The 70,272-nt window shown below is 47.1% G+C and overlaps 4 protein-coding genes and 1 pseudogene across 7 annotated transcripts in view; 2 read left to right on the forward strand and 3 right to left on the reverse strand.

Annotated features, from left to right (window-relative positions):
* Positions 1 to 28,662: 28,662 nt before the first annotated feature.
* On the reverse strand, positions 28,663 to 33,477 carry RDH16 (retinol dehydrogenase 16). 2 transcript variants are annotated; one of them, XM_003926452.4, is made up of 4 exons: positions 32,804 to 33,477; positions 30,098 to 30,356; positions 29,570 to 29,733; positions 28,663 to 28,991 (listed from the first exon to the last, which is right to left on the reverse strand). In XM_003926452.4, exons 1-4 carry the CDS (start codon positions 33,114 to 33,116, stop codon positions 28,774 to 28,776), a joined length of 954 nt encoding a protein of 317 aa, XP_003926501.1. In that variant the 5' UTR covers positions 33,117 to 33,477; the 3' UTR covers positions 28,663 to 28,773. The 2 variants fall into 2 exon arrangements, with proteins under 2 accessions (XP_003926501.1, XP_039328052.1); XM_039472118.2 differs by lacking the exon at positions 30,098 to 30,356 and having other exon boundaries at positions 32,804 to 32,973.
* A 13,919-nt stretch (positions 33,478 to 47,396) lies between these two features.
* Positions 47,397 to 51,363, forward strand: ACKR5 (atypical chemokine receptor 5). Of its 3 annotated transcripts, none has more exons than XM_010337208.3 (3): positions 47,397 to 47,619; positions 48,055 to 49,418; positions 50,216 to 51,363. In XM_010337208.3, exon 2 carries the CDS (start codon positions 48,171 to 48,173, stop codon positions 49,374 to 49,376), a length of 1,206 nt encoding a protein of 401 aa, XP_010335510.1. In that variant the 5' UTR covers positions 47,397 to 47,619; positions 48,055 to 48,170; the 3' UTR covers positions 49,377 to 49,418; positions 50,216 to 51,363. The 3 variants fall into 3 exon arrangements, with proteins under 3 accessions (XP_010335510.1, XP_010335512.1, XP_010335511.1); XM_010337210.3 differs by having other exon boundaries at positions 48,076 to 49,418; XM_010337209.3 differs by having other exon boundaries at positions 48,079 to 49,418.
* Positions 49,382 to 51,363, forward strand: LOC104651163 (uncharacterized; annotated as a pseudogene).
* Positions 51,364 to 51,756: 393 nt separating this feature from the next.
* Positions 51,757 to 59,378, reverse strand: ZBTB39 (zinc finger and BTB domain containing 39). Its single transcript, XM_039472491.2, has 2 exons — positions 59,236 to 59,378; positions 51,757 to 57,807 (listed from the first exon to the last, which is right to left on the reverse strand). The coding sequence occupies exon 2, from the start codon at positions 57,761 to 57,763 to the stop codon at positions 55,619 to 55,621; it is 2,145 nt and encodes a 714-aa protein (XP_039328425.1). The 5' UTR covers positions 57,764 to 57,807; positions 59,236 to 59,378; the 3' UTR covers positions 51,757 to 55,618.
* Positions 59,379 to 66,473: 7,095 nt separating this feature from the next.
* Positions 66,474 to 70,272, reverse strand: part of TAC3 (tachykinin precursor 3) — an 8,922-nt gene continuing 5,123 nt past the window's right edge. The window contains exons 3-7 of the mRNA XM_003926696.3: positions 70,009 to 70,105; positions 69,782 to 69,817; positions 69,251 to 69,304; positions 68,811 to 68,885; positions 66,474 to 66,737 (exon numbers count right to left, since the gene is read on the reverse strand). Of these exons, the coding sequence (XP_003926745.1) occupies positions 68,812 to 68,885; positions 69,251 to 69,304; positions 69,782 to 69,817; positions 70,009 to 70,105 (261 nt within the window). The 3' untranslated portion in view covers positions 66,474 to 66,737; position 68,811. The remainder of the gene's footprint in view (positions 66,738 to 68,810; positions 68,886 to 69,250; positions 69,305 to 69,781; positions 69,818 to 70,008; positions 70,106 to 70,272) is intronic.

Raw genomic sequence — 70,272 nt, forward strand, 5'->3', positions numbered from 1 at the left:
CGCATTGCCGGGGACACCAGTGGGCCCACACCTCCGTGGCCCTGGGAAATTCCCGAGCGGATTCAGCAGCTCGTAGGGCAGCATCTGCCCCCTACCGAATAGCAGTTACAGCCCCGCTGATTCCCCAGATCCCTGATCTAATACCTACTTACTCTAAGGAGGAAAGAGACTTTCTCCAGACAGAAAGGGGAAACTGATTAAAGAAGGATAGATCCAATGGCCAGATGGAAGAATAACAGGACCACAGCTGCTGAGGGCCGCACTTGTACAAGCCGCAGCTGAGACCACTCATTGAGGTCAAAAGTCACTTAAAAAGATGTTAAGCCGGTACTTTTACATCTCACACTTAGCAGCCTTGACCGAAACTGTAGCACAGCAATGCATTACATGTCAGCAACACAACTCAGGGCAGGGTCCAACTATTCCCCCTGGAATTCAAGCTTATAGAGCAGCTCGTTTGAAGACCTCCAGGTAGACTTTGTTAAAATGTCCAAGTGTAGAGGATATAAGTATTTGTTAGTCCTAGTGTGCATATACTCTAGATGGGACTGAAAAAGCCCATGAAGTAACCTGTATGCTGCTTCAAAATCTTATCCCTGGGTTTAAACTACCACTGCACATCAAGGCAGACAGTGGACCAGCATTTGTGGCAAATTTAGTCTGGAAAATAGCAACGGCCTTAAGTATCACCTGAAAACTGCACACTGCCTACCGACCTCAGAGTTCCAGAAAAGTGGAAAAAATAAACGAGACCATTAAAACAGCTTAGGGAAAGTGTTCAAAAAGCAAAATTAGAGTGGGTGCAGGCACTTCCCTTGGGGTTATTCAAAATTAGAAGCCCTCCCTTTAGGAAAAACAGGATATTCCCCTATTAAGTCTTATACCATAAGCCCCCTCCCATACTTTGGGCACTCCTAGGAACTCTTCGGGAGTGGGGAGAGATTGAGTTAGAATGCTAGTTACCAGCTCTAAGGAAAATCGCTTAGGATACTTCAACCTAAGTAACTAACAAATGTCCTGTAAGCCTTTTTCTCCCCAGCTCACCCTTTCTCACTAGGTAATCACGTGTGGATAAAGGACGGGAGTACAGCCCCTCTAAAGCCACAATGGAAAAGACCTCAGACCTGATCCTGACCAATCCCACAGCTGTGAAGGCAAAGGGAATCCCATCCTGAATCCACCACAGCCGTGTAAAAAATCAGCAACAGCTGAGACTTAGACCAAGGCAAGGACTGCAGAATCAACCTAAGAAGGACAACAAGCCTTGCTCCAGCCACATCCTGGAAGCTGGCTGGTCCACGCACGGCTGAAGCATAAAAAGATTCATCGTAGGACTTGTTCTTCTTAATATTTAAACTTGCACAGTGAAAACATTAACTAATTTTTTAAAATGCCCTCAGTATGTACACCAGGTAGGACGTAAAAGTTACTCTTTTGTCCTGCAGTTCTTATAAATGTACGGAGACACAGAAAAGAACCTGTTTATATAATGGTACTCAATACAAGGTGTGTAATCCATAAGATGAACAGGTAGCTGTGTTATAGGCATTATTAAGCCTTCTTTCTTCCCATTATCTGTTAAGATAGGTGAGCCGTTAGAGCATTCAGTTTACTCCGCTAGGGAGAGGAGAAACCTAAAACCAGAGAATTAGACAAATAATAAGTAGCCACCAGAAAAAATTATTGAGTACTATGGGCTGGCCACATGGGCTGAGGATGGCTCATAGGAATACTGGACCCCTATTTACATGCTCAACCGGATCATCCGGTGGCAGATTGTTTTAGAAATACTCACTAATGAAACGGGCAAAGCTCTGTCCCTCTTAGCCTGACAAGAAACTCAAATGAGAAACGCGATTTATCAGAACCGACTAGCCCTAAATTATTTGCTAGCAGCCAAAGGAGGAGTCTGGGGGAAATTCAGTCTAACCAACTGCTGTCTGCACATAGATGACCAGGGGCAAGCAGTGGAGGATATTGTGCGTGACATGACCAAACTGGCACACGTGCCCATACAGGTGTGGCACGGATTTAACCCTGAGTCCTTATTTAGAGATTGGTTCTCATCCTTGGGAGGATTCAAAACCCTCATCGTAAGTGTTCTAATAATAATAAGTGTTTGTTTACTGCTCCCTTGTCTACTGCCCCTGTTCCTTCAAATAATTAGAGGATTCATCACTACCGTAGTTAGCCAAAAAATGACATCACAAGTGTATTACATGAAACATTATCAGTCTGTTTCTTCAAAAAATCTGGAAAGTGAAAATAAAAGTGAGACCTCTCACTAATATTATAAAGTAGTGAGGGTCTCAAAGGGGGGAATGAAGAGGGAGACCCAGGCATCTCAGATCAACTTCCCTTTTCATAAGACTATAAACTTCCCCTTTTCATTCCTAAGACTGCAAACTGAAACTCTTTTCATATGTAATTCCTAAGACTGTAAACTGAGACCCTTTTCATAAGTAATTCCTAAGACTGTAAACTGAAACCCTTTTCATATGTAATTCCTAAGACTGTAAACAGACACCCTTTTCATATGTTAAACTATAAGCCTAAGATTCTTTGACGTGTAACATCTAAAGTATAAGCCTATATAAAGAAGGAACTTTCTTTCGTTAGGCGAGCTTGGATATTAGGCAAATATGCCACCTTGCTCCCGGCCAAATAGACTCCTTCCTTCCCGTAGCCACTCCTGCAACAATACAGGCTCAAGAGGACCGCCAGGTAGAGACACATGGCTTTGCAGAGGCCAGACTCAGACAGGCTGGGGTGAGTCTGGCCTCTACTCAGACAGGAGGACTTAAGAACACAGAGGGCTGCGGTAGGCAGGGAGGCCCTCAGACATTTTGGCAGGGAGTCCTCACTTTCCTCCCTGATCCTATCTTTCTGCACCATTTTTTATCCTGGTGTCATCTCTCCACCATTTGAACTGCCTTTGCAAGTATTCATGCATGCAATTGCAAACCCCAAGTTCTACCCAATAAGAAACTACTATGACTCAGCAATGCTTCCCTAGTCCCGAGATTTTTCTTCACTTCACTGTGCCCACACAGATGTTTATGTGGGTGCAAACATGTGACTTACACAGGCACACACACACAAGTGTCTACATTCACTGTCCTGGAAGACACACCCCTCTAAGTACAGGGTCAGAACTGTCTCTAGAAAGCTCCTATACTAACACTCCTGGTCCATGACCTGAACACAGGAAGACCTTACTGGGCAGCTACACATGGTTTCCAGGCACCTTAGGTGGAAATCCTTCCCTGAGCCTGAGTTTCCTCATCCTGCTCAGCACCCAGAATCAATCACTCCTCAGAAAAACGAGGTCACAGTCAGGCTCCCTAGGATGAGAAGGAGAAGGCAAAAGAGTGGACAGGAACAGGTCCTGTCCTGCTATAATAGTTTTTTGGGGTAGAAGGAGTGCAGGATCCCATGGGGGAAGTCCGACCTCAGAGGTAAAGAAAGGGGAGGGAGGGGATGGAGACTTGAAACCCACAGGAAGGAAACGCCCAGGGCTGCTGCGAGGGGGCATGCAAGGACTTCCGCATGCAGGTGCCACAGGGGTCGCCCGCTCACCTCCAGATATACCTTGTCTCCAGCCCTGGGTGCTGTCAGCACTGCCCTCTGCCCTCCCCTACCAGAGTCCACATCCAGAATCTTCTCAGTGACCAGGGTTTCCTTCAACCATACATTCTCAATGGCCATACACAGAGATATTTCCCAACCTTCACATCCACGGCTCCACTCTTTTTTTTTTTTTTTTTTTTTTTTGAGACGGAGTTTCACTCTTGTTACCCAGGCTGGAGTGCAACAGCGCGATCTCGGCTCACCGCAACCTCCGCCTCCTGGGTTCAGGCAATTCTCCTGCCTCAACCCCCTGAGTAGCTGGGATTACAGGCACACGCCACCACACCCAGCTAATTTTTTGTATTTTTTTAGTAGAGACGGGGTTTCACCATGTTGACCAGGATGGTCTTGATCTCTTGACCTCGTGATCCACCCGCCTCGGCCTCCCAAAGTTCTGGGATTACAGGCTTGAGCCACCGTGCCCAGCTCTTTTTTTTTTTTTTTTTTAATTAATTTATTTTTTATTTTTAGAAAAAAAAAAAAAAGAATAATAAGAAAAAGAATAAAGAAGAGGAATAGGCCGGGCGCGGTGGCTCAAGCCTGTAATCCCAGCACTTTGGGAGGCCGAGGCTGGTGGATCACAAGGTCGAGAGATCGAGACCAACCTGGTCAAAATGGTGAAACCCCGTCTCTACTAAAAATACAAAAAATTAGCTGGGCATGGTGGCACGTGCCTATAATCCCAGCTACTCGGGAGGCTGAGGCAGGAGAATTGCCTGAACCCAGGAGGAGGAGGTTGCGGTGAGCCGAGATCGTGCCATTGCACTCCAGCCTGGGTAACAAGAGCGAAACTCCGTCTCAAAAAAAAAAAAAAAGGCCTGGCGCGGTGGCTTAAGCCTGTAATCCCAGCACTTTGGGAGGCCGAGGCGGGTGGATCACGAGGTCGAGAGATAGAGACCATCCTGGTCAACATGGTGAAACCCCGTCTCTACTAAAAATACAAAACATTAGCTGGGCATGGTGGCCTGTGCCTGTAATCCCAGCTACTCAGGAGGCTGAGGCAGGAGAATTGCCTGAACCCAGGAGGCTGAGGTTGCGGTGAGCCGAGATCGCGCCATTGCACTCCAGCCTGGGTAATAAGGGCGAAACTCCGTCTCAAAAAAAAAAAAAAAAAAAAAAAAAAAGAAGAGGAATAAAGAGAAAGAGGAAGAGGGAGAGAGAATGGGGGTATTGCTTTGTTGCCCAGGCTAGAATGCAATCTAAATATGGGTATGCCTATAATTGTCCTTAATAATGGAGACATGAAAGAAAATGAGGGAAGAGAATAACAAACAAGGAGCCAACCAACATTGCGTTTAAACTTCTAAGTTGATATGATGTGGTACTGATAAGAGTGTATATTTTGTGTAAAGTGGAGAGTTCTATAAATGTTAATTACGTTTACTTGTTCCCGATCTGAGTTCAAGTCCTAGATATCATTGTTAATTTTCTGTCGCATTGACCTGTCTAATATTAATGTTGAAGTCTCCCACTATTATTGTGTGGGAGTCTAAGTTTATAAGTCTTGTATGTCTGGGTATTCCTATATTGGGTGCGTATATATTTAGGATCTTCAACTCTTCTTGTTGTTGCGTTGATTCTTTTATCATTATATAATGTCCTTCTTTGCTTCTTTTGATCTTTGTTGCTTTAAAGACTATTTTATCAGAGGGAAAAATTGTAACTTCTGCTTTTTATTTACTTAGTTTTGCTCTCTGTTTGGTTGGTAAATCTTTCTCCATCCCTTGTTTTGAGTCTTTGTGTATCCTTGAATGTGAGATGGGTCTGGATGCAGCATACCGATGGGTTTTAGTTTTTCGTCCAAATTGCCTGTCTGTCTTTGAATTGGGGAATTTAGTCAATTTAAATTTAGAATTAATAATGATATATGTGAGTTTAATACTGCCATTTAATATTAGCTGGCTATTTTGCCCATTAGTTGATGTAAATTCTTCATTATATTGATGTTCTTTACTTTTTGGTATTATTTAGAAAGGCTGATACTGTTTGTTCCTTTCTATGTGTAGTGGTTCTTTCAGAAGCTCTTGTAAAGCAGGCCTGGTGGTGATGAATTCTCTGAGTGCTTGCTTGTTCACAAAAAACTTTATTTTTCCTTCACTTATGAAGCTTAGTTTGGCTGGATGTGAAATTCTTGGTTGAAAGTTCTTTTCTTTAAGGATGTTGAATATTGGTCCCCACTCTCTTCTGGCTTGTAGGGTTTCTGCTGAGAGATCTGCTGTAAGTCTGATAGGCTTCCTTTTTTGGGTAACCTGACCTTTCTCTCTGGCTGCCCTTAGTATTTTCTCCTTCATTTCAACCCTGGTGAATCTGACGATTATGTGCCTTGGAGTTGCTCTTCTTGAGGAATATCTCTGTGGTGTTCTCTGTATTACCTGGAGTTGAATATTATCCTGCCTTACTAAGTTGGGAAAATTTTTCTGAATAATATCCTGAAGCATATTTTCCAGCTTGGATTCATTCTCTTCATCACATTCAGGTACACCTATCAAGGGTAGATTAGGTCTTTTCACATAGTCCCATATTTCTTGGAGACTTTGCTCATTCCTTTTTATTCTTTTTTCTCTAATCTTGTCTTCTTGTTTTATTTTATTGTGTTGGTCTTTGACCTCTGATATCTTTTCTTCTGCTTAATTCGGCTGTTAAAACTTGTGCATACTTCATGTAGTTCTCGTATTGTGTTTTTCAGCTCCATTAGTTCACTTATTTTCCTCTCTAAATTTTGTATTCTTGTTGACATTTCGTCAAACCTTTTTTCAAAGTTCTTAGTTTCTTTAGATTGTGTTAGAACAAGTTCTTTTAATTCACAGAAGTTTCTTATTATCCACGTTTTGAAGCCTGCTTCTGTAATTGGAACACACTCGTTCTCCATCAAGCCTTGTTCCGTTGCTGATGAGGAACTGGGATCCCCTGCTGAGGAAGAGGCGTTCTGATCTTGGGTATTCTCAGCCTTTTTTTGACTGTTTTCTTCCCTTCGTTGTAGATTTATCCATCTGTGGTTTTTATAATTACCGTCTTTGTAATTGGGTTTCTGAGTGGACGTCCAACTTATTGATTCTCAGCGCCGAAATCTGAGCAACCCACTGCGCCGACTAAATCAGCGGCGTTAAGATTGAGGGTGCTTTTCTGACTCTGCACCAAGAACCGGTGCTCTGAGGCGCCGGCAAAACCGCCTCGCCGGTCACAAGAGTCGCGCTGGCGACCCGTGGGGCTCCTCCGCTGGGAATCTCCTGGTGCGTGAGCAACAAGAATTCATGTGAAGGTGTGGCGTCCTCTCGTTCTTTGCGTTTTCACTGGGAGCTACAATCCCGAGCTGCTAGTGATCAGCCATCTTGGATCTCTCTCCCACGGCTCCACTCTTATTCATCCACTCTTATTCACCCCTTGGAGGGGGTGGCAGTTGTTTCCTAGACAATCCAGTAGGGAGCAATTCCAGGTAGTCCCAGAGCAGGTAGTCAGAGGGAGGAGGTGTCTGGGAGACACCCCCTCACCCCGAATGTGAAATCCCTCAGATCTGCCTCTGGCTTGCAGAGTTCCTCCCCACTGCCTAAGTCCTTTGACCTGCACATACACCTCCAGATGGGTTCCTGGAACTAGAAAGTCAGAAGTTGTAACATGGCTAGCCTAACAGTTAGAACCTGAGAAATGCCATTTTGTAAAAGACAAAGCTGTTTTGTTTTTTTTTTTTTTGAGACGGAGTTTTGCTCTTGTTACCCAGGCTGGAGTGCAATGGCGCGATCTCGGCTCACCGCAACCTCCGCCTCCTGGGTTCAGGCAATTCTCCTGCCTCAGCCTCCTGAGTAGCTGGGATTACAGGCACGCGCCACCATGCCCAGCTAATTTTTTGTATTTTTAGTAGAGACGGGGTTTCACCATGTTGACCAGGATGGTCTCGATCTCTTGACCTCGTGATCCACCCGCCTCGGCCTCCCAAAGTGCTGGGATTACAGGCTTGAGCCACCGCGCCTGGCCGACAAAGCTGTTCTTCAAATAAGTTGTAGCGGCTTCCCCATTCTCTTTGCAATTACTGCTGACCTTGGCTTCTATGAAAAGTGCTTGCTTCTGCTTATCAATAAGTGCTGAAAAGTTGCTTGCCCTGCATCCCCTCACCCTAAAACCAGGATGTGGTTTTTCAGCTTAAAAACCCCACTCCCCCTGAACTCCAGGCCACAGGTTGGAGAGACACGAGTCCTCCGTGGTCGCCAGCAATAAATGACCCTGCAATTTGACATACTTTTGTCTTGGTGTTGACTTTTTTTTTTTTTTTTTATGAGAGGGAGTTTCGCTCTTGTTACCCAGGCTGGAGTGCAATGGCGCGATCTCGGCTCACCGCAACCTCCGCCTCCTGGGTTCAGGCAATTCTCCTGCCTCAGCCTCCTGAGTAGCTGGGATTACAGGCACACGGCACCATGCCCAGCTAATTTTTTGTATTTTTGGTAGAGACGGGGTTTCACCATGTTGACCAGGATGGTCTCAATCTCTTGACCTCGTGATCCACCCGCCTCGGCCTCCCAAAGTGCTGGGATTACAGGCTTGAGCCACCGGCGCCCGGCCGGGTGTTGACTTTTTATGCTCGGTCCAATACAACATTTGGAGGTCCCACCGAGGTCTTTTATTTTCATCACCAGACAAAAGCCATCTCAGAGTCTCGCCCGGGCGGCCGCTCCCACCTCAGAAGCCTCTAGGGGAGGCGCCCCCTGACTGTCCCAGGGCCCCAGAGTGCCACAGCAGAGGATAAGCGACCACCCGGCCGACATTCACCCAAAATTCCTCAGGGTCCTAAAGACCTCCGGAGGTAAGTTTGGTCTGGAAACTGCGAACTAGTTCAAAGGAAAGGGCCTGAGTCGGGGGACTGACGAGTCATTGCAACTCTGACCTGGCAAGCCTCACCGAGACGTTGCTTGAGGCTTCTGGTGGCTGGTTGCAGTGGGCAACAGCCTTCTGGTATGGCATAGTGGGTGCCAACCTCTGGTAGCTGGCAAGGGTGTCAGCGTGTGCTGTCTTCTGGTGGCTGGTTGCAGTGGGCAACAGCCTTCTGGTGTGGCATACTGGGTGCCAGCCTCTGGTAGCTGGCAAGGGTGTTAGCATTCGAATGTTTTCCGTAACCTCTGTGTGAGTGAGAGAGTGAGTGTGTATATATGTAGTCCCACGGCTGAAAGGCTACGGGGCTTGTGTGGGCCTCCACCCGCGGTTCCACGGGAGCGTCATAGGGCATCACGGTGATTCACCTCAGAGCTGTCCCACTTGGACTTCCATCCTGAGGTGACCAGACCCGGGGTTTATACAAGCACACCTTAGCCAAGACGCACCCTGAAATTTCCTTTGGGAAAGTGGCCGGAGAGGCGACTGAGTGGTCTCCCATCTGGGGGGCACCCACCCTTTGTCTGTCACTCTTGTATGTGGTCCTGTCTCGTCTGTAAATTTGTCAGTTTTGTTAGACTCCTGCTAGCAGATATACACTGGTTCAGGCCATCTTCCCTTGAGGTAGGGAATATTTTACAGTGGTTGACGAACCACTGGATGCAGGAAACTTTTATTGACTACACCCCTGCAGAGATTACTTTCTTCTCCTTCTTTCTCATTTTTCCTTCTATCACTGAGGCCTCACTCTTTCTTCCTTGGCCATGTGGCAGATAGTCTTCACTTTAGTTGTCTTTATTTTCTTCCTTGTTATAATTATTGTGGCTTGTACATTCTCCCAGCCACCTCCACCGGGAAAGGAGTACTTTTTACCCATGCTGGGTCTGATTTCATGTCGGGGAGGCAATTGTGCCCTTAACACCTTGGAAGTAGTTTCTTTGGGATTGTAGGAGACAAAGTCCTAGATCAGGGTCTACGAGTACTCTTTTTCAGGCTGGGATAAAAAAAATTGGTAACTGCCTATTCTGCCAGAAAAGTGTCCAATGTTGTTATGGGCAGTGCCTGGTGGTGCATCACAGAGAAAGAGAGAGGAGGGACAGAGAACAGAGAGCAAGAAAAAAAGTGGACAAGAGAGGAGAGAGGACAAAAAGGTAAAAGGAAGAGAGAGAAAAAAGAAACAAAAAAGAGAGAAGAGAGAGACAGAGAGGACAGAGGAGAGACAAAGAACAGAGAGAAAAAAACAAAGTGGACAGAAGAGAGAAGAGAGGACAAGAAAGTAAAAGAGGAGAGAGAAGACAGAGAGAGAAAGAGAGAGAGGAGAGAAAAGAAAAAGTAGACAAAAAAAAAAAAAAGAGACAAAGAGAAAAAAAAAAAAAAAAGAAATACGAAGAGAGGGATTTAATACTTTTTTAGGGTCCCTGTGTCAAGGTGACCAAAAGCTGCAGGGGCAGAAAACTCACAGCCCGCCCAGCGGCTGCGAGCTCAGTTTTTAAACTGACACGAGAAGCATTTTTTTTTCCCTTCCTCTGCCAGCAGGCAGCCCCACCCGGCTTTGAGGCAGGCCACACTTCCTCAAGGATGCAGATTTAAATTCAGAATCTGGCTTTAAAAAAAGCTTTCTAACTCTTTGTAACACAAGTGTCTTGTTAACACAGTCGTTAAGGTGTGGGCCCTGCAACTGCAAAGTTGTTAGTTCAAATCCTCAGTGAAGCCAGTCTTTTGGAAAAAAAATTAAAACAAAAACAAAAACAAAAAAAAACAAACAAACCCAAATGGGGTCGTCTAGTTCCCGGCCTTGTACCCACCTCCAATGCATGACGGCCAACTTGAAGATTGGGTTTTCAGGCCAATATAAAATAAAATTAACCCATGGAGAACTCTGCTCTTTATCTAATCTAAAATGGCCGTCTTTCTAAATTGGGTGGCCTGACACTGGGACCCACAACTCAAAAATAATAATAATTACCCAGGCTGTATGAAAAATGGTCGCGATAACTCCTGGACACCCTGACCATTTTCCATACAGTAATCAATGGCTGGATTTAGTCCAACAACCCCACCACCACCCAACTGTGGCTGAAACGCTGCATAAAACAGACTAGACTTCAGGTCATGTTAGCCAGCCCAAAGAAAGCCCCTTCTGGGCCAGCCATTCTCCCCACCCCATCGGAGGATCAGAAATTACCTCCACCCTACTCAAGGCCCTCTAAACCGGGGCCTCAACACCCCCCTGAACAGTACTAGTAACCAAACCTTGTCCCCCCTGCACACCTGCAGCAGAGCCCCACACCCACCGGCAGTCCTTCCTCTCCAAGAGGCACCCCCAATAGAAGACAATTGGGGTCACCCATTCTTTGTTCACATCCCCTTCTTTTCAAGTGACTTATATAACTGAAAGGCAATAGAAATCAAAGAGAGGGCCAAAATGCCAAGTGCTGGCACGAGCCTTATTAAAAGCAAGGAAAAAAAGCTGAACCCAAAATTGGCAGCACCCGTGACATGGCAAAGGGGATTCCTACGGCCTGCAAGCTGGCAGGTGCATCCAGTGTGAGGGGCTGTGCAGGAGGGAAGGGGCCGGGAAACTGCTGAGAGTTCCCGGGAGAGGTTTGTACTGAGGAACTGCTGAGATGGCGAGGAGGGAGGGTTAGAAACCTGCTGAAATGGAAAGTTCCCCGGGGCGGGTGGGGGGGGGGGATGTCGTGTTGGGGTAGTGGCGGTGACAGGGTTTTACAATGGAGCTCAACATCCCCTGTTCTCTGAAAAGCCCCAGGTTTTGTCAGGGCTCTTAAAATCCGTCACTCCAGAGTCATCACTCCACTTGAAACGACTGCCTATAATTATTACTAATTCTGTTCACCACAGAGAAAAAAAAAAAATTAGATAGAAAGCCCTAAAAGCCAACATAGGTCCAGAAAAAGGAATAGTAAAAAAATAAAAATAATAAATTAAAAAAATAGGGAAACCAAATTAAAAAGGTTTTTTTTCCCTCTACCCGACCCCAATGGGACCCCAACACCTTAGGGTTACCAGGCTCTGAACACTTTTCACCGGTATCTTTTTGAAAAAAAGGGGGTTAAGGAAGTGGCCCATAAGCCCACTAACCTCCCCAAGGTGGGGACTGTGACTCAGGGTCCACAGGAGTTGCTAGCTGCTTTCCTTGAGCACTTACAGGACACCCCTATTGGCCCTAAAGCCCCAAAAAATCAGCAGGCCATAAATCTGGCTTTCGTTTCCCAGTCCCAATCTGCCTCAGACATGAAAAAAAAAAAAAAAAAAAAAAAAAAAAATTGCAAAAATTAGAGGGGTTTCAGGAAATAAATTTAACTCAGTTATTAAAGATTGCCCAAAAGGTTGTTTTTTTTTTTTTGAGACGGAGTTTCGCTCTTGTTACCCAGGCTGGAGTGCAATGGCGCGATCTCGGCTCACCGCAACCTCCGCCTCCTGGGTTCAGGCAATTCTCCTGCCTCAGCCTCCTGAGTAGCTGGGATTACAGGCACGCACCACCACGCCCAGCAAGTTTTTTGTATTTTTAGTAGAGACGGGGTTTCACCATGTTGACCAGGATGGTCTTGATCTCTCGACCTCGTGATCCACCCACCTCGGCCTCCCAAAGTGCTGGGATTACAGGCTTGAGCCACCGCGCCCGGCCGCCCAAAAGGTTTTTAACAATAAAGACACCCTAGAGGCCAAGTAAGATAAGAAAGTTACTAAGGCCAGGATAACAACATTCCAGGAAACCCGAGTTATTTCACGGGAACCAGGAATCCAGAAGAGGGGCCCAGGGAAACAAAGGCCCAACTGTGCCAGCCAAAAGTTACTTACCTGGACTATATTATATATATATAAAAAAAAGGCAACCGGGCACTGGCACCCCGCCGAGTCCAAGCAGTGCTGTAAATACCCACCCCCACCATGAAACGCCAAGTTCAGAAATTCCTTGGGGCAGTACGGTACTGCAGGCTATGAATTTTGGGGTTTGCCAAGCCCCTGTATGCCTGCACTGGAGGAAATCAGCCCTTGACATGGACAGAGGTAGAGCAACGGGTTTTTGACAAGCTCAAGACTGCCCTGATTGCGGCCCCAGCCTTGGCCTTGCCAGACATCTCTAAACCTTTCCAGTTGTTTGTGCATGAAAAACAGAAAGTCACTAAGGGGGTGCTCACCAAAACTCTGGGACCCTGGTCCCAGCCAGTCTCCTACGTCTCTAAAAGACTTGATCCTGTAGCCTCCGGATGGCCGGCTTGCCTAAAGGCAGTAGCGGCCACAGCCCTATTAGCCAAGGAGGCAGACAAACTGACTTTGGGACAGGAGTTAAACTTAGTGACTTCCCACGCAGTGAAGTCACTACTCCGTGGAGCTCCGGAAAAATGGATGTCTAATGCCCGCGTAGTCCAAAACCAGGCCTTACTTTTGGATGAGCCCTGCATAAAATTTTCAAAAACCACAGTTTTAAACTCTGCCACATTGCTGCCTGACAGCAAGCCGGAAGAGCCCACACCTGACTGCCAACAGACAATAGATGTCCTTCACACTGCGCGACCGGATCTCACCGATGTCCCCCAGCGGAACCCAGAGGAGGTACTGTATACAGATGGCAGCAGCTTCATGGTCGACAGAGTCAGGTACGCCGGGGCAACTGTGGGCACCCTAGAGCGGGTTATCTGGGCCCAGGCTGTTTCACACGGAACCTCAGCCCAAATGGCAGAACTCAGATCTGATAAAGGCCTTGAACTGGGCAGAGAAAAAGACTGTCAACATCTACACTGATAGCCAATATGCCTTTGCTACGGCCCATGTACGTGGAGCCATGTATAAAAAAAGGGGGCTGCTTACCTCAGAGAGAAAAGTCATCAAAAACAAAGAGAAAATCCTAGCCCCACTAGAGACTGTATGGAAGCCCAAGGCCGTGACATTAATACACTGCAAAGAACACCAGAAGGAAAATTCACCAGAGACAAGGGGAAATAGGACAGCTGACCTACAAGCCAGACAGCCAGCCTTGGGGCCAGTAAAACCTCTGACTCTTCTTGTAACTCTGCTGGCCCCAGCCCTCTAAAAAACAGGGGGGATGGCAAGATTCCACAGGATGATGGACTCTACCGGACACAAAAATTGTGCTCCCTGAGACTCTAGGACAAACTCTAGTTAAGGACACACACACCAGGCCACTCACTTAAGACAAACAAAACTAACTAAGCTGCTGAGGGCCAGATACTACATCCCACATTTACACGAGATTGTTAGGGAAATTGCTACTCGTTGTGAGGTATGTGCCAGGGTAAATACAGGAGGCAGTAGGTCTAGTCAGGCAGGGATAAGACTAAGGGGTACTAGCCCAGGGGAACACTGGGAGGTAGATTTTACTAAGATAAAGCCCCCAGTGTGCTGCTATAAATACCTCTTGGTGTTTGTAGACACTTTCTCTGGATGGGTCGAGACTTTTCCTGCTAGGTCAGAAACCGCGCTGGTAGTAGCAAAAAAATTGTTACAGGACCTGGTTCCTCAGTCTGGTCTGCCCCTGACACTGGGATCAGATAATGCCCCTGCATTTACAGCACAGGTTTCACAGGGCCTGCCCAAGGCCCTGGGCATATCCTGGAAACTACACTGTGCCTGTCGGCCCCAGAGTTCAGGGCAGGTTGAAAGAATAAACCGGACCATAAAAAACTTTAACAAAGTTCATTCTAGAGACCGGTGAAAACTGGATCAACCTGCTTCCTTTTGTTCTCCTCCGTACCAGATGTACTCCCGATAAAAAGGGCTTCACTCCTTTTAAAATTATGTTTGGAAGGCCCCCTCCCTTCCTCCCCAAACTTGCAGACACCATACCTGCTGAAGTCCGTAACCACACACTCCTTAAGTCCTTACCGGCACTCCAGTCTGTTCAGTCCCAGGTACACCTGCTCATCGGGGAAATTCAACTTACCCCAGTGGACCTCACTGCCCCTTCCAGCCCAAGGACGAAGTCCTGGTCAAGAAATTCACCACCTCTGGCCTAACTCCTAGCTGAAAGGGACCCTATACCGTGATCCTGGTCACCCCCATGGCAATCAAGGTGAACGGACTAACTGCCTGGATTCACCACTCACATGTCCAGACTGCCCCCCGGACGCAAAATGAAAGGTGGTCTCATTTTCAACAGACCCCCTGAAGCTAAGACTTTTGCGCTCTTTGTGGTAACCATCCTAATCCCCTGGCATGTGTTTTTTAAAAAAATAATAATAATAATAATTACTTTCTAGGTTTGGTTTTCCCAGTAAAACAAAGTAAATACAAAATCCTAGATTTTTGAATTATTCCCACCCCAGTCTTTTACAGTTGTTTCAACCACATCCAATTTGACAGCAATATTTTTAGTGGGTCTCCTTTATTGTCTTGTCTTACCAAGACATTCTTCCTTTTTATGTTTATGTAATATTTAATTAAATTATTTAATTCAAGTGACAAGTACAAGTACAACTGGCATAAAGAGGTTTAAAAAAAAAAAAACCTAGTTAACTCTTGCTAAATTTATATAACTACCATGGAGACCAAAATGTATGTTAAACTATAAAAAATAGTCTATTAACTGTAAGTATTTAATGTGCCCTGGACTTCAGACAGTGTTCTCCAAAAAAAATAGAAATACTGGTTAATCCATAAAATTGGTTAAAAAAATTTGTAAAAACTTCTGTATCTCTATTACATCTACTATTTCAGTAGTCCTCAACCTCTTTGATACCAGGGACCAGTTTCATAAAAGACAATTTTCCCCATACCAGTCAGTGACTCAGGGGTTGAAGACCCCTGTCCTATCTCATACTTGGTACATTTGTTTGTTCAGTAGATTCCAAGTCACTTAAAGGTGTTTTTATTTCTCTAAAGTCAGTAAAGTAACTGGCACATAGTAGCTGCTTAATAAGTGGTTCTTAAATAAATAAATCATATATTAGGTTATACTGTTACTCAATATGTATTACCAAATGTCTATCTATGTATATCTTGTCTATCAGCTAAATTGTGTCCTTAAGGGCAGGACCTGTGTTTCAGACATCTTTAATATTTACCGTGTTTGTCAAATTTAGTAAATGTACAGAATATGTTGGTTTTAAAAAAGCAGTGTATCGCCGGGCGCGGTGGCTCAAGCCTGTAATCCCAGCACTTTGGGAGGCCGAGGCGGGTGGATCACGAGGTGGAGAGATCGAGACCATCCTGGTCAACATGGTGAAACCCCGTCTCTACTAAAAACACAAAAAAATTAGCTGGGCATGGTGGCACGTGCCTGTAATCCCAGCTACTCGGGAGGCTGAGGCAGGAGAATTGCCTGAACCCAGGAGGCGGAGGTTGCGGTGAGCCGAGATCGCACCATTGCACTCCAGCCTGGGTAACAAGAGCGAAAACTCCGCCCCCCAAAAAAAAAAAAAAAAAAAAAAAAAAAAAAGCCGGGCGCGGTGGCTCAAGCCTGTAATCCCAGCACTTTGGGAGGCCGAGGCGGGTGGATCACGAGGTCAAGAGATCGAGACCATCCTGGTCAACATGGTGAAACCCCGTCTCTACTAAAGGTGCAAAAAATTAGCTGGGCATGGTGGCGCGTGCCTGTAATCCCAGCTACTCCGGAGGCTGAGGCAGGAGAATTGCTTGAACCCAGGAGGCGGAGGTTGCGGTGAGCCGAGATCACGCCATTGCACTCCAGCCTGAGTAACAAGAGCGAAACTCCGTCTCAAAAAAAAAAAAAAAAAAAAAAAGCAGTGTATCTGTCCCTTTTGCTACTTACTAGTCCTGCCTTATGGCTTCCACTAAAAAGAGCTTTTTAGTGCAAATAGTGTATACATTTTATTGTATAAAGTATTGCCTGGGCCATACCAAATAATTTTAACTGAGGTCATTTTAGGGACCACAAGCTTCATAATTGCTACTTAATGCTAGCTATAGCAAATTGCACTTGGGTTTTTTTTTTTGTTTTGTTTTTTTGTTTTTTTTTTTTTTGAGACGGAGTTTCGCTCTTGTTACCCAGGCTGGAGTGCAATGGCGCGAACTCGGCTCACCGCAACCTCCGCCTCCTGGGTTCAAGCAATTCTCCTGCCTCAGCCTCCTGAGTAGCTGGGATTACAGGCATGTGCCACCATGCCCAGCTAATTTTTTGTATTTTTAGTAGAGACGGGGTTTCACCATGTATGGTCTCGATCTCTCGACCTCGTGATCCACCCGCCTCGGCCTCCCAAAGTGCTGGGATTACAGGCTTGAGCCACCGCGCCCGGCCTGCACTTGGGTTTTAACAGCTTTCAGTATAGTGTTGTCTCCTTTCATCGTATCTTGTGTGTTAATCACTGACTGCCAGGAATGTCTTCGGCATAACATCTCTACTTACTAAATTAGCAAAACCGTCAGCCCTAATGGTCCTAGGGTTAACATTTGGACCATGCTTTTTAAATATACTCCTCAAATTTATCCAGAAAAAAACAAAATAGACTCAGTCAAGTTAATGGTTCTAAGATCCAGCTATGGGCCCTTAAGCCAAGAAGAGGAAACCTATTAAAGACTTCATGTGTGTTAAAAAAAAAAACAGGGGGAATGTAACATGGCTAGCCTAACAGTTAGAACCTGAGAAATGCCATTTTGTAAAAGACAAAGCTGTTCTTCAAATAAGTTGTAGCGGCTTCCCCATTCTCTTTGCAATTACTGCTGACCTTGGCTTCTATGAAAAGTGCTTGCTTCTGCTTATCAATAAGTGCTGAAAAGTTGCTTGCCCTGCATCCCCTCACCCTAAAACCAGAATGTGGTTTTTCAGTTTAAAAACCCCGCTCCCCCTGAACTCAGGGCCATGGGTTGGAGAGACGCGAGTCCTCCGTGGTCGCCGGCAATAAATGACCCTGCAATTTGACATACTTTTGTCTTAGTGTTGACTTTTTATGCTAGGTCCAATACAACAAAGTAACTGGAAAAACACAAAAGGAGAAGAATGATTAACCCCTGTGGGGCCTAATTAACTTTGAGACATTTTTCTATTGTTCCTTGTTACCATAAGGCAACTGGACTTTGTAACCAACCTTGTTCAACTGATAAGTCAACCTCGTGACTCCGGACCCTACAACCCCCTCCCAGCTTGCAAAAACTGCCCTGAACTGTAACTTCTGTAACTTTCCACTGCCCACCCCAAACCTATAAAACCAACTTCTATCCCACCACCCTCCGCTGACTCTCTTTTTGGACTCAGCCCGTCTTTGACAATCAAAATGAGTGACTGAGGCTCAGTCATCCAGGGTTACTAAGGCAGCTTCAGGGTGTCCTGGAACTGCACTGAGGTCCTCTCACCCTGCACAGTGAAGCCAAACATTGACATCGAGATAGCAGCAAGGGAAAGTGAGCTATTTATTATTGTGGGGCACCAATCAAAGAGAATTGGGCAGCTCAACCTTAAGACCCTACATCCCCTCGACTCACAGGTAAGGACCAAGATCAGGAGCTGGAGGGAAAGACACTGGAGGTTGGGTCTCAAAGACCCCATGCTCCTGCTAGAGGACCAGGACGGCAAAGAGAAGGAGTGAGGCAGCTTCTGTGGCTCCCCTGGCCTCTGTGGGATTGGGCCCCGCTCCCTGCCCAGGTCTCTCAGACTGGACCCGGTTCCCTGTCTAAGGAAAGAGGCCCGGAAGAAGGAGAAAAGAAGGGACCCTTATTTTGCTAAGGGCACAAGAGCATTCAGGGACCTGGAGCCTCCTGAGGACCCTTCCTGGCTATATTTGTTTTGTTACCAGAAAGGATGGTGCTGATCCAGACCCTAAGAGCAGGTCCTAATATCTCACATAGGAATGAATTCAAGGTGAGCCGCAGAGCACAGTGAAAGAGGCAAGTTTATTGGGAACTAGTCTGTTACAGAGTAGGGTGTCCTCAGAAAGCAGGAGGAGGAGGGTGCCGGCCTTCGTTAGTCCCTTCCTTAATACTAGGTACTAGCAAGCTATCAGGAACTATGATTAAACTTTGAATTGCACCGATATGCTCATGAATGGTAGGGGCTATTGATGTTATCAATGACCCTTAATCCTTTAACCAAACTCTTCTCATTAATGTTATCTTTAAGTAAAGTGGGCAGCATTCTTAGGACGTCTGGATATTCTACAGGCCTGGTGAAACATGTTCTGTATAACCGCAAATATTCTGTCATTATAATTGGTGGTCAGCTTGAAATGTGGCTATTTTCAGACTATGAGCATTAACCTTAGAGGTGCCTTGGGAGTGCCTAGCTATTTGCTTCAAGATGGAGTCACGCTATCACGTTTCATTAAAAAGAGACCTGGTAAGCAGGTGTGCCTCTAACAGTACCTTCAACATTCACATGCCTGACACCAACACTCATTACATGTTCTAAATTGAATGGCCCTGCAACATCTGACCTCACTCTCTGTTTGACAATGAACACTAATTTGTTCAACAACATAGGGTTCCCTAAAGGCTTTATATGCTGGATTTTTATCCTGAAGAAAGAAAACTGAGATACCTGAGAAGGTACCTACTAAATACAATTTATACTGAGTCCAGGAATAGGTACCCCTTTCTCCTAATGCTTTCTGTGTTGAGTCCACAATTGCAAGATCATCAGAACACTAAAGACACTGACAGCTGAAAACAATGGTAATTCAAGGGAATTTCTGTCCAGCGCACAGCAGGGGCTCAACAAAGTGTAGCCTAAAGTAAAAGGTGAATCCAGAAGTGACTATCGCTCCCTGCCACGGGAAGAGTGTTTGTGTTGGGATATGGTGGAGGCTGAGGGATGGCGCAGGGAAAGTGCAATGACTTTAAGGTGAGGGCCAGTCACTGAGGGCCTCAGAGGGCACAGGTAGGGGAGTAGGCTTCAGTTCCTCCAGGGAAAGGACCTGGGGCCTGCCAGTGCCTTATTGACTCTTCCTTTCTGGCTTGTCCTTATGTCTATTTCTGTGATTCGAGGATAATCCAGAATCTATGGAAAGACAGCAATTGTTTCTCACCTCAGTGGCAAGAATGGCTGGGAGATGGCAGGAATAACCTTCCTCTTCAAATCTATTCTCAGGTCGTGCCTCTCATCCCCTGACCTATAGGAAGGCACCTGTCTCTTCCTGCCACTGCTCCCCAAGCCCACCCAAAATGTGGAAGCTACTTTGGAAGTAGGAAACAGGCAGAGGTTGGAACAGTTTGGAGGGCTCAGAAGAAGACAGAAAAATGTAGGAAAGTTTGCAATTTCTAGAGACTTGTTGAATGGTTTTGACCAAAATGCTGATAATGACATGGATAATGAAATCCAGGCTGAGATTCTCTCAGATGGAGATGAGGAACTTGTTGGGAACCAAAGCAAAGGTGATCATTATGTTTTAGCCAAGAGACTGGAGGCATTTTGCCCCTGCCCTAGAGATTTGTGGAACTCTGAACTTGAGACAGATGATTTAGGGTATCTAGCAGAAGAAATTTCTAAGCAGCAAAGCATTCAAAAGGCATTTGGGTACTGTTAAGGCATTCAGTTGTAAAATGGAAGAAGAGCATAAAAGCTCAGAAAATTTGCAGCCTGACAATGCAATAGAAAAGAATATCTCACTAACAGAGGAAAAATCCAAGCCAGCTGCAGAAATTTGCATGAGTAACAAGGTGCCCAATGTGAATCCCCAAGACAATGGGGAAAATGTCATCCTGGACCTGTCAGAGGTCATCACAGAAGCCCCTCCCATCATAGACCAGGAGGCCTAGGAGAAAAAAGTGGTTTCATGGGCCAGGCTCAAGGTCCCCATGCTGTATGCAGCCTAGGGACTTGGTGCCCTGCCTCCCAGCTGCTCCAGCCATGGCTGAAAGGGGCTAGTGTAGAGCTCGGGCCATGGCTTCAGAGAGTGCAAGTCTCAAGCCTTGGTAGCTTTCACATGGTGCTAAGCCTGCCAGTGCACAGCAGTCAATAATTGGGTTTGGGAACCTCTACCTAGATTTCAGAGCATGTGTGGAAACGCCTGGATATCCAGGCAGAAGTTTGCTGCAGGGGTGGGTCTCTCATGGAGAATCTCTGCTTGGACAGTGTGGAAGGGATGTGGGGTTCTGGGGCGCTGCGTATTGGAGTTGTGAGAAGAGGGTCACCATCCTCCAGACCCCAGAATGGTAGATCCACTGAGAACTTGCAGCATGCACCTGGAAAAGCCACAGGCACTCAACACCAGCCTAGATTGCTTTCCTATTTCTGTGAAAAATGTTGTTGGTATTTTGATAATGATTGCATTCAATCTATACATTGCTTTGGGTGGTATGGACATTTTAATTATATTAGATTGATTATTCCAATCCATGAACATAGAATATGTTTCCATTTTTTGGTGTCCTCTTCAATGTTTTGCCTCAGTGTTTTATAGATTATTTGATTATAGAAATCTTTCACTTATTTGATTAAGTTAATTCATATGTATTTAATTTTATTAGTGGCTATTTTAAATGGGATTACTTTGGAAATTTCTTTTTCATGTTGTTCATTATTGGCATATAGAAATGCTACTGATTTATGTATGTTGATTTTATATCCTATAGCTTTACTCAATTGGTTTATCAGTTCTCATAGTTTCCTTGTGGAGTCTGTGGAGTTTTCCAAATACAAGATGATATCATCTGCAAACAAAAATAATTTGTCTTCTTCCTTTTTAATTTGGATGCCCTTTATATCTTTTTCTTATCTAATTGCTTTAGCTAGGATTTCCAGTACTATCTTGAATAGCAGTATTGACAGTGGACATCTTCATCATGTTCCGGAACATGTGAAAAAAAGCTCATCATCACTGGTCATTAGAGAAATGCAAATCAAAACCACACTGAGATAACATCTCACTCCAGTTAGAATAGCAATCATTAAAAAGTCAGGAAACAACAGATGCTGGAGAGGATGTGGAGAAATAGGAACACTTTGACACTGCAGGTGGGAATGTAAATTAATTCAACCGTTGTGGAAGACAGTGTGGCAATTCCTCAAGAATCTAGAACCAGAAATACCATTTGACCCAGCAATCTCATTACTGGGTGTATACCCAAAGAACGATAAATCATTCTATTATAAAGACATATGCACACATATGTTTATTGCAGCACTGGTCACAATAGCAAAGACTTAAAACCAACACAAATGTTCATCAATGATAGACTGGATAAAGAAAATGTGGCACACATATACACCATAGGATACTATGCAGCCATAAAAAAGGATGAGTTCATGTCATTTGCAGGGATGTAGGTGAAGCTGGAAACCATCATTCTCAGCAAACTAACACAAGAACAGAAAACCAAACACCGTATGTTCTCACTCATAAGTGGGAGCTGAACAACGAGAACACATGGACACAGAGAGGGAAACATCACACACTGGGGTCTGTCAGAGGTGTGGAGCTAGGGGAGGGATAGCATTAGGAGAAATACCTAATGTAGATGACAGGGTGATGGATGCAGTCAACCACTATGGCACATGTATACCTATGTAACAAACCTGCATGTTCTGTGCATGTACCCCAGCACTTAAAGTACCATACACACACACACACATATGTATATATATATGCATTATTAGATTGTTCATTTGAAATTTTCCTTTTTCTTTGATGTAGGCACTAATAGCTATATAAATTTCCCTTTTAGTTCTGCTTTTATTGTATCACATAGATTTTGGTATGTTGGTTTTCTATTAATCATTTGTTTTTAGAATTTTTTTCAATTTTTTTCTTAATATCTTCATTGACCCACTGGTTTTTCAGGAGAATTTAAAATTTCTATGTATTTGTATAGTTTCCAAAATTCTTCTTCTTATTACCAGTTACATTCTATCATGATCATAGAAGATGCTTGATATGATTTCAGTTTTTTCACTGTTTTAATATTTGTTTTGTGATCTAACGTGGTCTATCTTTGAGAATGATCCATGTGCTGAGGAAAAGAATTCTGCAGCCACTGGAAAAAATGTTCTGTAAATATCGATTGGATCCATTTGGTCTACAGTGCAGAATAAGTCTGATGTTTCCTTGCTGATTTTTCTGTCTGAAAGATCTGTCCAATGCTGAAAGAGAAGTGTTGGAGTCTCCAACTATTATTGTATTGGGGACTTTCTCTCTCTTTAGCTCTAATAATATTCTCTTTATATATATGGGTGCTTCCATGTTGGGTGCATATATTACATATTTAAAATTGTTAGTATATCCTCTTGCTGAATTGACCCCTTTACCATTATATAGTGACCTTCTTTGAAATATATTTTATCGGAGCTAAAACTCCTGCTCTTTTTGGTTTCCATTGGCAAGGAATTTCTTTTTCCATCCCTTTGTTTTCAGTCTGTGTGTGTCTTCATAGGTGAAGTGTTTCTCCTGTAGGCAACAGATGAATGGGTCTTTTTTTTTTTTTTTTTTTTTTTTTTTTTTTGAGACAGAGTTTCGCTCTTGTTACCCAGGCTGGAGTGCAATGGCGCGATCTCGGCTCACTGCAACTTCCGCCTCCTGGGTTCAAGCAATTCTCCTGCCTCAGCCTCCCGAGTAGCTGGAACTACAGGTGTGTGCCACCATGCCCAGCTAACTTTTGTATTTTTAGTAGAGATGGGAAATCACCATGTTGACCAGAATGGTCTCGATCTCTTGACCTCGTGATCCACCCACCTCGGCCTCCCAAAGTTCTGGGATTAAAGGCGTGAGCCACCGCGCCCGGCCTGGGTCTTGTGTTTTTTGTTTGTTTGTTTGTTTGTTTTGTTTGTTTGTTTGTTTGTTTTTGAGACAGAGTTTCGCTCTTGTTACCCAGACTGGAGTGCAATGGCGCGATCTCGGCTGACCGCAACCTCCACCTCCTGGGTTCAGGCAATTCTCCTGCCTCAGCCTCCTGAGTAGCTGGGATTACAGGCACATGCCACCATGCCCAGCTGATTTTTTGTATTTTTAGTAGAGACGGGGTTTCACCATGTTGATCAGGATGGTCTCGATCTCTTGACCTCGTGATCCACCCGCCTCGGCCTCCCAAAGTGCTGGGATTACAGGTGTGAGCCACCGTGCCCGGCAGTCTTGTGTTTTTATCTGTTCATGCAGTCTATGTCTTTTGATTGGTCAGTTTAGGATACTTAACATTTCATGCTATTATTGATAGATAAGGACTTACTCCTGCCATTTTGTTATTTGTTTTCTGGTTGTTTTTTTCCTTTTTTTTTTTTTTTTTTTTTTTTTTTGAGATGTAGTTTTGCTCTTGCTACCCAGGCTGGAGTGCAATGGTGCGATCTCAGCTCACTGCAACCTCCGTCTCTGGGTTCAAGCAATTCTCCTGCCTCAGCCTCCTGAGTAGCTGGGATTACAGGCACGCACCACCATGCCCAGCTAATTTTTGTATTTTTAGTAGAGACGGGGTTTCACCATGTTAACCAGATGGTCTCGATCTCTTGACCTCCTGATCCACCCGCTTCAGCCTCCCAAAGTGCTGGGATTACAGGTGTGAGCCACCGCGCCCGGCCCAACTTCTTTTCCTTTTTTCTTTCCTTCTTGTCTTCTCGTTGTGAAGATGTTCTTCTCTGGAGATATGATTTAGTTTCTTGCTTTTTATTTTTTGTGTATTCATTGTATGTTTTTTGGCTTGAGGTTACCATGAGGCTTGCGAATACTACCTTATAACCCATAATTTTAACCTGATAACAACTTAACACTATTTGCATAAACAAACAAACAAGCACAAAGAAAATTAAGAAAAACTTTACACCTTAACTTCGTTCCCTGACTTTTGAATTTCTTTTGGTTTCTATTTATATCTTATCGTACTGAGCATGTCTTCAAAAGTTGTCGTAGTTACTTTTTTTGATTAGTTCATCAATTAGTGTTTCTGTTTGGTATAAGAGTAGTTTGCACACCACAGTTCCAATGTTATAATATTCTGTGTTTTTCTGTGTACTTGCTACTACTAGTGAGGTTTGTACCTTCAGGTACTATGTGTTGCTCATTAATGTTCTTTTCTTTCTGAATGAATGAAGTACTTCCTTTAACATTTCTTGTACAACAGGTCTGATACTGATGAAATCCCTCAGCTTTTGTTTATCCGGGAATGTCTTTATTTCTCCTTTATGCTTGAAGGATATTTTCACCACATGTACTGTTACAGGGTAAAAGTTTTTTCTTTAGCACTTTGAATATATCATGCCACTCTCTCCTGGCCTGTAAAGATCCACTGAAAATCTGCTGCCAGATGTATTGGAGCTTCATCGTATGTTATTCATGTCTTTCCTCTTGCTGCTTTTAGGGTCCTATCTCTACCCTTGACCCTCGGAAGTCTGATTATTAAATGCCTTGAGGTAGTCTTCTCTGGGTTAAATATGCTTGGTGTTCTATTATCTTCCTGTACTTGGATTTTCATATCTTTCTGTAGGTTTGGGAAGTCTTCTGTTATTATCACTTTGAATAAACCTTCTAACCCTATCTCTTTCTCTACCTCCTTTTTAAGGCCAGCAACTCTTGAAATCGCCCTTTTAAGTCTATTTACTGGATCCTGAAGGCATCCTTCATTGCATTTTATTCTTTTTTCCTCTATGTATTATTATTATTTTTGAGACGGTATCTCACTCTGTAGTCCAGGTTGGAGTGCAGTGGTGTGATCTCTGCTCACTGCAACCTCTGCCTCCTGGCTTCAAGTAATTCTCCTTCCTCAGCCTTCTGAGTAGCTGGGATTACAGGCATGTGCCACCATGCCTGGCTAATTTTTGTATTTTTTAGCAGAGATGGGGTTTCATCATGTTGGTCAGGCTGGTCTCAAACTCTTGGCCTCATGATCTGCCTGCCTCAGCCTCCCAAAGTGCTGGGATTACAGGTATGAGCCACTGCACCTGGCCTCCTGTATGTATTTTCAACTGGTCTGTCTTCAGGTTCACTAATTCTTTCTTCTGCTTGATCAATTCTGCCGTTAAGGGACTCTGATGTATTCTTGAGTACGCCAGTTGCATTTTTCAGCTTCAGAATGTCTTTCTTTTTAATAATTTCAATCTCTTTGTTAAAATGATCTGATAGGAGTCTACATTTATTCTCTGTGCTGTCTTGAATTTCCTTGAGTTTCCTCAACACAGCTATTTTAAATTCTCTGTCTGAAAGGTCATATATCTGTTTCTCCAGGATTGGTCTCTGGTCCCTTATTTAGTTCATTTAGTGAGGTCATGTTTTCCCACATGATGTTGATGTTAGTAGATGCTGTTCAGTGTCTGGGCATTGAAGAATTATGTATTTATTGTAGTCTTCACTGTCTAGGCTTATTTGTAGCCATCTTTCTTTTAAGGCTTTCCAAGACAATTTGGAAAGACCTGGGTGTTGTGACCTAAGCTGTATCTGCTCTAGGGGGCACCCCACGCCCAGTAATGCTGTGGTTCTTGCGGACTCGCAGAGGTACCACCCTGATGGTTGGGACAGGATCTGAGAGAATTCTCTGGATTACCAGCCAGAGACTCTTGTTCTCTTCCTTTACTTTCTCCCATACGTTCAGAGTAAGTCTGTGTGTGTTTGTTCTGAGACATTTAAAGTTGGGGGTGGAGTGACAAAAGCACCCCTGTGTCACCACCACAGTGACTGCATTGGGTCAGACTTGAAACCACCACAGTGCTGGGTCTCACCCAAGGCCTGTTGTAACCAGTTCCTGGCTACTGCCTATGTTGGCTCAAGGCCCAAGGACTCTACAATCAGCAGGTAGCAAAGCTAGTTAGGCCTATGTCCTTCTGATAGAGCAGTGAGGTCCCCATTCTCCATGTGGGTCCAGAACTGCTGTGCAGGAGTCAAGGACTAGAGTCAAAAATCTTAGAAGTGTACCTGGTGTTCTACTGGACTGCAGCTGAACTGACGCTCAAACCACATAACAAAGTGTTTTCCCACTCTTTTGTTCCTTGTCCAAAGACAGAGGAGCCTGACTTCATAACCACCACCACCCCAGGTCACATGGAGTTTTGCCACCGATGTTCCCTTAAAGCCCAAGGTCTTTTACATCAGCTTGCGGTGAATGGTGCCTGGCCTGAGACACACCATTCGTGTCAGTGAGCTCCCCACTGGCCCAGAGCAGGTCCAGAGAATGTCATCCAAGAGTCAAGTCCTGGAATCACAAACCACAATAGTCACTTTGGGCTCCTCCTCGCTGTGGCCGTGCTGGAACATAAGGTGCAAGACAAAGTCTCCTTGACTTTTCTTTCTACTTTCCTCAGACAGAAGTCTCTCTCCACAGCCACCACAGCTGCGAATGTCCCGAGTCTCACCTGAAGCCATCACATCTCAGAGGCTTACCCATGGCCCTCGATGTAGCACCCGGCTATCAATGCTGGTTATTCATGGCCCAAGGTCTCTTCAGATAGCAGGTGATAAATTCTGCCAGGACCCCGTCCTTGCCTTGAAGGCACTAAGTTCCTTTCTGGCCCAGGGTCTGTCTAAAAATGTCAGTTGGGAGCTAGGGATTGAAAAGGGGGCTTCATGACTCTGTTCATTGCCCTGCCTTGCTGTGGCTGAGCTGATATCCAAGATGCATGATGAAATCCTCCCCACTCTTCCCTCTCCTCTTCTCAGGTAGAAGAGGGGCGTCTCCTTTAAAATCTCAAGCTGTGCAGTTTGGGGTTAGTGGAGGGGTGATGCTAACATGCCCTTGACTACTGCAGCTGATGTCTCAGTATGGTGCATGTCCCCCTAATCCAGTGCCTCTGGGCCTAGTTCTGCACTATGTCTAGCCTATGAAGTACAGACCTTATGGCCTAGACTGCCTTTCAAGTTTACCTGGAGACGTGGAGCGTTGTAGCCCTGGGTGGCAAGGTTTTCAGGCACTCAAGTCAGGCCTGCTGTGATCAGAGACTCCCCTGTGGCACTAGGCCTCACCTACGAGTTGCAGTCCTTCTGGCCTACACTGCCATTCAGGTTTACTTGGAGACATGGAGCGTTGTAGCCCTCAGTATCGAGGTTTATGGGCACTCAAATCAGGACTGCTGGGATCGGTGGTTTCCCTGTGGCTAGGGCTGGTTTAAATGCTCCTTCCGTGGACAGCCATCAGCTGAGTTTGGTCTGGTTTTTCTTTCTGCTCTAACAGGACAGCTCTGAGTTCAGTGCCTCACAACTGCTGTGTTCTCCCTCCCCCAGCACCCAGAGACGCTCTCAGCACCATGCTTCCAGTGCCAGGGTTTGAAGAGTGGGTGTGTCCGTGATTCATGACTATTTTTTCTATCTCTTCAGTGCCTCCTTCAGCAATATGAAGTTAAAACCAGGTAAAAGAGTTATCACCTGATTGTTGATTCTTACGAAGGTGTTTTTTGGTGCAGAGATAGTTGTTAACTTGGTGTCCTGGTGGGGGACGGGGAGAAGAGAATTATCTGTGAAGCCTTCTATTACACCATTTATATACACCCAGTCCTCACTGTGTGTTTTGTTTGGGATGTTTTGTTTTTTTGAGATGGGGTCTCACTCTATCAGCCAGGTTGGAGTGCAGTGGCACAATCTCAGATAAGACTTCCCCGTTGAGATCTTGTACTCCTTCTAGCAGAGAATTCCAATGTTAGGAGGAGACCTATTCCTGTTGACTCATTTGAGCCTTTGAATTGGAGTCCTAGAGAGGCTGACAGTGACCTGGCTTTCTCGATAGAGTTATTCTGGGTGCTGAGCAAAGGAGGGAACCCAGACTCAGAAAGGGATCGCGATCTCATGTGTCTGGAATCCGAGCGTAGCTTCACAAGAACATTCAAATCACTGCACGTGGTCAAACTATCAACTTTGTCAACATCGCAAGAATTAAAGGAAGTCCATGCTTTCAAGACAAATAGAAAACTGGTCTATTTGTCCTCTGCACAGATCCCTACTGAGGATACCACCTCCAAGCCACTGCTGCTGGTATGACTCCTGAGGCCTATGGGGCTGCATAATGGCTGTGCTCCCAGTGCCAACGCCTTGTGTACAAGGATCTTCAGAGGAGAGTTGCCCTCACATCCTTTGGGCCATTTCCACCCCATGGGAGGGTGTAGACTGGCCCAGAATTAACACACAGTCTGAGAAGGAAGCAGTAGGTAATGGTATGGCTGAGGCTCCTTCCACATGCTCACACCCCAGAAGCTTGCAGCCTTGAGTGGCCACCTAAGGTGACCATGCACTCAGGAGCACTCTTTGGTCCCTGTTTCTCAGCTGCGTAACTTGAAACTTTCCCACCAACATCTCCAGAGAGAGGCATCCTTTCCCAGGAGAATTATGGCCAGGAGATCATGAAGAAGGTGGGATTGGTGTCCTACTGACCTGAGAACTTTATTTCCTTCTCAATGATACATCACCCCTCATAGCACACCCCAAATCCATGCAACCATGCACCCAAGCCCTGGCTTCATAGAGCATTGCCTGGCCTTGGAGAACCCCAGTTGATAATGGCATCCGCCAGGAAGGTGGGCATGTAGCTCATGGGGAGGTAGAGAAGTTTGGCATCCCAGCCAGCTGAGTAGCGAGTGCGGGGGTGGCAGGCAGTTAGCGCATGCTCTATGCAGTTGGTCACCAAGGACAGATCCTGTGTGTACTTAGGCTCCAACTGGTCAATTGACTCCTTATCTGTTAAGAATGAGAAATGATCCATGTATATTTCCACTGGCAACCAATCTGGCTTTGAATTCAACTTAATATGGAAAGGTTCTAAGAACTCACCCCACAACCCCCAGGCAAGCAATGCCTCAAGTCTATTTTATCCAAATTCCCTGAGTTGGAGCCCATCCATGAGAAAGTAAGAAGTGTTCCACACTAAGCCATGTCTGTCTCTATTTGAGAGTATCTGAACTGCTTAAATGATGGTCTCCACGCACAGTAGAAGTCTCAGCACATAAAAACCAGCTGTCTCTAATGCCAGCTTGTGATTAGGCCCCTACTGTCTTCCCTTTCTGGCTTCACTTTGTTTCTCAAAATAATGACGGGTTCAGATAGACACTGGTCCCAAGTTCTAAGAAGCCTGGACACTTGCTTTACATGACCAGTTGACCACACAGCATACATTATGGAAATGGGGCTAAAGGGCTCCACTTTGTGGGGCAGGGAGAGCCTGGAGATCAAACTCTAATGCCCTTCAGACACCAATGGTAGGCCAGGGATCCCCCACACGGGTTTGCTTCTCGCCCTGCTGTCCACAGCTTACTCACAGGATGTAATGAACTTCTCGCCATAGATCTGCTTGACCTCTGGCCTGGCCCGGTCCCAAATATCCAGCATGCTCTTAAAGATTCTATCCTTATTGGTTATAGGAGTCTTGAAATAGCCGGGCTCAATCACAGCCACCTTCACCCCAGAGTCGGAGAGCTCCTTCCTGCAAGACAGAGAAACAGAGGGGAAAAACCTTAGGGGTCTCAGAAGGTAAAACACAAAGAATAAAATATCCAGGTCCAATTCTGACTCTGGCAGTTTCTGACGAGGAGATCCATTCAGGGAAGAGCAATCACTAAAGAAACTCTCTGACCAGGGGCCCCTCTGCCACCTAGCACTCAGAAATGTGCTTCCCACTGAATGGCCAGCCCAATCCAGAAAGATGATGATGAGAGCATCACACATGAAGACCGAAAGGGGTCTCATGAAAGGTTCTTACAGGCTGGGTTCAAGGAACTCCCTGGGAAAGCCTTCCCCACAAGGACAGGAGCAGGAAGACCCGGGAGGGCCCCATTCCAGAACCATACCTGAGGGAGTCGGAGAAGGCTTCTACGCCGTACTTGGAGATGCTGTAGCCTCCACCGAAAATTGTTAACCGGCCCAAGACACTTGAGACGTTGACCACACGGCCCCTGGCCTTCCTCACTAAGGGCAGCAGGTTCAGAGTCACATCAATTAACCCCAACAAGTTCACGTCCAGTACAGTCGCAAAGTCCTGCTTGGTCAGCCACTCATTGGGGGCGACGGGTAAGGCAATACCAGCATTATTCACCAAGCCCCAGAGTCCTGGGACAGCGGGGAGATAAGAGAACATTACTGTGTTGTGCCTGTACAGATGGACACAGTCAGGGTGCAATTCACATCGCAATAAAGTGAAGGCAGAATGACAGGTGTGGGAGGGGAGGAGGACGTAGCAAACAACACCAGGGGATCTGCAGGCTTGGGGACTGGGCAGTTAGCAGCTGGTGGGCCACAGAACCCAGGTCTCTCTCCATTTACTCTTTAGGGCCCAGCCGACTGCCTGAGAGACAACAAGCTATTACCCTTATTTAAGCATTACAGGAAATCATATTAAAGAGATATTGTCCATGTATTAGTCTGGAAACATGAAGATCCATGTTTGGTTACTTAAACATTAACGTTGCCTTGCAGACATTATAGACACCTGAATTTTCATACCTTACATAATGAGCGTTCAACAACTATCTGTTGATGAAATAAGAGACAAGGGAAGGGCCAGGCAAGGTGGTTCACGCCTGTAATCCCAGCACTTTGGGAGGCTGAGACAGGAGAATTGCCTGAACCTGGGAGGCAGAGATTGCAGTGAGCTGGGATTGTGCCACTGCACTACAGCCTGGTGACAGAGCAAGACTGCGTCTCAAAAAAAAAAAAAGGCCAGGCACGGTGGCTCAAGCCTGTAATCCCAGCACTTTGGGAGGCCGAGGCGGGTGGATCACAAGGTCAAGAGATCGAGACCATCCTGGTCAACATGGTGAAACCCCGTCTCTACTAAAAATACAAAAAATTAGCTGGGCATGGTGGCGCGTGCCTGTAATCCCAGCTACTCAGGAGGCTGAGGCAGGAGAATTGCCTGAACTCAGGAGGCGGAGGTTGTGGTGAGCTGAGATCGCGCCATTGCACTCCAGTCTGGGTAACGAGAGCGAAACTCCGCCTCAAAAAAAAAAAAAAAAAAAAGACAGAGAGCAAGCTCGAGATGAGAGAGGAAGAGTAAGGGAGAGACAGAAGACAGAAAGAGACAGGCCTGAAATCCTAGGCTTGGGGAAACTTGGAGAAGAGCCTGTGTTTGACCCCAGGGCACTGGTCTTAAAACATCCTGCATTGATATCCAGTAACATTCCTACAGAAAGCACTGGAAAATTCCAATGCACAGGCTTTGGGTATGAGGCAAGGCTGTCTCACCCCACCCAGGACACACACTTCACCCTCTGCCCCATGTCACCGTCTCCTCCTGCTGCATCAGAAGTGCACTCTCTGTCCTTCCCTTCAGTCCCAAGTTCACTCAGCTCTGGGAAAATCTCTCTGGAAGATGCAAACACACAATCCCCAGGACTTCACGTCAACAGTTTTCCACCCATAGAGCTAGGGAGCAGGAGCACAGGGTCCCTTGAGTCAGGACAGTGGGTGGCAGTTGCTGATCTGGAAGGGTTGGTCCAGGCATATGAATCTGTCCCCTGCTCAGAAACAGGCCCTGCTCTGAAACAAATGTAGACTCCTCCAGCAAGACATCTCATTACTCAGAATTCAGTCATTACCCACACATACATAGATGCTGGCAAATCAAAGTCCACCAAGATAACATTTGTGATGATAAACAGCGGAAGGAATTTCATATCCAACCACGCAGTATGGATTACATAGGTAAGGCTATTTGAAGGATACAGTTTTCTACATCATTAGATACAATTTTATAAAAACGATCATTATGGTAGAAGAATGTTCATCTTCTCTATAGAATATAAGGTGACAGAAACTAGGAAAAAAATAGAATCCTAATTATGTAAAATTATAAAAAGGACTTATGTGTGAACAATTTCAGAGAAAATTCTGTTTTTGTCTTTATTCTTTTCAGTATTTTCCACAAAGATCATATTCAGCATTTATTCTTACATAAAATAAATCCATGTTTCTTTCTTCACCTGTAATAATACAGATGAATTAGTGTAGTGAAAGGAAGAAAGAAAGAAAAAGTAACCCCTTACTGCTTCTGCCTTCCTTAACCCGTCCTGAGGCTGATACCCTCCTCTGAAGATGAGGATGGTTGTGGCTCTTGGTGGACACCAACGGGCCCGGCAGGAACAAGGTAAAGTGCTGGGAACACGAGCCTGGCTCCAGCACAGCCACAGCCTCCGTGCACACCTGCAGCCCTGTGCTCCCTTCTCAGCATCCTCCAGCACGTCTCCGGATCTCTAGCCCAGGCCCTCAGCACCAAACAACCCATGACTCCTGCTTAGAACGGAGGGGAGAGGATTGAGAGGAATTCTGGAGAGAAAATTCTCATCGGGGCAGACTCTCCCCAAGACTAGACACCTCCATTGTTGGAAGTGGGTAAGGATTGGAAAGAGATGGCGCTCAGGCCAGCCTGACAAGTGAGAAATACTACGAAGCTACTGCTACTTCAGCCTGGAAAGACACTGTAGAAATCTTCCCAGGAAGAAGACAGGAGGCGGCCCCTTCACATAGAAGGTAGATACGGACAGGAATCTGGGTGGTACCTCTGTCCACCACGCGCTCCTCCACCCACTGGGCGGCTGCAGCAACGCTCTCTGTCTTGCTGACGTCCAGGATCACCGTTTCCAGCCTGTCTGAAGTCTGGCGCCTCAGCTGCTCCGCTCCTTTCTCTGTCAGACATGCAGCCAGCACTCTCAAGCCTCGTTCATCCAGCTGTCTGGCCAGTAGGTTCCCGAAGCCGGAGTCACAGCCCGTGATGAACACACACTTGTCTCTCAGGTGACTCACCACCTGCCTCTCCCGGTACCAGCGCAGAAGGTGGTACAGGCCCACGAAAACTGCCAGGTAGAGCCACATGCTTTTGCAGAGGACAGACACAGACAGGATGTGGGGGAACCCAGAGTCTGGCCTCTGTTCACACAGAAGGACTTAAGAACACAGAGGGCTGCAGTAGGCAGGGAGGCCCTCAGGCACTTTGGCAGGGAGTCCTCACTTTCCTCCCTGATCGCTGTCTTTCTGCAACGTATTTATTCTGGCTCCACCTCTCTACTCTTTGAACTACTTTTGCAAATAGTCATGAATGCCCTTGAACTCCACAAGTCCTGCCAAGTAGAAAGATATTATGACTCAGCAATGTGTCCCTAGTCCCCTGATTTCTCTCTGCCTTGCTGTGGCATGCTGTGTCCATGCAGGACCACACACATGTATTCACACAAGAACATGCAAAGACCGCACAGGCTCACACACATCTGCCCACACACATTCTCCATGCCAAACACACCCCTCCCATCTAAGTACAAGGATCAGAACTCTCTCCACAAAGCTCCTATACCAAACCTCCTGGTCCATGACCTTCAGAACACAGAAAGACCTTGTTGGGCAGCTACACATGGTTTCCAGGCCCCTTAAGCAGAAATCCCTCTTTGAGCTTGAGTTTCCTCATCCTGCTCAGCACCCAGAATCAATCACTCCTCAGAAAACTGGGACACCGTCAGGCTCTTTAGGATGAGAAGGAGAAGGGAAAAGAGTGGACAGGAGCAGGTCCTGTCCTGCTACAGTAGTTTTCTGGGGCAGTCCAACCTCAGAGGTAAAGAAAGCGGGGGGAAGGAACGGAGACTTGGAACCCACAGGAAGGGAACGCCCAGGGCTGCTGGCAGGAGGAATGGGAGAAATTACACACGCAGGTGCCACAGGGCTCACACACTCACCCCTGAATATGCCCTATGCCCAGCCGTGGGGGCTGCCCTCTGCCCTCCCCTACCAGGGCCCATTCCAGAATCTTCTCACTGACCAGGGCTTCCTTCAACTGCTCGTTCTCTAGGGCCGAAACGCACAGAGACATTTCCCAACCTTCACGTCCACTGCTCCACTCTTATTCATCCTGAGAGTAACAGGACCCTTGCTGAGGCGGTATCTGCTCCCCAGACACTCTAGTCAGGAGCGATTACAGAAAGTCCCAGAGGGGGCAGTCAGAGGGAGGAGGCATCTGGGAGACACCCCCTCACCCCAAATGTGAAATCACCCAGATTTGCCTGTAGCTTGCAGACTTCCTCCCCACGACCTAAGTCCTTTGACAACCAAAATGTGTGACTGGGGCTTAGGTCTCAGTCATGAGATTTATATCTCAGTAAAGTCAGGCTGTCATGGAACTGCACTGAGGCCCTCTCGCCCTGCACAGCAAAGCCAGACACTGACATCAGGAAAGCGACAAGTGAAAGGAGCTATTTATTGCAGGACACTAATCAAGGATAACCGGGCAGCTCAGACTTAAGAACCTAAGACCCTACGGCTCACAGGTAAAGGTTTTTCAAAGCAGGGAGGCGGAACGTACAGGAAACTCACAAAGCAACACCTGGAGGGTGTACATTGCTTCGACTTAAAAAGCTGGGACGTCTTGCAGACTGGGGTCAGGGAGCACATCCTGGGTGAACCAAAGATTTTCTGGTTTGTGGTTGGTTAAGGAGGCAAGGCTTTGAATAAAAATTCGGGATCGGCCAGGCGCGGTGGCTCACGCCTGTAATCCCAGCACTTTGGGGGGCCGAGGCGGGTGGATCACGAGGTCGAGAGATCGAGACCATCCTGGTCAACATGGTGAAACCCCGTCTCTACTAAAAATACAAAAATTAGCTGGGCGTGGTGGCGCGTGCCTGTAATCCCAGCTACTCAGGAGGCTGAGGCAGGAGAATTGCCTGAACCCAGGAGGCGGAGGTTGCGGTGAGCCGAGATCGCGCCATTGCACTCCAGCCTGGGTAACAAGAGCGAAACTCCGTCTCAAAAAAAAAAAAAAAAAAAAATTTCGAGATCAGCAAAAAAGAATATTAGTTCTGGCTTGTGGGTGTCACCTCCTCCAGGCACCTCAGGAAGGAATTTAGAATGAAGGACAGCAGTCAGAATGAGAGGCATCAGCACCCCTTACCTGAGCTCTTAGTGCCAGGGGATTCACCTGGTGAAGGTCTGGATTTTTATTTTTTCTGGGACAGGCTCGCACTCTGCTGCTCAGGCTAGACTGTAATGGCATGAATATGGTTCAGTGCAGCCTCAACCTCCTGGACTCAAGTGATCCTCCCGCCTCAGCTTCCCAAGTAGCTGAGACTACAGGCGTGTGCCACCATGCCTAATTTTTTAAATTTTTGGTAGTGACTGGGTCTCACTGTGTTGTCCAGGCTGATATGGAACTTCTGGGCTCAAAGGATTCTCCCATGTCCACCTCTCAAAGTGCTGGGATTACAGACTCGAGGCACCACCCCCAGCAAAGGGGTCTAGGTTTCTGAAAATCATTTCAGGGATGTGTGTGTGTGTTAAGATGTTTTCTTTGGCTGCAGTAGAGAATCAAACTGTCTGTGACTCTAACTTCCTTGACTTGCTGTTGTTTTATGGTACCATTACCTTCTTGCTTATCAAATTGTTCACTGACTTCTCAGGGCTAGATAAGTGTCTGGAATTTCCCTTGAAGAGTCTCAAGAGTTTCCTTTATTTCCATGCTTGTGGGAAGAGCAAAACAGGGCCCTAAGAGGGGCCCCTATTCCCTCACAAGTGCACATCCTGGAAAAACAGGAGCCAGAGACATATCTGTTCCTGTTTTTCCAAAAAGGTATTCAGGAGATTCAGTATTTATACATCTCCTTAAAGCAGAAAGAAATGTAGATAGAGGGGCAGGTAGGCAGGCAGGTGAATGGTTACATTTCTGTTAGACTTTAGTTAGTGCCCAGCAAAGCACGACTTACATATGGTAAAGTGGAGGTTTGAGTTGGTGTATGTATTTATGGGTTATTTGTATATTTATATATTGATGGGGTATGTGAAATGTTTTGAGGTAGTCATGCAATTTGAAATAAGCACACCATGGAGAATGGGGTATCCATCCCATCAAGCATTTATCCTTTCAGTTACGATGAATCCAACTATACTCTGTATTTTAATATGTACAATTAAGTTATAATATAGTCACTCTATTGTGCTACCAAATAGTAGGTCTTATTTATTATTTCTATTTTTTACTACCCATTCACCATCCCCACCTTCCCCCGAGTCTGCCACTACCCTTCCCAGCCTCTGGAAACCATCCTTCTACTTTCTATATCATGAGTTCAATTGTTTTAATTTTTAGATTCCACAAATGAGAACATGCTGTGTGTGTCTTTCTGTGCCTGGCTTATTTCACTTAACATAAAGCTCTCCAGTTTTGGCCTGGCACAGTGGCTCACATCTGTAATCCCAGCACTTTGGGAGGCCCAGGCAGGTGGATCACCTGAGGTCAGGAGTTCGAGACCAACCTGGCCAACATGGTGAAACCCTGTCTCTACTAAAAATACAAAAAATTATCCAGGTATGGTGGCATGTGCCTGTAATCCCTGCCACTCAGGAGTCTGAGCCAGAAGAATCAGTTGAACCCAGGAGTCGTGGGTTGCAGTGAGCTGAGATCATACCATTGCCTGGGCAACAAGAGTGAAACTCCATCTCAAAAAAACCACAAAAAAAACACAAAAAAAGATCTCCACTTCCATCCATGTTGCTGCAAATGACTGAATCGCAATCTTTTTTTTTTTTTCTTTTTTTTCTGGATGAAGTCTCACTCTGTCACCCAGGCTGGAGTGCAGTGGCACGATCTTGGCTCACTGCAACCTCCACCTCCTGGGTTCAAGTGATTCTCCCACCTCAGCCTCCTGAATAGCTGGGATTACAGGCACACACCACCACGCCAGGATAATTTTTGTAATTTTTGTAGAGATGGCCAGGCTGGTCTCGAATTCCTGACCTCAGGAGATCCACCTGCCTTGGCCTCCCAGAGTGCTGGGATTACAGGTGTGGGCAACTGTGGCTAGCTGAATCTCATTCTTTTTATGGCTGCGTAGTACTCCATTGTGTATACGTACCACATTGTCTTTATTCATAATCTGTGAATGGACACTGAGGTTGCTTCCAACATTCTCCAGAGACTGGGCTCTAACCACGGGCTAGATCCTCTAACCCTGGGCCCAGCCACAACCACTCTAGGACTTTTGCTTTGGAAAATGGAAAGCTCAAGCCCCTGAAAATAAGTCTTAGGAATGTTCCCAGTTAGCAGATGCTAGGTCTCCCCTAGCGACACAGACAGAGAAGAAACTAACAGGCACAAGCCGGGATCGGGGTGGTACCTCTGTTCCCCACGCACTCCTTTACCCACTGGACAGCTGCAGCAACGTCTCTATCTTGGTGATGTCCAGGGTCACCGCCTCCAGCCTGTCTGAAGTCTGGCCCTTCAGCTGCTCGGCCTCCTTCTCTGTCCTACATGCAGCCAGCATCCACAAGCCTTAAGCCTCCAGCTGTCTGGCCAGTAGGTTCCTGAAGCCCTCGTCACAGCCTGTGATGAACACGTACTTGTCTCTCAGGTGGCTCAGCACCTGTCTCTCCCGGTACCAGGGAGAAGGTAGTACAGGCCCAGGAGGACCACCAGGTAGAGACACATGGCTTTGCAGAAGACAGACACAGACAGGCTGGGGTGAGTCTGGCCTCTGTTCAGACAGGAGGACTTAATAACACCGAGGGCTGCGGTAGGCAGGGAGACCCTCAGGCATTTTGGCAGGGAGTCCTCAGTTTCCTCCCTGATCACTGTCTTTCTGCACCATTTTTTATCCTGACTTCATCTCTCTGTTCTTTCAACTGCTTTGGCAAGTACTGATGCACGCTATTGCATACCCCAAGTCCTGCCCAGTGAGTAGATATCACTACTCAGGATTGTTCCCTAGTCCACCAATGTCTCTGCCTTGCTATGCCTACTCAGGTGTCCACAGAGGTGTCCACACTTGCGCCCATACACAGACGCCATTACACACATCACTCTGATTTACAAGCAAGGGTCAGAACTTGTCTCTACCTATCTTATGATATGGTTTGGACATTCGTGCCACCAAAATTGCATGTTGAAATGTGGTCCCCAATATTGGAGGCAGGGGCTGGTGGGAGGCATTCAGTCATGGTAGTGGATCCTGCACAGCTTGGTGCTGTCCTGGAGATACTGGGGTAAGTTGTCATGGGATCTGGTGGTTTAGAAGTGTGATACCTCCCCAGCTCTCTCTCTTGTTCGCATTTGACAAATCAGCTCCCTCTTTGCTTTCTGCCATAATTGTAAGCTTCCTGATGCCTCGCCAGGAGCCAAGCAGATGCAGGCGCCATGCTTGTACAGCCTGCAGACCCATGAGCCAATTAAATCTGTTTTTTAAATAGAAATTACCCAGTCTCAGATATTTATTACAGCAACACAAGAACAGCCTAACACACCCTGTATACCAACAGTCCTGGACCATGGTGTCCCTGAACACAGACTTTACTGGAAGGCTACACATGGTTTCTAGGCACGTTAGGTGGAAATCCTTCTCTGATCCTGAGTTTCCTCATCCTGCTCAGTACCCAGAATCGGTCACTCCCCAGAAAAGCAGGGCATAGTCAGGCTCTCTTGGATTAGAAGGAAAAGGCAAAAGAGTGGACAGGAGCAGGTCCCTCCTGCTATAGTAGTTTTGTGGGGCAGAAAGTAGTGGAGAACCCACAGAAGGGGTCTGACCTCACAGGTAAAGAAAGGGGGAGAGAAGGGAATGGAGCCTTGGAACCCACAGGAAGGAAGTGCCCAGGGCTGCTGGAGGGGGCAGGAATGACTTACTCAGGTGTCACAGGGCTCACCCGCTCACCTCCAAAAATGCCCTATACCCAGCCCTGGATGCTGGCTCCACTGCCCTCTCCCCTCCCCCATCCAGGATCTGGACCCCTCAGACACTGAGCATCTAAAAGCATTGCTCATTTGAACAAGGACAGAGGATGTTGTGTCCAAAACCTTGCCCAAGCAAGATATGAACCCTAGTAACTGGAAAGGTATTATTTCAGTTTGTATCAGGGTGTTGATGGACAGGAGAGATCTTCTCGGGAGACTACAGAAAGGGGTGCAGACTGGACCTCACTGCGGTCCACGGAGGGTCCCTCCAGGTGAGGTCAAGGAAACCCTTTCATAACCCGGGGGCAGGTGTAAAGGGTCAGGGAGCTGGGGAAATAGAGGTGGACGGAATAATGCAGAATTTCTTTGCACTGGGCGTTTCTCCCACTGTCCACGTTTGCCCAATTTCTATCACCTAATTGGAGAAAAAAGTGGAGATGGACTGCGAGCGGGGAGGTTTCCTGCAGAAACCAGAGGCTGGCAAAGAGCCGCGCGCCCCCTGGCGGTTCTTCTCTAGCTCTGCAGCCTCGACGTGGGCATCGGCCTCGGATTGGCCAAGGCTCTTCAACCCATCCCAGTGGCCACTCTCTCCAGCATCAGGACGCCCCCATATCCCCCTGCACGGATACCCCAAGAAGGAGAGAAACAGCAGGTCTGCTGGCTGGCAAGAGACTGGATTAGTGTTAAGCAAACACGAACGGTGCCTTGAGTGTGCTGCATACTAGAGGTCTGACAGACTCGGAGCCCCTTGGGGAAGACTGAGTCCAGTCATTTTTGTATTCCCAGCCCCTGGCTGTGCTAGCATCTGGCAGAGATGAATGAATGTTGAGGTCGATGGCACTGCAACGTCTGGTTTCACTTTCCATTTTCATCACTTTTTCTTACATCATCCAACAATATAAGATTTCCTAAAGCCTCCATTTTTCTCGTCTTTATAACAAGGGAGGAGAATCAAGACCAATTTGCCAAGTCCTCCCAACTCCAATTTCAGGGAGTCTAAGAATCCATATGCCTTTATTAAAATGACGAAAACTTAGAAAGATGGGGTCTTGGGAAGTGCCGGAGAATTTCCGACCAGCACACATTAGGTGCTCAACAAAAGTTAACAAAAACAGAAAAAATCTGGAATCAAGGGAATTACCACATCTACAGAGAGGCTGGGGGAGGGGTGCAGATCTGGAGATGGGAGAGTGAAGGAGACATGGAAGGTTGGGGAGACAGGAGACCAAAGGAGGGGAGAAGAGTAGAGGCATGAGAGGAGGCTGCTGGTGCTGCAGGCAGCAGGGGAATATTAACAGTATCTGGGGCCTTTCCAGTCTCTTATCAGTCTTTTCAAGCTTCCTCTTCCTTAGACTAATGTCACACCCTCCCTTTCCACTCCTGGGAAATCACAGAGGAAACAGTTGTCCTTCATCTCGTGAAAGATAGGGGGTGGGAAACAAAGACATTGACTTTCCCTTTCTCAAATCCCTTCGAGATCATCCTACAAATCCCTCAGCCTTCATGAAGGAGACACCTCCTTCCTCATGTAAGAAATTTCCTAGAGGCCGGGCGCGGTGGCTCAAGCCTGCAATCCCAGCACTTTGGGAGGCCGAGGCGGGTGGATCACGAGGTCAAGAGATCGAGACCATCCCGGTCAAGACGGTGAAACCCCGTCTCTACTAAAAATACAAAAACATTAGCTGGGCATGGTGGCGCGTGCCTGTAATCCCAGCTACTCAGGAGGCTGAGGCAGGAGAATTGCCTGAACCCAGGAGGTGGAGGTTGCGGTGAGCCGAGATCGCGCCATTGCACTCCAGCCTGGGTAACAAGAGCGAAACTCCGTCTCAAAAAAAAAATAAAAAATAAAAAATAAAGAAAAAAGAAATTTCCTAGAATTCTCAGGGCTGAGTCAGGTCCGCAGAAGTGGATACCCAACGTTGATTTTTTTTTTTTTTTAACCCTGATGCCAGTCCAGGAAAAACTCTCCAAGGGTCATCTTTTTTTAAGTTTTTGGACATCATAGGCCCTTGGAAAATCTAAGGAAGGTTATAAGCCCCCACAAAAATGCACATAACACAACAATCAAAAACTTGCTTATGCTTTTCATAGCATTCACACCTAAAACCATTAGCTGCATGGAATCCAGTTCAAGAATCCTCGTTATATGGGCTTATTGAACTACCAGCTGTGTGACGGGGCAAGTTATTTAACGTTTCCATGCTTCAGTTTCCTTGCTGATGGTAGTGTCGACTCCATGAAGTTGTTATGAGGATTAAATGAGGTGATATGGATAAAGCCCCTTACAACTGTGTCTGGCCAATGGTGCTTATTTGATAAACATTAGCTGATACTACATCTCTTCTGTGGTAATTCATAGTGACATTTGGGAATGTTCTCACCCTTCTGTGTAAAAAAACACAGAATAAAAGAGGAAACTCACATTGATCTAATTCAGAGAGGAAAAACTGGCTGGTGGTAGTAGGACTAGAGAGGTCTCTCAATGTAAGTTCCTCAAAAGGGGATTCCTTTTTCCTTATCCCCAAGCAGTGGAAAAAGGGCTGTCTTATGTATCCCTATAATAACCTGTAACGGAAGCATCATAATCCTCACTTTACATATTAAGATACTGAGACTCAACTCCTATCTCTCACCAGACACAAAAATCAACTCAGGATTAAAGACTTACATATAAGACCCAAAACTATTACTAAAACGCTAGAAGAAAATACTAGTATTGGGGGGGAAATCCAGAATCTAGTATAAGTCTCCTAGGCATTGGTCTAGGGAAGGAATTTATAACTAAGATTTCAGAAACACAGGCAACAAAAACAAAAATAAACAAATGGACTTAATCAAACTAAAAAGCTCTGCACAACAAAATAAATAAGCAATAGAATGAACAACCCGCAGAATTGGAGAAAACATTTGCAAACTATTTATCTGACATGGGACATGTCCAGAATATACAAAGAACTCAAGCAAATAAAAAACCCCACAAATAATCCCACTAAAATGTGGGCAAATGATATGAATAGACGGTTTTCAAAAGAAGACATGCAAATGGCCAACAGTTATATGAAAAAATGCTCATCAGAGAAATGCAAATAAAAATCACAATGAGATGTCATCTTATCTCAGTCAGAATGGCTATTATCAAAAAGATTTTTTTTTTTTTTTTTTTTTTTTTGAGACGGAGTTTCGCTCTTGTTACCCAGGCTGGAGTGCAATGGCGCGATCTCGGCTCACCGCAACCTCCGCCTCCTGGGTTCAGGCAATTCTCCTGCCTCAGCCTCCTGAGTAGTTCGGATTACAGGCATGTGCCACCATGCCCAGCTACTTTTTTTTGTATTTTTAGTAGAGACGGGGTTTCACCATATTGACCAGGACGGTCTTGATCTCTTGACCTGGTGATCCACCTGCCTCGGCCTCCCAAAGTGCTGGGATTACAGGCTTGAGCCACCACACCCGGCCAAAAAGATTTTTTAAATAACAAATGTTAGCAAGGATTTGGAGCAAAGAAAACTCTTAGAACGAGTACAACTTCCATGGAAAACAGTATGGCGATTTCTCAAAAAACTCAAAGTAGACCTGCCATTTGGCCCAGCAATTCCACTACTGGGTATTTACGCAAAGCGAAAATCAGTACATTAAGAAGGCCTCTGCACTAGTATGTTTATCACAGCACTATTCACAATAGCAAAGACAGGGAATCAACCCAAGTGTCCGTCAACGAATAATGGATAAAGAAAATGTGGCATATATACACAGTAGAATACTATTTGGCCATAAATAATAATAATAATAAAAAGAAATAATGTCTTTTGCAGCAATGTGGATGGAACTGGAGGTCATTTTTTTTTTTTTTTTTTTTTTTTTTTGAGACAGAGTTTCGCTCTTGTTACCCAGGCTGGAGTGCAATGGCGCGATCTCGGCTCACCGCAACCTCCGCCTCCTGGGTTCAGGCAATTCTCCTGCCTCAGCCTCCCGAGTAGCTGGGATTACAGGCATGCGCCACCACGCCCAGCTATTTTTTTTGTATTCTTAGTAGAGACGGGGTTTCACCATGTTGACCAGGATGGTCTCGATCTCTTGACCTCGTGATCCACCCGCCTCGGCCTCCCAAAGTGCTGGGATTACAGGCTTGAGCCACCGTGCCCGGCGGAGGTCATTATTTTAAGTAAAACAAGTGAGCCACAGAAAATCAAATATCGCATGTTCTCACTCATATGTGAGCGCTAAAAGAGGTGTACACATGGATGTAGAGAGTGAAATGGTAAACAGTGCAAACATGGAAGGAAGAGAGAATGAGGGAGGTGGATTATGAGAAACTAGTCAATGGGTACAATGCATGTTATTCTTGTGATGGATACCCTAAAAGCCTTGGCTTGACCAACATGCAATCCATGCACGTAAGAAAACTGCACATATACCCCATAAACCTGTACAATTAAATATTTTAAAACAAAATATAAGAAACTGAGATTCAGAAAGGTTAAGTGACCTGCCCAAGATCACACAGCTACCAAATGGTGGAAAAAAGTTTCAAAAACAGGTCTGATTCAAAAACTGGTGTTATCTCCACGGTGTCTTATGAAGGGCCGGTGAACAGGGAAGAGCTGAGCAGACAGAGCCAGGACAGGGGAGTGGGCCACAGGCTTTGGGGAACCTGGAAAGCTCCTAATCTGGTACTGCTGGGCCGACCAGAAGCCCGTCTAGCTGCCTCTCTAGCTTGGGGAAGCTGTGGCAGGAGGGCAGAGCAGCCTCCGTGACTAGACTTGGCTTCCTAACTCAGTGACCTTCTGGGAGTTCACACTGAGGACGTGAGTGCAATCGCTGCCAAATCCTTCAGCCTTAACCTGTCCACGAGGCACCTGCCTCCATTCCATAAGCCAGGGACGTGGGTTGATCCCTGGGACAGCCTGCCTCACCCATTCTGCGAGGGTCCAGGCGAAGCCCTTTGCCTGACCCAACCCTGGGAAGTCGTCTGCCTTTATCTCTGTCTCTCAATACCTCCTCCCTGGTACCTTCCTTCCTTTCTGATTGTTGATCACAAAGCCTTGTTTACACTTTTTGGGGGGAAAAAAAAATGGGATGGGGAGGACAATGAGTAAATTTCCAGGAATTGTTTCACTGCTGGTGTTCCTGCTGCACACAGCAAAGTTGCTCCTTTTGCCCAGATTGGCAAGGAGCCTGGCCTCCTGCTCCTCCCTCTTTCTCTTCCTCCCAGTTTCTCTCTTTCTAGCTGCACCCCCACCCCCTAAAAAAGCCCCACATGGAAACTGTAGAGCTATCACTTTCTTCTTCCTGAGGGAGGAGCTTTCCCTCTGAGCCTCTGGCAGAAGGAGCCACCATCACTTCCTCTTTCTACAAATACACCTTGGGTGACAGGAGTAGGTGGGAACAGGGAGCAGGTAGAAGTGAGGCTGCAGGGGGATGTCTCCATCTGGGAAGGACAATTCAGAGACCCAGGAGATAGGAGCCACTAAAGGGCAGTGTTGTGAGAAACAGAAATGGACACAGATGTGGCCACCTGGAGAGGACAAAGATCAGACCAGGGTCTTCCTTGGAGGGTGGTCCAGGACAGGCTTCATTTGCATGGGTCAAAAGCATGTAGTGGGAAGGGCAAATTCTCAGAAGTCTCCTGATTGGAGAAAAATATTAATGGGATAGAAACTAAGATCCTAAAGAGAGAGAATGAGAGAGCAAAACTAACTGAAAAATCAAAGTAAACCACATTTCACACTGTCATGGTTCATCATGATTTTGTTTTGTTTTGTTTTGTTGTTTTTTGAAACAGAGTCTCACTCTGTCACACAGCCTGGAATACAGTGGTGTGATCTCAGCTCACTGCAACCTCCACCTCCCTGGTTCAAGAGATTCTCCCACCTCAGCCTCCTGGGTAGCTGAGATTACAGGCACACACCACCACACCTGGCTAATTTTTGCATTTTTAGTAGAGACAAGATTTCGTCATGTTGGCCAGGCTGGTCTCAAATTCCTAACCTCAGGTGATATGCCCACCTCAACCTCCCAAAATGCTAGGATTACAGGTGTGAGCCACCCAACTAGCCCAGGATTGTATTTTTTTTTTAAGAGATGGGATCTATCTCTCTCGCCCAGGCTTCATTGCAGCAGTGTGATCATAGCTCACTGCAGCCTTGATTTCCTTGCCTCAAGTGATCCCCCCACCTCAGCCTCCCAAGTACAGGCTGCATCACCACACCTAGTTAATTATTTTATTTTTTAAGGTCTCATCTTGTTGCACAGGCTGGTCTCAAACTCCTGCACTCAAACAGTCTTCCCACCTCAGCCTCCCAAAGCACTGAGATTACTGGTGTGAGCCACTGCTCACTGCATATCAGAGTGATCTGATATGTAAGTGGAAGGTTTAAGAAAACTGCAAAGTTAAAAATATCCCCTCCCACGGAGATAAATGGTGCTGATGGTTGCACAGCAGTGTGAATGCATTCAGTGCTACTGAACTGCACATCCAAAAATGGTTAACATGGTAAATTTTATGTATATTTTACCATAATAAAAGAATCAATTAGCAGACTTTTTAAAAAATGTTCTTTTTGGCCGGGCGTGGTGGTTCACGCCTGTAATCCAAGCACTTTGGAGGCCAAGGCGGGTGGATCACCTGAAGTCAGGAGTTCAAGACCAGCCTGACCAACATGGTGAAACCCCATCTTTAAAAAAATAATAAAAAATAGGCCGGGCGCGGTGGCTCAAGCCTGTAATCCCAGCACTTTGGGAGGCCGAGGCGGGTGGATCACGAGGTCAAGAGATCAAGACCATCCTGGTCAACATGGTGAAACCCCGTCTCTACTAAAAATACAAAAAATTAGCTGGGCATGGTGGCACATGCCTGTAATCCTAGCTACTCAAGGAGGCTGAGGCAGGAGAATTGCCTGAACCCAGGAGGCGGAGGTTGCGGTGAGCCGAGATCGCGCCATTGCACTCCAGCCTGGGTAACAAGAGTGAAACTCCGTCTCAAAAAAAAAAAAAAAAATATATATATATATATATATATATAATAATAATAAATAAAAAATGTTGTTTTTGAGTGGATAAACAAAATGTGGTGTGTGTATGTATGTACACACAGACATCATGGAACATTACTCAGCCATGAAAGGAAATGAAGTACGGATGCATTCCAATGTGAATGCACCTTGAAAACATGCTAAATGAAAAAGACACGCAGACACAGAAAGTCCCATGTTATACGGTTCCCTTTCTATTAAATATCCAGAATAGGTAAATCCATAGAGACAGGAAGCAGAAGGTTGGGGGTAGGGGGAATAGGATCGACTGCTTAATGGTTATGGGGTTTTCTTTTGGAGTAATGAAGATGTTTAGCACCTAGACAGAGGTGGTGGCACAATCCTCTCCACAGGAGTATCTCCAGAATCGAATGAGATGAAGTGAGGTGAAAGCACTCTGAGAGGCAGGAAGCTCTGCGGACACAAGATGCTGACACATAACGCGCGGCTCAGAGTCCCTTACCCTCTAGCTTGGAGGGGAGAGAAGTCTGCTCTCCCTCCCCGACGCCCCATCTCCTGGCCTCTTCCAGTCACACACCACCCCCTTCATGCAGAGAAGTATAGAGCCACAGGGCAGGGACAGTGGGGAGGGTGCTGTTCTCACTCTCCCTGCCCATTCAGCAGTCTCCCTGAAGCTTTGACAAAGCCCCCTTGACACCCCACATGCAATCTTATTCTTATTTTTATTTTTATTTTAAATTGAGACAGAGCCTCACTCTGATCTCGGATCACTGCAACCTCCGCCTCCTGGGCTCAAGTGATTCTCCTGCCTCAGCCTCCCGAGTAGATGGGATTACAGGCACATGTCACCACATCCAGCTAATTTTTGTATTTTTAGTAGAGACAGGGTTTCACTATGTTGGCCAAGCTGATCTCACACTCCTGACCTCAAGTGATCCCCCAGCCTTGGCCCTCCACAGTGCTGGGTTACAAGCGTGACCTGCCACGCCCAGCCATTCAGTCTTTTCTCTCTCCCCAGATTCTCACCTCCAGTCACAAGATGAAGGCAGGGAGCTCACAGCCCTGTGAGAGGCTGGGGAGAATGGTAGGGGCAGGCCAGAGCCATTAAAAGCCCAACTGATTTTCAGATGTATTTTAGCCCTCCCTTACACTCCTGTATCCAGTTTCACTCTAGCAGGAATGAAGACAGGGGAGAGAGGGATTCCAAGCCGACTTAGGGAGTGGAAAATACACATATACGTAAAACATTTCCCACTGGCCTGACCTGAGCTAAGCACTCTTCCTCCCTCAATGGCTCCTTTAATTCTCACAATCTCCCTTTTAGCAGATAATATTGTTGACCCCACTTTGCAGAGGAGAGCACTGAGGCTAAGGAAAGAGGTAAATTCATTCAGAGAGTGAAGGAGGAGTTGGGATTTTAATGCCGGCAGTACGACCTCCCCGCCACTGGCACAGAGGGTCTTTTACTGGGACGTCCCCTGTAACCGGATTGGGGGAGTGCAGGAAAAACTCCAGCCCTCCCCACAGAGCCTTGGCAGTCACAGCTGCTTCCCGGATGAGGAGGGCAGTCCTGAAGCCAGCAGGGAAGCCAGCCCCACAGCCACAGCCCCTCCAGCCTCCTCACAGCTCCCCACAGCCTGGACCTGCCGGCCCTCCCTCCAGGACCTAGGAGCCTCCAAGGGAAATTCAGGTGAGTGTCGCCCTGTCCCAGGAAAGATGAGAGAGAAGCAGGGCTTTGGAGGCAGCTGGCTTTCCTGCATGATCCACAGGTTTTCCTGGGGTGAATCAGATGTGTGTGGGGCGTGCGGGCGTTCCATACTCACAGTCCAAATAACGAGACAGAAAAAGTGCAATGAAGACCTGTGCAAAAGGGCCGAGGAATGAAGTGCCGGGAGAGAGGTGGAGATTGGAGACTACCTAGGAATGGCAGGGGTCGGGGGATGAGGTGCTGCTGAGCGGGACCGGCTGGGGATGAGAAGAACTGGTGGACACCAACAGTCCTGGCCTCTTCCAGCACTGAAACCCCCTAAGAAAGTATCTCTGCTGTTGGGTCAGAGCTAGCGAGTTGCGTATCATTTATTTAATCGCAGTTTGAAAGCTAAACTTCCCTTTCTTGCCTCGTCAGCCCTGGAATCTTTCCCCAAAGCAGGTGACTCCCTCTGGCCTCTACCTTGAAGACACAAGGCTCTCGAGGTCTGCTTTCCCTTCCAACCCTGCCTTCATCCGTGTGTGCTGGTCCCAATGTCAGTGACACCCAGCTGGGGGCCCGGCCCCTGGGAGGGGGTCACCGCAGTGCCTGCCAGTGACCTTGGAGAGATCCACAACTGGACTGAGCTGCTCGACCTCTTCAACCACACTTTGTTCCAGTGCCACGTGGAGCTCAGCGAGAGCACCAAGCGTGTGGTCCTCTTTGTCCTCTACCTGGCCATGTTTGTGGTTGGGCTGGTGGAGAACCTCCTGGTGATATGCGTCAACTGGCACAGCTCAGGCCGGGCGAGGCTGCTGAACCTCTACATCCTCAACATGGCCATAGCGGACCTGGGCGTCGTCCTGTCTCTGCCCGTGTGGATGCTGGAGGTCATGCTGGACTACACCTGGCTCTGGGGCAGCTTCTTCTGTCGCTTCACTCACTACTTCTACTTTGCCAACATGTATAGCAGCATCTTCTTCCTGGTGTGCCTCAGCATCGATCGCTATGCCACCCTCACCAGCACCTCCCCCTCCTGGCAGCGTCACCAGCACCAGGTGCGGAGGGCCGTGTGTGCAGGCATCTGGGTCCTCTCTGCCATCATCCCGCTGCCTGAGGTGGTCCACATCCAGCTGATAGAGGGCCCCGAGCCCGTGTGCCTCTTCATGGCACCTTTTGAAACGTATAGCAGCTGGGCCCTGGCAGTGACCCTGTCCACCACCATCCTGGGTTTCCTGCTGCCCTTCCCTCTCATCACAGTCTTCAATGTACTGATGGCCTGCCGGCTGCGGCAGCTAAGACAGCCCGAGAGCCGGCGCCACTGCCTGCTGATGTGTGCCTACGTGGCCGTCTTCGTTATTTGCTGGCTGCCCTACCATGTGACCCTGCTGCTGCTCACACTGCATTGGACCCACATCTCCCTCCACTGCCACCTGGTCCACCTGCTCTACTTCTTCCATGAAGTCGTCGACTGCTTCTCCATGCTGCACTGTGTCATCAATCCCATCCTTTACAACTTTCTTAGCCCGCGCTTCCGGGACCAGCTTCTGAACGCCATAGTCCATTACCTGCCTAAGGACCAGGCCAGGGCAGGCACACACGCCTCCTCTTCCACCCAGCATTCCATTGTCATCACCAAGGTGGACAGCCAGCCCACTGCAGCAGGCCCCCACCCTGAGCCAAGCCTGAGCTTTCAGGCACCCCCTTTGCTTCCAAATACTTCCCCTGTCACTCCCCCTCAACCTCTTACATCCAGCTGAAGTAGATGCCAGGCTCCTCCAACAGTGAAGGAAATGGCACAGGTGAGAGTGTAGGTGGGAGATTTGGGGCGATGCAGTGGGAGGGTCAGAGGATTCACGTTCAATTTTAAGCCTATCTTAAAATACTGAGGTGGGGAGAAGGAGACGGGATGAGGGATAGAGAGCAGGCCCTCAGTGTTGCACTATTTGTCCCCATCCTTGTGTCTAAGGGAGTCATGCAGGAAAAAAAGGTGAAATAAATGGGAGAGACAGCTATGGACTCTGGATCTTTAAAAAAATCTGTACTTCCAGCTGGGATTGGGAAGGGAGCCGAGGCTAAAGAGGTGCTCGGCAGAGGAAACTAGACGCATTCATTTCATAAATCACTCTGGCCGGAAAAAGTGAGCTCCGCAGGAACCTCACAAAACTCCTTTTGTGTTTGTGAGCTTGTTGATTTTCCAGTTCACTATGCAGGTTATGGGTACAAGAGGCCAGAGGCCAAGGAACCAGGCGGCTCCAGCAGGCCGTTCCCTAGCCGTGCATCCTATGCACAGCTATGATAAGTGAAGGGGACGGCAAGGGTGGGGCGAAGCCAAGGTCTGAGAGCTGCACCCTGCAACTGGGTCGGCAGGATAGTATCTCCACCCACCGCCATCCAGGAAACACAGCTCCATTTCCTTGCTGACACCCTCCCCTCCCTGTTGTCCATCCTGCTCCCTTCCCACAAGCAGAGGAGCTGTCCCAGAGCCAGCTGCTCACAGCTGACCTCCTCCCGGCTTCAGGTCTAGGACACTTCCAGACTTCTAGGGAGACACAGAGCTACCAGAAAGCCTAACCCACCCCCATCTCTTTCTTTCCAGATAATAGGAAAGTATCAAGGGATGTCATTCTGGGAGCAGTCCTTGGGACAGCCAGCAGCAGGTGCTGACAGATGCTCTGTCCTTCACCCTCTGTCCCTGGCACAGATGGGTAAGGCCACATCTCATTCCGTCACAGGGCAGAGCACTGACACTGCTATGTCCGTTTTCCCTGGCCATGTCTTTTCATAATTTTCCTGTCCCACAACTTACGTTCCTTCACATTTGTTCTATGGATGGAACAAGTCCTCTGTTAACAAGTAGGCCTTCTGGAAAAGAATCACTTACATTTGGGAGACCAGGACCCTGTCCATGAAGAACTCTTGAGGTGAAGGCCTAAGAACAGGATCTAGTTTCCACCCTCCAATTCCACGTCCTTTGCCTCTTAATCCTGCCTGTGGTGAAGGGACTGGATGGGATCACTGATAGCCTCTTCACCATCTCCTCTGTCCTGCTCAAGTGCTTGATGTGTCCAGAATGTTTAACTTGGAGTAACTACTCACTGACCCTGAGACCACCTGCTCTGCTTTGATAAATCAGAACCTGTTCTGCAGATGTGCTGACCGTGTGCTCCAATTGCATACACACCCCGCTTGACCAGGAGCATGGAAGGAAACCTGCATCTCTCATCCATCCCCCTCCTCACTGGGCCCAAACCTGAAAGGGTCTTACACTGCAGACAGCTGCTCAGTAGCACAGAGCTGAAGGCTTTGTGAACCAGGAGTCTGGGTTGTGGGTTGGGTCACAGTAAGGGCTTAACCTACCAACACAGAATTCACATTGAAAAGACTTTCCTCCCTTGTCCCAACATAAAAAAGCAAGCCAAGATCTGATGCGCATATCACTGCCTCCTCAGACTTGGACTACAGGAGTTTCCCAAGGGAAACCAAATTTTTTGTCTATCACGTTCCAGGTCACCTCAGAGACCACTCCCCCAAGATTAGTTATCACCCTGGCAGTATGAATACTTCCCTAAGGCCTCCCATCATCGGAAGGGAAGAGTGGGAACCAGCTGTTATGCTCAGCATCTACTGAGCATTGACGGGTGCCCCACCTGGGCCACATGCTCTGGGACCAAATGAACATCACTCCCTGACTTCTTGAGCTCTGTCTCCTCTGTGTATCAACCTCATTAAACCACGCCAAACTTTTCCTCCTCGCTGTTTGAATCTGACTTGCTCCGCTCAAAGAAACATGATGTCCTATCAAATTAAATGACACTGGCAAGATAAATGGTAGCCAAATCTCTCGCTTGGTAAAATTAGTCCAACTAGACACAGGCAGAGACCCACCACTGTCTCTGGGCTGATGGAGGATCCTCTCAGGGACACCTCCTGAAAAGGTTGAGTCTTTGACTTAATTTCCCACTAAAAACGGGTCAACGAGTTAATCCTGGGGAATTCCAGCTATAGGAAAGGAAAATGTGCTACCTGAGAGAATTGTGCCATCTGCTAGGCAGAAATGTGCTACTGAAAGGGTGATGAGCCCAGGTATTCTCAACTCCAGGTATGTGCATATGATAGTAGACAGGAAGAGAACTCTCATTTCAAATTTCTTTTTTTATTCTAAATAAAAACCACACTTTGTGCTGAACAATGGAATATAAAAGAATCAGATGTACAACGATTTTAGACATCTACTATTTGGGGAAAAAAAGTTTACAAAATATACAAAACTTTACAGCAATAGATAGTAAACTTAAATATTAGGAGGTCAGTACTTTATTAATTTAATGGAAGGAGTTAGACATCAACGCGTATCTGTTTCATAGGAGACTTTAGCTATTCAAGGTGGGGGGTGGGCAAGTGGATTGGATGGGGAAGGGTTATAAAGAAACATCAAAATCGAGAGTTTCATTTTCATTCTGATGTGAAGCTTAATAACCACATTGAAACTAACGCTGTGCACCCTGCCTCCTGACACATTTGGTGCAGGATTTAGGGAAAAGGGTCCCAGATGGGCACAGACCACTCCATAGAGCCCACTCCCTTACCAACAAATTCAGCATCTATCTAGAAAGTTTAAATTTGGGAAGTTGAGTAGTCAGTCTGGGGCCTGGTGAAGGAGGCACAGCAGGAGGCTAGAGGAGGAAGAAAATTCAACAGTAGCAGAAACCTATCTAGGAAAGGTATTTAAGCCCAAAGGTTTGGCCTGGAGACAAACAGGTACTCACAGATCAGAAAAGAAGGATGTCAAAAAACCTTTTACCCATCTCCTTATTCTTACAAGTCACCTGGGCCTGACCCCATCCCACCTCCTTTCTTCCTAACTAGCCACAGACTATGGGAACTCCATGGAGTCATAAAATGTAGGATCAAATACTAAGATTTAGCAGAGCTTCCCAGCGGGTGCTGTGGCATCAGTGCAGTGGGCCACTGGAGTGCCAGGATATTAATCTCTGCCTCTGGCCACATGGAGGCTTTGCTGTTTAACCCCAGGTGCCACACAAGTATTACCATTTTCTCTTCAGAAGACAAGTTGGGAATGGCCTCATATTTGGTCTGATGCTCTATGATCACCATCTTGAAATTCTTAATAATTTGTGAATAAGAGGGTTCCACAAATGATGTGGCTGGTCCTGAGTACATACCAAGAAAGAGGGAGAAGAGGACATTCAAGGCTCAAACAGAACTTCAGAGGAACACAGAAGACAGTACGAAACTGGGCTCCAGGAGAGAGGGAGCAACAAAACCAAATGAACAGAAAGTCAAAACAACTAAAAATGCAAAATAAAATGAATACCTTCTACCAGGTATCCCGGGGTGCCCTCTGCCACCATGTAGTGTTTCAAGTAAAACCATTCAGAAGAGGGTGAGCTAGAGGCAGAGGAAGCAGACATGATTTGGGGGTGGGTGAGGAACGGGGACGTTCAGGTGTGAATATAGGGGTTTAGTCAACAAGTCTCATGAGCTACTGATCCTACGACGTATCTGACTGGGACCAACCGGGCCACCCTGATCAACCACCTAGCCCCAGGGGGATCAAGTAGTGCAGTTTTTTTGTTTTGTGTTTCAAGGATCTGCTTTTTGGTTTACTGGCAAAAAAGGGAAAACTTCACAGTTTCAGTTTAAGTACACAGACCACCCAGCATCCATGATGCCCTCTGCTAAGGAAAAAGATTTCTCCAGCACATTAATCCACTCTCAGCCACTTGGATGGTTCCAGTAATTACTGCCTCTCTCACACCAGTATTTCAAAAATCAGTCCTCACCAACAGTCTGGGAGGGATTGCTCATGCTTGAAAATGTAGCAGACACTTGATTGTAAATTCTAATGGTCAGTGTCAGAAAGGGAGCCAGTCAGTAACGAAGTCTCAACACTGCTTGATGAGAACACTGCCTGATGAGAATGTCCTGAGGGGACACTGAATAAGGTGGGTTTAGATGGTCTAAGGTAGACCTTTAAACTGGCCACTGTACAAGTCCCTTCATCTAATAGTCACCACATCAGAGAGCCATGTACTCCAACTCTGTGGCTTTATCAGTTCAGGGCTGGGGAGAAGCAGCAGGTCCAACAGGGATGGAGCTTTGGTTTGTCTGACGTCTCAATATAAATAAGGACAGGAGGCTTCCAAACTGTGCAAAAAGGTCCTTCATGTCACTTGCTCCCTTCAACCCCATCCTCAATGTACTCCATCACAGGATGGAAGGGGGATGAAAGGCCTGGAATTAAACTGGTCCAAACTTTCTAGAACATATACCCATGGCCTAAAGGTTTCACTGGTTTTATTATGCTAGAGACAACCTGGAGAATAAAAGAATTTGCTTAAGGGCTTGACATGTCCTCCCTTAGTCAACACTCCTGGTTCTCCAAATCTCTGGTCAAGACTTCTCTGGAATATGGCTACTTGCTGGCGAGAAACTCATTTTCCTAAAGTCTCTTACACAAAAGAGATGCTGGATAATAGGTATACAAAAACAAAAATAAATAAATATTAATGTCCAAAAAGGCTTTGCGAGTTAATGAAAACCACTTGCTTGTGAAACATCCCGGGGTGCTATGGAATCCCACCAGGGGCAGTGTCGGGGCTGAGGCCAGGGCTCGCCTGAGCAGGGTGAGGTAGTATGAGCTCCTGAGGTGACACCTCGCAAGTATGCAAGATCGAGGGCCCTCTCCCTCAAACCTTCTTTGGGAAAAACCCCTTAGAAAACCAAGTAAGAGTGGAGCTAACCAGCTGCGGGGGCTGGGCGGGCACACTCTGCAGCCACCCAGGGAGGGCCTGAACCAGCTGCCATCCAACAGCGCCCCCTGGAGGTCACAGCAATGACAGCTCAGGATAAATTCCAGCAGGTCAAAGGTGAGCTGCCAAATCTCCCACACTGTCAGCACAAAGTAAACAGGTTACCCGACTAGCACAGTCAGAACGCACACCCTGCTACACACCACCAGCTACTCAGGTCCCTTTAATCCCAAAGGGCTTGAGGTCCACCACTCCACCACCTCATGGAGTCAGCTTATCTACACCATGGGCCAAACACTTCTGGGTGGGAGACCAGATATAAATTAAGGCAAGGCTGCTGCTGTCAGAGACATCCCCACCTCTCCACCAGGACACTCATGGCCAACAGGAGTAGCCACAACAGAAATGACTATATCAAAGTGGTTCCCTATCCTCTCTGCCCCACAGGCCGGACATATCGGCCCATGACTCCATAAAATCATGTTTCTTTGGAAATGAGGAGAAAAGAGAAACCTTTCTGGTCCATCCAGACTGCCACTTCTAGTAGCACCACAGAGCACCCCTTGTGGCTGGCAGGGATTCAACCCAAAGCTTTCTGACCTAAATAGAAAGCTCTGTCCCCAGTGTGAATCTAGCTGCCAAAAGATTTTCACTGTCCAATCAGCAGATTAGGGCCGTAAAGTAAGCAGACACCTACATCCCTGATACCCAGCCGAGGGCTGGAAACTGAGGGGACTGCCCTGCTGACCTGTCTTTTCTGAACAACCGCATTCCCACAATCTTTCTCAAAGCCGGTCATCCCAGTTGGAGGCCTGGCAGTACCACCCACAGTGAAAAGTTCCCTTCACCTCCTCTGTTCAGTGAGGCTGTTGGTTGGATTCTTAGCAGCATAAAACCTATCAGTAAACTAAAACTAGAGAGGCTGGGGAAGGGATCTAGTTGACACCAACTGCTTGACTAGATCCCAAAATCAGCCGAAAAAGAATGAAAAACATAGCCCTTCATGGGCAAGAACAGGTATGGAGGTAAATGTGATAGGGCTGTTGCTTCTCAAAAACAGTAACAGCTTGTGTGCTATTTCTTCTTCTTTCTTCTTTAAACACAAACACAGAACAGAATTCCTACCAAGGCAAAATTATAACTTCAGCTGGGGAGGGACCAACAGCCCTTAGAAATCAACGTCCTGGCTGCTGCTTGGGTGCTCCCCCTGGCTCTGCGGGACCCAGTCAACTGTCTGGGTTCTTTTCTGCCTCTTTGGAATGGATGATGTACATGAAGGTCTGCTCGATGGTGAAGTCAGGTGGGAGGCTGCCTTTGTGCACACCGACATGCTTGCTCATGAGGTTCAGGGTGGAACTGTAGTGTCCACAGACTGTGCAGCGGTACATGAGGGCCCCCGAGTGTGTCTTGAGGTGGCATTTGATGGTCGAGCGGCCTCGGAAGAACTTGTGGCACACCTTACATTGGTATGGCTTCTCGCCTGTGTGGATCCGCCGGTGGTAGTTGAATTCGCTTGTGTGGGCAAATCTTTTGCCACAGACCTTGCAGCTATACTTGCTATTCCCAGGTTGGCCCTGCAGTGCCAGCTCTTCACTCAGAAACTCCTCTGCTGGCAGCTTCCGCTTCTGGAGAGCTGGGTGCTGTAGCCCAAAACCAGGCCGTGCGTCAAGGCCACTGTTACATTTGTGCTGGCTGACGTGGTAGCGATAGGCAGCCTCTGACTTGAAACTCTGGCTGCACAAGTGGCAGTGGAAGAGGGCATCTTCCAGGCTTTGGTGCACAGCCATGTGCTTCTCTAGAAGATGCCAGTCCACAAAGCTGTTGGCACAGACAGAGCAGGAGAAGACTGAAATGCCGAGATGGGACAGCGTGTGCCACATGAGGCTGCAGAGGTTAAGGTGACGCTGGTCGCAGACACTGCAGGCCTGGCCCTTCAAGTTCAGATGGTCAAGGATGTGGCCCCGGACCACGTGAAAATCTTTGGCCAATGCTTTCCCACAGGCAGCACATTTCAGCTCTGGGGAGGCTGCCCCTGAAAAGAGACCCAGCTTCCCTGGCAGGGGATCATTGGGGTGGACAATGATGTTGTTCTCAAATATGCCATCCCGTCGGTGAAGGGTCAGCTGCCACTGGGTAAAGAACTTAGTTTCACACATGTCGCAGGAGAAAAGGAAAATACCAATGTGGGACAGGACATGGGTTACCCGGGAGTTTCGGTCCTGGAAGTGGGTCTCGCAGACCTTGCAGTTCCCCGTCAGCAGGTCCACATGGTCCCGAGCATGCTGCCGGATCAGTTGAATGTTGGGTTCCAGAACTTTCTTGCACACCTGGCAGGGCATGGCCTTATTCTCCCGATTGTCATTCTCTCCAAAAGTCAGTTCATCCTCACTGTCATCACTTAGCTCAATCACCTCCTCGGCTGTGCCTATGTCCTCAGCAGGGTCTTCAAACTGCAAGTCGTCATCCCCAAGGCCCTCCATCTGGAGCTCATCCATCGGCCCAAAGCCTGGATCTCTGGAGTGCTCACTATTGCTCAGACAGGAGTTGGTCCCAATGGTAACGTCTACTGCATTGTCAGGGGTGAGGAAGCTGTTTTTACTGAAGTCTCCATTGCTTTGAACTTTGTATGGCTGGCAGGAGCTGGTGCTGCTCTGGATGCCCGTGCTGACAGTGCCTAGGACTGGCTGGGTCATCACGCTAGGAATGGATGTGAAGAGAGCAGGGGTATCGTGGTCTTCTGTCTTTGGTGGTGGTGGTGGTGGTGGTGGTTGAGGCAGGGGCAGGCTATGGTTGGTGTCACTGGCAACATTCCTCTCTTCCTCTTTATAGCTCCCTCCAGCATCACTGGGCAACACGTAGTTTCTATCAGCACCAAAGTGGTCCCCACCACCTCTGAGTTCTCCAAGGGGATGGGCAGGTTCTGCCGAAGGACCACTCAGGGTACCAGGGTGACTCTCACTGGTGCTGGTCAGGGGCTTGGCCCTGGCAGTGCTCTCCAGGTCAGGAAAGGTAGAGTGACAGGCCTGGAGGAGGTCCTCCATACCCAGACGCTCAGCCACCTCGTAGATGACCCCAACATTGATCAGGTCTGTAAAGAGCTCTGATGTGTAGACAAAGCTCAGAACCTTCTCAAAGTTGGCAGGGGTGATGAAGTCCACCACATAGGTCCTGGCAGCATCAAGCCCAGTATTCAGGAAGAGGTTCTGGAAGTAGCCAGCTGCGCAGGCCAGCACAGCCTTGTGGGCCGGGAAGGAGCGGCTCCCCACCACAATGGTGACGTCGCACATGGTCTCCGAGAGCCGGCACTTATTGAGTTCCTTCAGCAGGTTGTTGGGGTGGTTGGTGCTTTGCAGTTTGATCCTCATGCCCATCTTAGCAGCTCCTATGAAATTATCTCCTTATTAGCACGGTTAATCTGTGGACAGCAAGAGAAAAAGATGGATGGCTAAAAGATGGAGAGGCTATGCAGGAGAAAATACCACCACTCCCAACTCTTCCAAGCCATGGGTGGGAATCAGGAGTAAATGGGCATGGAGAGTTCCTCTTTATGATAAGGCAATGGCATCTCCTCCTGTATATACTCGAAGAGATATAACAAAAAACAAAAGGACTGATGACAATCTGACAGCTTAGTCTTAAGCCAGTGCCTAGAAACCAGCCAGAGGCACTCCCTCGGACACAATCTTATACTTCATTACCAGCGCCACTGGATCAAATTTTTTTCCTATTAATTTCCTTCTAAATACAAGCTTCCCTAATTCATTCACCATATTCTTTTCCCTCATGATGCCAAATGCCATACACATGCTTGAACACAACTACTGAAGCTCCACTTGCTACTGAGAAACAGTAAGGGGGTTCCATCTTTTAGCTTTGTCATTGCTGTGTCTTCAGCCTCTCAATAAATCTCACATTCTTGAATCCCCATCTTTCTCTGCATATACTACATACTTGCTCTCTGGCCTTTTGATAACGCAGAGCCACTCCAGATACTGGTTCATCACAGTCCCTGTATTCTGTGAAGTTAAAACACTCAGAATGCACAGTAAAGCAAAGTAGAACACAACTGTGGTAGCATTTAATATCACTTTAATATGATGTATTCTTTTCTTGCCATCCTTTTCGGGGTCTATGCTTTGTTGGCCCTGTGCTAACCGATTTACTTGATGCCGCAAGAAAGACTTCTAATCATACAGTTAAGACTCCTAGAGGCTAGTTCATTACCACTTTCTGCCCTTTCTGACTCTTGCAAGACTAAAGAAGAGCTACTTGCATCCCTGTTCAGTCTCACAACTCTGCGCAACACAGCCCCTTTCTCCATCTCTCCAGATTCTACCAACAACTCCCAACTTTTTCTGGGGCCCAGGAAGCGTCTGAGTATTGCGGGGTACCGGCCAAGCATCTCCCGGGCCCTGGTGGCCACCCCTGAAGGATAGGCGGGTCGGAGCCCCGGGCAGCCGTAGTGGAGGGCGGGAGAGGGGCAGGCTGGGAACTTCCGAGAAGGACCCCCAACAATCCGGGGGAGCGGCGGTCTCTCCTCCGGAAAGTCGCATCTGGGAGGGAAGGGCACGGGACCGGCTGGGACGCTCCCTCTGGGGGGCACCACGCGCCTCGGTCCTTTCACAAACAGCGTGGGGGCTCACCCGGGTGAGCCCGGAGGGGGCACGGGGCTGAATATGGGGCCAGGGGAGGGGTGGCGGGGCCGGCCGGGGTCGACGCGCGGGCAGGGAGGATGGGTCCGGCCGAGGGGAGCTGGCAGGAGGAACCCCAGCAAGAGCAAGAGAAATGCCGAGCCGGGGGTCGGGCCTCGGCCAGGGGCAGCCCTCTGCCCGGCCGCGCTTACCCGGCTCCGCGGGGCCCCGAGCACCATCGCCGCCGCCGCCTCACACAAAGGCCCCGGCCCGCCGTGCCCGGCCCGAGGAGGAGGCGGCGCCGCCGGCCGCGGCCAGACTCTCCATCCGCCGCGCGACTCGCCGCGCCGGCCCGGGCCGCCCCCGCCGCCCGGCCCGCAGCGCCCCCCGCCGTCCCGGAGGAGGCAGCGCCCCCCGCCGCCGGGCCGCAGCGCCCCCCGCCGCCCGGGAGGAGGCAGCGCCCCCCGACGGCGGGGCAGGGGCCAGGACCCGCTCGAGCGGTGCAGGGGCTTCCAAGCCCCCAGGCCTGGCGTTTTCCAAGTAATGATTCACTGTGTGGGGGACCTGGTGCCTCAAGAGTGGAAAACTCTATCGAAACCCTCATTGCTTCCCCTGATCCGTGTTCACAGTTCCTAAAGCCACTCCTCAGAACATCTGCTATGGGCATTTTACAAAAAGTTATAAGATTGTTTGATTACTGTTTAAATACGCGCTTTGAATGAAGAGACCCCCCCCCCCCGCCCGCCAAACAGGCTTTGTGTGAGCAACATGGCTGTTTATTTGCCTGGGTGCAGGTGGGCTGAGGCCGAAAAAGGCGTTAGTGAAGGGTGGTGGGGTAGGAGTTGGTTTTGTAGGTTTGGGGTGGGCAGTGGAAAGTTACAGAGTAAGATTAGTTACAGTGGTGGGGGTAGGGGCAAGGAGTATACATTACTGTAAGTTCAGTTACGATGGCGGGTGGGGTAAGAGTAGTTAAGATGGTAGGGTGGGGTGAGAATAACAGTTAAGATGGCACGGTGGGGTGAGCCATCTTAACTGGGGGAAGCTCCGCTGGGCGATCAGGGATAATGGCCAACTCAGGTAGTGGGGTTGGGGGATGATCAGCCAAGGCAGGCAGGACTTCAGACTTTCTGGGTCCGGGCTTGCACATGGAGGCCTGACAATTACTACATATCTCCTCCACTAGGCTGTGGGCTTCCTGGAGGCAGCCATCTGTGGCTTTGCACACGGCCGCATCTCCACACTAATTCCTACCACACTTCCTGGCACAAGAAGTGCTTAATACATTAAGCTTGTTTGAATAAATGAAGGAGCACTTGAGGGCTAGACCGCTACTATCAGACCCTTCTGATAATCCACCGCTGTCCCTCCTTCCACCTGTCAGGTCTCCACGTGCAAGCCTGGACCCAGAAAGTGTGAAGTCCTGCCTGCCTAGGCTTATCATCCCTCACCCCTACCTGCGTTCATTATTATCCCTAATCGCCCAGCGGAGCTTCCCCCAAGGAGCCTCTCACCCCACCCTGCCATCTTAACTGTTCTTATGATAATATGAATACTCCTGGCCCCACCCTACCATCTCAACTTTTACTCTTACGCCTTACCACCCCCACCCCCCACCCCCGCCATTGTAACTGAACTTATGGTAGTGTACACTTCTTGCCCTACCCCCCACCACTGTAACTGATCTTATTCTGTAACACCCCCATCCCCCCCAAAAATTGCCCCAACCTATAAAACCAATTCCCACCCTTACCCCCTTTGCCTGCCATTTCTTTCATTTTTTTTTTTTAAAGACGGGGTTTCACCATGTTGGTCAGGCTGGTCTTGAACTCCCGACCTCAGGTAATCCGCCCGCCTTGGCCTCCAAAGTGCTTGGATTATAGGCATTAGCCATCGCACCCAGCTGTCTGCTGTTTCTTGGATTTGGCCCACTTGCACCCAAGTGAGAAATAAAACAGCCTTGTTGCCCACACAAAGCCTGTTTGAAAGATCTCTTTATTAAATGTGTTTAATATTCGGTACTATTGGACACGAATAACACCACCACCTAGATGGCTAAATGAAAGAAGTTCCCAGATCTCACTGTACTTTGGTAGCCAGGCTTGTTTCCTGAAGCCTGCCCTCCCCACCTCTCTGTAGAATTTGATCACTCTTCCTCCCCACCCTTCTTCCAAATCATCTTCTCAAATGCTCCTGCCCAAGAATTGTCATCAAACCAAAACCACCTACTCTGCCTGCCCCACTCACCACCACCAAACACATTAGAAGTCTTGATCATGTCACCCTCCCTCCACAGAACAGAGAAAGCTGTTAGGCTCCAAGACCCTTTGGTTGCATCCTCTCTCCCTTCCCATCCCAGCCACTGCCTGAGAGTAGCCTGCACCAAGCACAAACTCCCAGGACAGGTGAATGGAAGGGTTCAGTAATTTCTTGATGGATACGTGGAAAGGAAGCGACATACCGAATGTCACAAGGGATCTAAGCTAGTCTGGCCATTCAACAATTGTCTGTTCTCTTGATGAATTTGGGAGATTGTATGTTCTTCTTTTTACAACCTCACTAACTGCTGGTAGATTATACTGAAAGCAAGCACTATACCAAATGCTGCCAAACATGTAACATTTGTTAGCCAGGAGTCACAAAAACAGCCATATGACTGTTCTTATACTTTGGGAATGAGAAATCTCACTTTGCCATCTAGTGAAAGGGTCGCTTGGAGGCCAACGAAATGTTTCAATGGCATGCCCACCTCCCACAGTTGTGCAAGGTGACTGAGTCTCCCTAAAGTGGAATATCACACAATCGGCAGACCCAGACCTCCAGCACGACTCTGGAGACCTAGGGCTGCTGGGCTTGCAAGGGCCTGGGCCTGTTCAGTCCTTCTAACCAACTGTCCCAGCCATCTCTGGAGTGTTGACACTGTGACATGGTAATTGCCCCATAAGCTGCATACCTCGACCATACCTTGGCTTTGCGTTGAAACTGCTCTCTGTGGGAGAGAGATCCAAGATGGCTGATCACTAGCAGCTCAGGATTGTAGCTCCCAGTGAAAGCGCAGAGAATGAGAGGATGCCACACTTTCAGATGAATTCTTGTTGCTCACGCACCAGGAGATTCCCAGCAGAGGAGCCCCACAGGTCGCCAGCACGACTCTTGTGGCCGGTGAGGCGATTTTGCCGGCGCCTCGGAGCGCAGTTCTTGGTGCAGAGTCAGAAAAGCACCATCAATCTTAACGCCACTGATTTAGTCCGTGCAGTGGGTTGCTCAGATTTCGGTGCTGAGAATCAATAAGTTGGACGTCCACTCAGAAACCCAATTACAAAGACGGAATTATAAAGACCACGGATAGATAAATCTATAACGAAGGGAAGAAACCAGCCTAAAAAGGCTAAGAATACCCCAAATCAGAATGCCTCTCCCTCTACAGGGGATCACAGTTCCTCATCAGCAACGGAACAAGGCCTGATGGAGAACGAGTGTGTTCCATTAACAGAAGCAGGCTTTAAAAGGTGGATAATAAAAAACTTCTGTGAGTTAAAAGAACTTGTTCTAACCCAATGCAAAGAAACCAAGAACTTTGAAAAAAGGTTTGACGAAATGTTAACAAGAATACACAATTTAGAGAGGAATATAAGCGAATTGATGGAGCTGAAAAACACGATACGAGAACTTTGTGAAGTATGCACAAGTTTTAACAGCTGAATTGATCAAGCAGAAGAAAGGATTTCAGAGGTCGAAGACCAACTCAGTGAAATAAAACGAGAAGACAAGATTAGAGAAAAAAGGGTAAAAAGGAATGAGCAAAGTCTCCAAGAAATATGGGACTATGTGAAAAGACCTAATCTATGTTTGATAGGTATACCTGAATGTGACGAAGAGAATGAATCCAATTCTCCTGAAAATATGCTTCAGGATATTATTCAGGAAAATTTTCCCAACCTAGCAAGGCAGGACAATATTCAACTCTAGGTAATACAGAGAACACCACAAAGACATTCCTCAAGAAGACCAATCTCAAGGCATATAATCATCAGATTCACCAGGGTTGAATGAAGGAGAAAATACTAAGGGCAGCTAGAGAGAAAGGTCAGGTTACCCACAAAGGGAAGCCTATCAGACTCACAGCAGATCTCTCAGCAGAAACCCTACAAGCCAGAAGAGAGTGGGGACCAATATTCAACATCCTTAAAGAAAAGAACTTTCAACCCAGAATTTCACATCCAGCCAAACTAAGCTTCATAAGCAAAGGAAAAATAAAATATTTTGTGAACAAGCAAGCACTCAGAGATTTCATCACCACTAGGCCTGCTTTACAAGAGCTTCTGAAAGAACCACTACACATAGAAAGGAACAACCAGTATCAGCCTTTCTAAAAAATACCAAAAAGTAAAGAGCATCAACATAATGAAGAATTTACAACAACTAATGGGCAAAACAGCCAGCTAACATTAAACGGCAGTATTAAACTCACAGATATTATTATTAATCCTAAATTTAAATCAACTAAATCCCCCAACCCAAAGACACAGACAGGCAAATTGGATAAAAAGCCAAAACCCATCGGCATGCTGCATCCAGACCCATCTCACATACAAGGATACACAAAGACTCAAAACGAAGGGATGGAGAAAGATTTACCAACCAAATGGAGAGCAAAAATAAATAAATAAACAAAACGCAGGAGTTGCAATTTTTGCCTCTGATAAAATAGTCTTTAAAGCAACAAAGATCAAAAGAAGCAAAGGACATTACATAATGATAAAAGGATCAATGCAACAAGAAGAGCTAAAGATCCTAAATATATATGCACCCAATACAGGAATACCCAGATATACAAGACTTATAAAGAGACTTAGACTCCCATACAATAATAGTGCGAGACTTCAACGTTAATATTAGACAGATCGATGAGACAGAAAATTAACAACAATATCCAGGACTTGAACTCAGATCTGGAACAAGTAAACTTAATTAACATTTATAGAACTCTCCACTTTAAATACACAAAATATACACTCTTATCAGTACCACATCATATCTACTTATAGGTTTAAATGGAATATTGGTTGGCTGCTTGTTTGTTATTTTCTTCCCTCATTTTTTTCATGTCTCTATTATTAAGCACAATTATAGGCATACCTATTTTTAGACTGCATTCTAGCCCGGGCAATAAAGCAACACCCCCGTTCTCTCTCCCTCTTCCTCTTTCTCTTTCTTCCTCTCCTTTATTCTTTTTTTTTAATTACTCTTTTTTTTTAAAAAAAAAAAAAAGAAAAGAAAAGAAAAAGAAACTGCTTTCTGTAACCCTAATATGACAGGCAAGCAGTCCAAACCCACGCCATCCTGGCCCCTTCAACTTGTAATAAGTAACTAAGGTCTGTAATTTCCACCCTGCCCAGACAATGTGTAAAGTAACACTTTATCTTAACTTCTGTAAACCACGTAAGTAACAATCAGAATGTCTGAAGCCCCTCGCCCTCACCCCTACCCAGGAGGTGGTTTACGGGCATAAAAGGTCTTGACACCCTCCTTTCAGGGCCATGGGTTAGAGAGGCACAAGTCCTCCGTGGCCACCGATTTCGTGCTCGCTGGGTTACAACACCACCAATAAACTTCACATGCAAACAAAGCACCCAAATGGTGTAAGTGAAAGTATATACCACTTATACTGAAGTCTTTTAAAAGTCATATAGTCACAATAAAACACATATACAAAGTTAAATGGAGAAGAAAGGGCCAGGAATTTAGTCAAGGTCTTGTTGACCAGATCTCTTTAGACATCAACCATTTTACAACAGGAAGGGGAGGGTCAGAATCCCTTCACACATTCTTCAAGTACAAAAACAGAAATCTAACTTAACATTTGTCATTTTTTTTCTGGAGTCCCCAGTACTGCAATTTTTGTCAGTCCCACTAGAGAGCAATCTTTCTGCATTTTTGTTCCTGCCTGCAAAGCAATTGTCTCATCTCAGCCTACGTGCCTAATTCCCACCAAGTCTGAGCAGAACCAACTCTTGCAGCTTTTAGGATCCAAAGAAAGCCCCTAGACTCTGCAAAAGTGTCCCTAGTGTTAAGCCCTACAGATAGATAATTTTCAAAAGTCAAATTGATGACTCACTGGAAAAAGTATTGACCCCAATAAACTTCACATGCTCTGGTGTGGAGGCATTCTTTGACCTCTGGCTATAAAGCTGACATAAGTAATACTGGGGTGAGTATTCCCTCCTTTCTCCGCCCTCCACTGTACAGATGTCATTCCAAAGTGGCCCCAAGTCAGGCTCTGGGAAGATAGAACTTTCACTGGAATGAAAGGACTATAGGAAGTGGCCTTTGGCTCTGTGGCCCTGTCCTTATACTGCCTTGGGAAATCCACGTGTGGATGTTGTATCAGTGCAATTCAGGGGCATAACCAAGACCTTTGTACCAGGCTAAGAATAAGGAGCCTGAGGATTTCACTGGCTGTTCCATTAGGGTACAGAACCCCCCTTGGGATGATAGGCTGATAGTTGACATCTCAGCTTAAAGAAGACACCCATACCCATGCACACCACATTTAAGTGCCTTACACATTCTGGGGACTGTCAGGTCAGAGCTGCAGGGGCTGGTAACAGGCACATTAGAGAAGAGTCAGAGATAAATGTTTTCCCCTTTATGATAACTAAGGCAGACAGTTAACGCCTAAGGCATCTGCTCCTCTCTTTCTTGGTCTCATTAGTAAATTCCCCATCCACATCCCATCCTAGCTGGATCAAGGTCTGTTTGCTCATCCATAGCTCTGCTAGACTGTAAACTCTGTGTATGAGTCATCATTTCATCCTCAGGATCTGTCACAGAACCCAGGCTTGGCATTTGGAGACAGAAAAATGATATAGTGTTACAGCTTCCTCCTCTGTGGCTAGGTCTCTGCATAGCCTTTATCCTCACCTCTAGTTAAGTCGAATCAGATTCAGGAATGCATGTCTCCCAGGCCCATCCTAGTAATACAAGTCATTCTGAATGTTTTTTCTTTATCTAAAACTGGTCTGTGAATATCTTTGTGTTAGAAACCATCTTCCAAGCCAGGCATGGTGGCTCATGCCTGTAATCCCAGCACTTTGGGAGGCAGAGGCAGGAGGATCACGAGGTCAGGAGATAGAGACCATCCTGGCCAATATGGTGAAACCCCGTCTTAGAAAAAAAAAAAAGAAAAGAAATCATCTTCCGAATTCACATATTTATTATTTTAATCACTAAATAAATCTGATACTCATCATGCAAAGCACTGTGTAAGGCACTGTTCAGGAAATAGATGTATACAGAAAGATATGTGAAAATATTTACATTTAAATATGAAGGTGTGTATCATACGTATATGTGTATTTACCATGTAGCTGGAAGAGTCAAGGAACAGAAAATCCACTAATCAAACAAGTAAACACACATATCACATCATTCATATGCAAAAATCCTTTATTGTTGAGGAGTAGAGAGACATTATATTTTTAATGTAGGACACTTCAGGAACTCTAGGGGACTCTATAGTCAATGCCCATTGGGATTGGGGATATTCACCATGCAGTTTCCATGCCAGGGTCAGGTGGAAAAGATGGGGAAGGAGTCAAATCACAAGAATGTTGCAAGAATGGGGAAGAAAAGGGCAATAGGAGCATGTGCACCTGGGGATTGGGGCAGGGAGACAGGTCTTCTTGACGTAGTCGAAGGGTCCAAAAGTGGAGTGCTGAGGACCAAAAAAAAAAAAAAAACCACACTTAAATCATCTCTTACATCCTGTAAAAAATTTCCACTGCACACCTGCTAGGGCAGCAGGAGAGAAGGGAAGGGGCATCTGGGAGAGACAAAAGGACAAGAGTCTTGACCCTCAGCCTCCCCTCCAGCCTTTGGGCCTGAGGTTGGAACTCTCCTAGCAGCGGGTGCTTGCACCTTCCCAGCTGCCATATTTACATTACTATACACACCTGTGTGCATGGCCAGTGGGGCCCATGTGAACCAAAAATGTAGAACCAAGTTCATGCCATCCTAGCACCCCCATGAGCCAAACAGATACACAGCCCCGTCCCAGGTGCACTTCTATGAATGCTCCCCTCCTCTTCCTAGAAACCTCCCAGAGGAAGGACAGTCCCAGGAAAACTTCCTTTTTCCACAGTTTCACATGAATGAAATCAGATGACACAATGATCTGTGTTGATCCATCTCATCTCATCTTTAAATGCCAGCTCCCAGAAACCTTATGTCCTATTCTGCCTGCCACCTAACAGGTTGAGAATGCTCCCTCAGTGGTAAGATTATGAAGGCTGCAATTATGGGTCCCTCTGAAAGAGCCTGGATTCACAAGCAAGCATTGAAAGTAGATTTCCACAATGCACCTGTTTTTGCCATTTATATAAAATACTATGGCAAAATTGCACTGTAATTATCTTTATGGCCAGTGCATAACGCTGGAGGAGAGTATGTCATCCAGATATAGCTGCTTGTGTAATTATCTGGCCGTGGGTAGGACTGAAATAACCATCTAATGAGAGCAAAATGATACAGTAAGCACCATGTAATCAGCGAGTTACAGTTATTATAGCTTTTTGTGCCCTCTCACCCAACACTAAATGGGGGGCCAGACCCAGTCTCTGGTCCCAGGAAGTCATGCGTAGGCAGCATCATCAAGCACCAGCTCCTTGGGTCTCAGGCGTGCCACCTTGAGACCAATGAGTATATGTAACGGGGACACAGGGAGAAAGGCAGGAGGCTCTCCATGATTATGAGGCTTCACAATCCCTCTCCCTCTTCTTTTCGCTTCCCCTGCCCCACTTCTTGAGAAGCTAGTGAAAAGAAAGCCATTGGCGGAGCTGCCATTGCTGTGTGTGGGAAGACGGTGTCAAGGCAGAAGGTTCATGTTTTGACTAGACACTTCCCCGGGGGACTCTCACGCTTGCATACCAAGTGAGGAATCTGTCAGCCCACTCAGGCCTGGGGTCCAGACAGAGCCAGTCAGGGGAAACATTAGGACATCCCCCACACCTCCCAAACTGGGACAATCATCAGAAAATTGGCACACAGCACTGTGCACCAGGCACGGTTCTGAACACTTCACCTATACTCAATCCTCAAAACCACAACCATGCGAGATACTATTATCACTTTCATTTTTCAGATGAGGAAACTGAGGCACAGAAGGGTTATGTAACTTGGCCAAAGGGAAACAGAGAGTGGCAGATCCAGGATTCACATGCAGGCCATGTTCTCATTCATTATGCTAAAAAAGAGAGAGATTAAGATATGGTTTCCAGCTACTCCCCATTAGATTTCAGAGTTCCTTGAATTTCTTCCTGAGTCATCCTTGAGTATGACTACCCTCTGGACCCGGTAACCCAGGATTCTGAGTGATCTAAAAGGTTCAGCCTGTCTGGGAAGCAATGCTTGCCTGTGAATTGGTTGTGGTATTCGTAATTATCAGATAATAATCTCTCCATCTTTTTGCACAGATCACAAAAGAATGAAGTCCAAACAACGGAAGTTGCCATCTAGGAAGCTCCTCTCTCCTCATCTCCCAACCCTCACTCCTGCTCAAAGCTGAAGTCCATGATCCAGGGCGAAAGAGAGGAAGGATGAGGGGGATGTGCATGCACACACATGTGCCTCCAAGTGTCTGTGTTTAACTGACAGTGTGCTGGGCACTGGCAGTGTATTTCAGGGCAAATCTATGAGCTTTAATGCCTGTAGCAGGGGAGGAAATGCACAGCTGGCAACCCTCACAGCTCCCTCCCCAGTCCCATCTCCCCTCTCTAACACAAATCCTTACCTCATTTTGCACTGGGGGGATACTTGAAGGTGCCGAAGCTAGGGACATTCTCTTGATTCCCATTAGTAGGAGAGTCTAAAGTAAAGTGAACAGTGTAAGTAAGAGGCATCTTTCTCATAGCCAGCCTAACCCAACAGCAAAGGGCTGGCTATGAAGGGCAGCATTCAGAGACAGAGTTGGAAGACTGGGGAGGAAGCAGAGTCTCCCTGTCCTTCCTCCCAGCTGCAGCAAGACTACCTTATAAAGGTACCCCCTCCTCTTCTCCCAGGGAAGGCTCGCCTGTGAATCCAAGCCGATTGGGATGAAGGGGCTGAGGAACCCTCACTGAAGCTAAGAAAGGTCCTGTCTTTCCCTCTGGTGGCAAATACGGGGCATGTGACTTCTATCATACACTCTGCCCATACTCTAAACCCTTCCAATGTACCCCTGCACACTCCTACCTGGCTGGACGTTCCTCTTGCCCATAAGTCCCACAAATAAGTCCTGCATGTTACCTGTAGAAAAGGGTCAACATTGTCAGCAGTGATGATGAGAAAGTGATGCATTTCCCCAGACATGGGTCAGCACTTCCAGATTTCTGGTCTCTGTTCCTTTTTCTTGTCAAAGCATGACTCCTCACATTAGCAAGTGCCTCCCCTAACCACTCTCTCTGCCCACCTTTCCCTCCTCCACATTTCAAGAATTTTCTGCTCTAGCAGGTGCTTGGCTTGGAATCTTCAGGGCCACCAAGAGATCCTCTTGTTTCCCAATGACCAGCCAGCAGAGGGAGAGTCCACCATGCCCCTCACACTGGCTTCCTCCTAGTTCCTGAGAGCCTCTCCCTTTCAGGAAAGGTTGGTTGAGCAGTGGCAGCGGGCATATTGTTTGTACCAGGTGAGAAGGAGCTGGACAAAATGGCCCCTCAGCCCAATGCCCCACGGAGCTCTAGGCAAGTGATCATCAAAGATAGGGAGGGAAAAGAGGCTACTCACGTTTCCGGGGAAGTGGTGTTTCTGATCCCCTAGAATCTGTGAAACCAAGAACAAGTGTCTAAATGGGGAGTGAAATTGGAAACTGAGGAGATGGGGGTTCGGATCACACCGTCACCAATTCACTAGACTTGATCCCCCATCTCCCTCCCAGCTCAAAGGGTCTACCAGGCCTTTCAACTTCAGAATCCTGTTCCTCACTCCCCTCTCTCCCTAAGGTGGCCTCCTACCCAAGATAGCCTGGCTCAGGGCTATGAGCAGTTCCTCCAGAGAGAAGGAGTGGATTTCGTAGAGTCTCTGGACCAGCTGGTACAGATCCACGTCCTTCTACAGAAAAAACAAAGAGGGCTAAGGCAGGAGGCTCCCACCTGGATTCACTCATCCTTTTCCCACAAGAAACTGCCTCTTCCTGAACCCATCCAGAATCCGACACTCTATTTCTTTCAGAATTTCCTCTGGTTCACACTGGATGAGAAGTAGGTGCTCCAGGAGTG

The sequence above is a fragment of the Saimiri boliviensis genome, chromosome 7, assembly GCF_048565385.1.
Source record: "Saimiri boliviensis isolate mSaiBol1 chromosome 7, mSaiBol1.pri, whole genome shotgun sequence".
NCBI lineage: Eukaryota > Metazoa > Chordata > Mammalia > Primates > Cebidae > Saimiri > Saimiri boliviensis.

What these genes read in the sequence shown, in the direction of transcription:
- RDH16 (XM_003926452.4), bottom strand. Translation starts at nt 33,116, where the DNA reads ATGTGGCTCTACCTGGCAGTTTTCGTGGGCCTGTACCACCTTCTGCGC. An exon ending in GGAGCGCGTGGTGGACAGAG is followed by an intron (nt 30,357 to 32,803) that starts GTACCACCCAGA and finishes CCGCTGTCCCAG; the next exon opens with GACTCTGGGGCTTGGTGAAT. An exon ending in CGAGAAGTTCATTACATCCT is followed by an intron (nt 28,992 to 29,569) that starts GTGAGTAAGCTG and finishes CATTCTTAACAG; the next exon opens with ATAAGGAGTCAATTGACCAG.
- ACKR5 (XM_010337208.3), top strand. Translation starts at nt 48,171, where the DNA reads ATGTCAGTGACACCCAGCTGGGGGCCCGGCCCCTGGGAGGGGGTCACC.
- ZBTB39 (XM_039472491.2), bottom strand. Translation starts at nt 57,763, where the DNA reads ATGGGCATGAGGATCAAACTGCAAAGCACCAACCACCCCAACAACCTG.